The 72089-nt window shown below is 44.2% G+C and overlaps 2 protein-coding genes across 2 annotated transcripts; both read left to right on the forward strand.

The window, feature by feature from the left end:
* The first annotated feature begins 17763 nt into the window (after positions 1-17763).
* LOC127332792 (eukaryotic translation initiation factor 5A-3) lies at positions 17764-21444 on the forward strand. The gene is made up of 6 exons (XM_051359132.2): positions 17764-17890; positions 18004-18158; positions 19688-19810; positions 19892-19948; positions 20029-20103; positions 21070-21444. The coding sequence occupies exons 2-6, from the start codon at positions 18036-18038 to the stop codon at positions 21169-21171; spliced, it is 480 nt and encodes a 159-aa protein (XP_051215092.1). The 5' UTR covers positions 17764-17890; positions 18004-18035; the 3' UTR covers positions 21172-21444.
* A 23968-nt stretch (positions 21445-45412) lies between these two features.
* LOC127332793 (probable WRKY transcription factor 3) lies at positions 45413-48898 on the forward strand. Its single transcript, XM_051359133.2, has 4 exons — positions 45413-45776; positions 46926-47641; positions 47748-47864; positions 48276-48898. Exons 1-4 carry the CDS (start codon positions 45588-45590, stop codon positions 48532-48534), a joined length of 1281 nt encoding a protein of 426 aa, XP_051215093.1. The 5' UTR covers positions 45413-45587; the 3' UTR covers positions 48535-48898.
* Positions 48899-72089: the final 23191 nt, after the last annotated feature.

Here is a 72089-nt window from a genome sequence, read left to right on the forward strand (position 1 = left end):
ATACCTACCTACTACGTGGTATTTCCTGCCATTCGAAAGTAAATTGCTTGAGTGCTACCTTTAAACAATTCAAAATGCTTCTCAATTTGTGTCAATGTTTTATAGCTCATGAGGAAGTATGTGGTGTTTAGCTTTCAACCTTGTCATTTACTTTTGACGGACTCTCATATGGACTAGTGGCACATCCGCTTATCCAATAATTTTGCAAAAAGAGCTGGCAACGGGATTCCCAGTCCCAAATTAATTAACCTAAATAGACACTCCTCCATGGTTTGTGATTGTTGGACGGCACCCGAAGGATTCGGTTAGCCATGGCTTGTGTAAGCAAAGGTTGGGGGGAGTGTCATCATCATAATAAAACTAAAATAAAAAGGCACTCCTTCATGGTACGAGATTGTTGGCAGGCACCCGAGGATTCGGTTAGCCATGGTTTGTGTAAGAAAGGTTGGAAGGAGTGCCACATAAACAAGCAAATAATTCATGGGAGCCGCTCTTGGAAGTCCGGTTGGCGAGGTAGTTAGTGTACCCATTACCATTCGTTGACAACAACAAACACCTCTCAAAATTTTACCTTTTATGCTCTCTATATGTTTTCAAAACCAAAGCTCTAGCACAAATATAGCTATCGATGCTTCCCTCTGCGAAGGGCCATTCTTTTACTTTTATGTTGAGTCAGTTACCTAATTCCTCCCACCTTAGAAGCAAACACTTGTGTTAACTGTGCATTGATTCTTACATACTTGCATATTTGCATTCATCATATTACTTTATGTTGACAATTGTAAGGGTATTTTACCCTTATCCATTATTTTGGTATCTATGACACCGTGCTAGAGTATTTGGACTAATACATGCCTACAAGATGACTTTCAGGTATTAGCCAAAGAGGTATGATGGTGTAGCAATGGAACAAAAGGCAACGGGAGACCCCCCCAATTCGACGAAAAATCAGCTAGTTTTTTCTGAGCCTGGCCGGTCACAGATCCGGTCGGACCGGCCCTGGCACCGGGAGGCCCGGTCACCAACCGGACACAGAACCGGTGCCATCCGGGCAAGTTCCAGTAAAGAAGAGAAGCTCTCCGGCGTGCGTCCGGTCACCAGCCCGGTTTCGAACCGGCTGCTCCGGTCCACGGCCCGGTCCGACCGGGCGCCTGACCGAGCGGCCCGGCCAAGAACCGGACTGCGCCCGTGACATCCGGCACCATCCAAGAAGCTCGAAGCCTGCCCGGTCAAGACCCGGTCCCAGCTCCGGTTGGAAACCGGCCGGCCCGGTCCGTGGCCCGGTCTCGACCGGCCGTGGACCGCCTGTCCGGCGCCAAATCCGGTTGACCGGGTTTCTCGAAGAATCTGCTGATGTGGCAAGTGACCAACGGCCGTATTTCGAAGAACACTATAAATAGGTCTTCTCCTACCTCTGAACAGTTAGGCACTACACTACAAGCTGTTCTTGAGCTCTCTCTCTCTTACTCCATTGCTAGAAACACCAAAAGCCTCAGATCTCCTTCCTCCTCCACCCAAACTCAAATCCCTCCGGGGAATCATTAGAGGAGGACCCGATCTACCGTTCTACCAAGCCAAATCTCATTCCCCCTTGTATTCATTGAGAAGCTTGCTTTCTAGGGTTCCTTGGAAACCCTAGGTAGGCAAGAGGAGTCCGGAAGCATCCGGGCTGTGGATTTGCTCCGGGCAAGATTGTGAAGGTTTGGAGGCTACCTCAAAGTCTACCACAAGTGAGTGAGCTATTCCTTCGTGGGATAGGCTCCGGAGAATAGGGTGAGCCTTCGTGGCGCGGGGAATCCTTCGTGGGACCTCCACTCCTCCAAACGTGACGTACCTTGTTGCAAAGCAAGGGAACACGGGAATACATCCTCGTCTCCGCGTGCTATCGGTTATCTCTAACCAAACTCCTTACTTGTGATTTAACTGCCTGTGAGAGCCTTCGTGCTTGAGTTAGTTGTATCCTCATATAGGTTGCTTCACCTAGTTTGCATTAGGCTCATCTTTATATTCCGCAAAGCCTAATATTGCAAAGAAAGAATTAAAATTTGTAGAAACCTATTCACCCCCCCCTCTAGGTTTACCATCTCTATACTTTCAATTGGTATCGAGCCTCGGACTCTTATTAAGGGCTTCACCGCCTTAAGAGTGAGATGGATAAACTCTTCGAGGGTCTAGATGAAGACTCTAACCTTTCGGTTAAAGAGATGAAATCTAGATTCTTGGCATATGAGGCCGAGAAGAAGAAAAAGGAGGATGAGCTACAAAACCAAATGACAGAAATGACTGCCATGCTTAAGAACCTAACTGCGGGTGGAACTCCTAGTGGGGCTTCGGCCTCTAAGGAATCCTACCATGATGTTAACCATGACTATCCCAGAAACACTTCACCCATGCCTCATATAAACCATAGTGGGACCGTTCCCCATTACGATGGAACTCACTTTCCACATTGGAAATCTGCTATGGAATCTCATATTCGCAGAAATTCAGCAGTGTGGAGCTATGGGAGCTCATTGTTCATGGACATCAGGAGCCACAAGATCCTACTCGGTTGACCTCCACCGAGTTCTACAACCGTCAACTCAATGCATCCGCACGTGACAAGATTAGAAGTGGCATCAACCGCAAGCTTCTTGATCAAGTCGATGACATTGTCTCCGCTAAAGAGTTGTGGGATCGGATCGTAGTACTCCAAGAGGGAACCGATTTGATCCAATCAGCTCTCTATGAGACCGCAAAGCAAGAGGCCTACCAATTCATGATTCGAGATGGAGAATCCATATTCGATGCCTATGCTAGGCTTGGTGCTCTGAAAGTAAGGGTCAAGGGACTTGGTGTTGAGAAGTACAATGACGGATTTGAGATGAACGAAGCCTTCATAAAATCCAAGGTCATTGCTATGATTGCCGTCAAACAAGAAGACACCAACCTTGGACTCAACTTGCAAATCATGACCAAGAGTGCCGATCTCAACTCCGATGATCTAGTCTCCTATGTGGCCGCCAATGAAAGCATGGCCAAAGCCGGAAAGAGGCTCAAGGCAATGAACCGTGTTGATGAAGCCTCACACAACCATGAAGCTTCACACAACCTTGCTCTCAAAGCTAGAGCCGACCATGAAAGCAAAGAAGACTATGAGATTGAAGAAGATGAAGAGATGACTTCAACTAGTGACATTGCTACCGACTTTGCTTTCTTTGACAAGAAGTACAAGGCGAAGTTCCCAATGCTCCTCAATGACAAGAAGAAGAAGAGAACTTGCTACAATTGTGATGAAGATAACCACTTTGCAAATGAGTGCCCTTATGAGAAAAGGGTAGACAAGCCAAAGTTCATCAAAGGGGTCAAGCCAAGATTGAAGCCGAACCCAATCAACGATCGGTACAAGAAGAACAAGGGAAGAGCTTTTGTTGGGGCTGAGTACTTGTCCGATGAAGAAGAGGAAGATGAGGAGAAGGAGGCCGGAGTGGTCGGTTTAGCTTACTCTAAGCCCGGGTCACTCTTCACATATGACTACTCCAAAGATTACTCCACGGAGAATGATGTTGGCTCTTCCTTCATAGCAAGAACAACTCAAGATGATGACTCCGATGACTCTCCCTCCTCTTCAATTATTGGCTCTTGTCTTATGGCAAGGGAAACCAAGGTAATGGAACCTCCACCTTCCCTATCTAGTGTTCTTGATGATGAAAACGAAGATCAAGAAGAATTAATTATGCTTAAGGAACTCTATGATGTTAGATGCACCCTTCGTGGTGAAGCTCTTATCAAGTTTGATTTCTTGATGGACTCACTCAAAGAAAAGGATGAGTCCATTGAGGAATTATAATATCAATTGAATGAGAAGGAACGGAGATTCAATCTCCTAAGACAAGAGCTAAAAACCGAAAGGTGCATATCTCAAGGCCTTAAGCAACAAATTGAAACTTATGAACTTGATAAAGTTAAGGACCTAGAAACTATTGATAGGGCTCAATTATTGATCCAAGAGCTCAATGCTTCAAAGGAGGAACTTGAAGTTGCTCATGCTTCTCTCACTAGGGATCTTGACCACCTTGAAAGAGCTAACAAGCTTGTCAAGGATGAGCTCAAGAAACTTGGAGAGAATCATGATCTACTTCAAGAATCCTACAAAAAGGCTCTTGGATCAATGAAGGATCCCAATGATATTGAAAAGCTTGCTTGTTCCTCCATTTCCTTTACTAGTGAGCATGCTAAACTTGTTGAGGAACATGTTCGTCTACAAGAGGAACTTTCTTTGCATGTTGAGACCAATGCATATCTTGAGTCCTTGGTGACCAAATATGGTCTTGACTATCATCCTAATGAATCTTCTTGTGAGCAAGCATCTATTCTTGAGGAAAATGTTAGGCTAACAAAGGAACTTGCAAAGTTCACCACCGCCAAGAACAAGATGGGATTGGATGACCTCTTGAGTAAGCAAAGGTCAAACAATCAAAAGTATGGACTTGGATATACTCCCAAGTCCCACAAGAAGAACAACTACAAGAAGGAGAAACCCGCTCAAGATAAGAACAAGAAGGTCACTAACAATGGCAAAGCCTCAAAGGGCAAAGCCACTAGTGGTGCCCGCACGGGGCCAAACGATCACTATGCATTATTTGTTGATTATTATGGTGATGTCTATGCTAACTATGTTGGCCCTCCTAATGGCTATGCTTATAGAGAGTACTCAATTTGGGTACCAAAAGATATTGTTGTCATTGCAAAGGAACCCATTAATCGATGGGTTCCTAAATCCTCTACTTGATTTTGTAGGGGTATTCCTCCGGTGGTCCAAAATGGGTGTTTGATAGTGGATGCACCAATCATATGACCGGAGGAAAAGGTGTGCTTGATCAATTCATTGAAGATATCCACAAGAAGTCAAGCATTACCTTTGGTGACAACTCAAAGGGAAAGGTACTTGGGTATGGCAAGGTAGCAATCTCTAAGGACTTGTGCCTTGAGACGGTTATGCTTGTTGAACACCTTGGCTATAACTTACTTTCTATATATCATCTTGCCGATGCCGGGTACAATTCATATTTCACTAAATATTATGTGCAAGTCTTTAGGAGTGACAATCTCAAATTGGTCCTTGTTGGATTTGTGGAGAACAACCTTTATGTGGTTGACCTCTCAAAAGAGAGCCCCTCCTTCTCCACATGTCTAATGGCGGCCAAGCATGACGAAGGATGGTTGTGGCATCGCCGCCTTGGTCATGTTAACATGAGGAATCTTAAACAACTCCTAAAGGGTGAGCATATTGTGGGACTAACCGGTGTTTCTTTTGAGAAAGATCGTGTTTGTAGTGCATGTGTAGCCGGAAAGCAACTCAAGAAGAAGCATCCCATCAAGAGTATTGTTACCACATCTAGGCCTTTGGAGCTCCTTCATTTGGACCTCTTTGGGCCATCACACTATGATACTCTTGGTGGAAGCAAGTATGGACTTGTCATTGTTGATGATTACTCAAGATACTCTTGGGTCTTTCTCCTTAAGTCTAAGGACGAGACCCATAGAGAGTTCATCACCTTCGCCAAGAAAGCTCAACGTATGTATGAATCCGAGATCAAGGCAATTAGGACCAACAATGGCACCGAGTTCAAGAACTACACTATGCAAGAGTTTGTGGATGATGAGGGCATCAAGCATGAGTTTTCGGCGCCATACACCCCTCAACAAAACGGTGTTGTTGAAAGGAAGAACCGGACTATCATTGAGATGGCAAGAACCATGTTGAGTGAATTCAACTCACCCCACAACTTTTGGGGAGAAGCCATCTCTACGGCCGTCCACTACTCCAACCGGCTCTTCCTCCGTCCCCTCCACAACAAAACCCCATACGAGCTCCTTACCGGTAACAAGCCTAATGTCATGTATATTCGTGTCTTTGGATGCAAATGCCTTGTTAAGAACAACAAAGGAAAGCTCGGTAAATTTGAAACTAGAACCATAGAGGGTATATTTGTTGGATATGCGGAGAACTCACGCCTATAGATACTACAACCGGTCCTCCGGGACTATTGAAGTATCTTGTGACGTGGTGTTCTTGGAGGATAATGGCTCCCAAGTGGAGCAAGTTGTTCCATGTGTTGCAGGTAATGATGTTGATCCATCTAGTGCCATCAAGCATATGGGCATTGGACACATCCGGCCCATGGAGGTTCATAATGATGATCAAGATGATGGAGTAGATGTCTCAAGCACGCCACAAGTAGAGCCTAGCTCAACCCAAGCCGAACCATCAAGTGCAACTCAAGAACCACCCTCCACTCAAGATGAGTCTCAATCCGAAGAACAAGAAGAAGATCCTCATTCCATGGAGCAAGATCATGATGACGATCAAGAAACATCCTCAACTCATGATCAAGCTCAAGTGGTCCCTCATGATCAAGTACTAGCAAGAGATGAATTCATTGATCATGAAGGAACCGCTCGGAAGATCAAGGCCGCTACAAGGGCAAGTGACATGAAAGTGGATCAAGTCCTTGGTAGCATCTCAAGAGGAGTGGTAACTCGTAGACACCATGCATTACTTATCACTTATTGTCAACATCATGCTTTTGTGTCTAGTTTTGAACCACTTAAGGTACATGAAGCCTTGGTCGATCCGGATTGGGTAATTGCCATGCAAGAAGAATTGGAGTGTTTCACTCGTAATGAAGTATGGTCTCTAGTTGAGAGACCCAAGGATCATCGCATCAATGTCATTGGGACCAAATGGGTATTCAAGAACAAGCAAGATGAGAATGGCATTGTTATACGAAACAAAGCAAGGTTAGTGGCGCAAGGGTTTGCCCAAATAGAAGGTATGGATTTTGAGGATACCTTTGCGCTGAGTCTGCCTCTTGAAGCTATTCGTCTTTTTGCTTGCATTTGCATCTTTCCACAATTTCAAATTATATCAAATGGATGTGAAAAGTGCATTTTTGAATGGTCCCCTAAAGGAAACCGCATATGTGGCTCAACCCCTGAGTTTCAAGACCCATGCCGACCCAACCACGTGTATTTACTCCATAAGGCACTCTACGGTCTCAAGCAAGCTCCACGTGCTTGGTATGAGTTCCTTAGGGATTTCTTACTACATGATGGGTTTTGCATGGGTACGGTCGATTCCACCCTCTTCACCAAGCGGGTTAAAGGGGGTGGCCTCTTTATATGTCAAATATATGTTGATGATATTATTTTTGGTGGAACTAACCCCAATCATAACAAAGCTTTTGAGCTATTGATGACTAGGAAATTTGAGATGTCCATGATGGGAGAGTTGAAGTTCTTTCTAGGCTTCCAAGTGAGGCAACTTGCAAAAGGCACCTTCATCTCTCAAGAAAAGTATGTGAAGGACATGCTCAAGAAATTCAACATGACCAATGCAAGTCCAATGAAGACACCCATGCCCGTAAAGGGGCAACTTGGTTCATGTGACGGTGAGAAGGATGTGGACATAAAGGTATACCGCTCCATGATAGGATCCTTGCTCTACCTTTGTGCCTCTAGGCCGGATATCATGCTAAGTGTAGGGATGTGTGCTCGTTTTCAATCCGCTCCCAAGGAGAGCCATTTAGTGGCGGTCAAACGGATACTAAGATACCTTGTTCTCACTCCTACTCTCGGCTATGGTATCCAAAGGGGTCAACCTTTGAACTCATTGGCTATTCGGATTCCGATTGGGCCGGTGATAAGGTTGATCGGAAGTCTACCTCCGGGCTTGCCAATTTATTGGCCGGTCATTGGTGAGTTGGTCATCCAAGAAACAAAACTCCACCGCCCTATCCACCGCCGAAGCCGAATACATATCCGCGGCATCTTGTTGCACTCAATTGTTATGGATGAAGCAAACCTTGAAAGACTATGGTGTGTCTCTTGGTACGGTGCCTCTTCTTTGTGACAATGAAAGTGCAATAAAGATCGCCAACAACCCGGTTCAACATTGTCGCACCAAACATATTGACATTCGCCATCACTTCCTACGTGATCATGTTGCCAATAAGGATATTGATCTCACTCATGTGGGAACAACCTACCAATTGGCGGATATTTTCACTAAGCCTTTGGATGAAGCCCGCTTTGTTAACTTGAGAGGAGAACTTGGTATTCTTGATCCTAAAAACTTGGATTGATTAACTTCTTGCACTATATTCTTGCATTTATCTTGCTATCTAGCTTAGAGGCATAGCACATATGGGGATAGTCATTCTACCATATCTTGGTATGATGCATACCTATGTGTGCAACATAAATAGACCCAATGTCATTATATGGACCCAAGCATGTCTCTTCGAGGTCTCATGACATTTGCGCTTTCACATAGGGGAAGTAATCCCCCGCCCCTCATTGAGCCTTCATTACAACTTGATTTGACTATATAAGGCCAAATGATCTTATTACAAAAACTATTTCAAAATGCTCTTATGATTCTTGATATACTTCGAATCATGCCCATTGTAGCTATTTGTATCTTGTTTGCATTTTCACTCCAATGGGTATGCCTAGAGAACTTTGTGTTTTCCAATCCCATGTCTATGCTCATCTCATCATCATCTATCTATCTATATGTACATGTCATCATATGAGCACTCACACACATTTACACAAAGAATAGGGGCAAAACGAGGCAAAATGACACATTTTTGGGAAAATTGACTCTGGCCGGTCATCGTCCGGCCGGACCGGCTTTGTGCGCCGGATCGTCCGGTCACTGCCCGGCCGACCGGCGCCCGACCGCCGTGCGGGCTGTTATGTTTTGAAGAGGATACCCTTGGGGATCTTCTTCCCCATTATCCCCCACCTCTCAAACCTCCATGGCCGCCGCCTCCACCATCTCCACCACACCCTAGGCACTTCCCACCACTAGATTCTCCCCAAACTTCACACAACCATAGATCGGGATCTCTCAAGCACCTTCACCAAAGGATTTGGTCCCTCTCAAGCTCGTTTGGGAGATCGTGGGGATTTGGTCCTCAAGCCTTCTTCACGAGTTCTTCTTGCTCACTTGGGCCAAGAGGACAATGTCTTCGGGTAAATCTTTCTCCCTATCCCTCTCCCTCTTGCTTTCCCTATCCCATTGCTCATTTTTGAGGAAAGTTGAGAAAAGTTAGGGTTAGGGTTAGGGTTAGTAAGTCCTCATGCCACCTAGAGTGTCACACCCCTCCTATGCACATTGTTCACTCTCCTGGTATAATCTATGTTCAAGTTTGTGAGTTTTGCATGATTTTATGTCGAATTTCTGGGCAAACATCACAACTCAGCATGACCCGGTCTACAGCCCGGTCGACCGGCCTCTCGACCGGCTGGTCCGGCGCACCGCCCGGTCAACCGGATGGCCAACCGGCTCGTCCGGTCTGTCGTCCGGTCGGACCGGCTCCTGCGCCGGCTCGCCCAGCTTTTTCGCATGATCTCGTCGAGACACTTGAATCTAGGCTATGCTTTTGGCTTCCTCACATATGCTGATGACATGTACACTTACCTCCTTGCTATCCTCGCCCTATTTTGCTGATTCACAGGTGATGAATGGACTGATGCGGACCTTGGCCCTGTTGCCAAGAGAGGGAGGCGCTCCGGGGTTCCACCCCGGCGCTCTACTGGTCGTGCTCCTCAGACTACGGGTGGCAGCTCAACTAGAGGCCGAATCAAGAAATCTGCCAATAAGAGGAAAGATAAAGAGGCAGCACAGGATGGTGATGAGGTTCTGCCAGATTTCCATGTTGGTAATGTACATATTGGGGCATGGAGAAGACTCAGAGAGTCCAACCCCTATCGCTTTGAGGAACCCACTTACACAGGGGGAGATCAATTTTTCTGGACCAACACACAGCAAGTCATGTGGGATGACTTCTATAACTCCCGCGAGCACATGAAGAAAGGAACCATTGTTATGCCCAAGGCCATCAAGGATGTCATTGGAATGTATGAAGCCACCAAGTTTCGCTTTGTGGTTGCGACCTTGAGGCGGATGGGGTTGTATGATCTTATGTGCTTGACACCTACTGATGGGTGCTATTGTCCAACCTTGGTGAGACAGTTTCACTGCACGGTCTTTTTCCATGATGATGCAGCTCGAACTATGACTTGGATGACTGGCAAACAGAAATACACTTGCAACTATCTTGATTTCTGTGACGCTTTGGGGTTTGGTGGAGGGCGTGCTTCTGGCTTCAAGATATATTCTCAGCAGAAGTTCAACCGTGGGGACATTGCCGGTTGCTATCCGCCGGAACCCACACCTGGACCTCCCACCATCTCTGGGATGTACTACTCCTACCTCTTACTTGCCAAGCTATTCCGTGAGACTCTCATCAGCAAGTCCGGCGATACAAGTGAATGCCGTGCATATCATCTGAACTTGATGTACTACTGTATGCCTGAGCACCGGCAAGTTATTGATGGCTGTGATCTCATCTACTGTGAGTTACGGCGCTGTGTTCGCGAGAGGTTGACTCCTAATCTTGCCCAGTACGTTCAGCTGCTCATCAACAAGGTTGTGCCCGCACCTCTCAATACTCTAGGTGAGCGGGTCAGGCTGGAAGCTTTCAAAATACCTGCCCAAGGTGATAACCCGGATGTTCCTGAAATGATGCCTTCTGAGCGCCGGTCCAAGGCACGCCATGACCATGCTAGCTCCAGCTCCTCTCGTCGCCCACAGCGTGGTGTCGCACGGTTCTTCTCTCGCTTATGGCAGATGTGCAAAAATACAAATGATGTTGCACATCAAAGTCTCTCTTTGAACCAAGAGACAAGGAGGCGCCAAAATGAGTTCATGGCTGCTAGGAATGTGCCTATCCCTCCTCCTGGCCCTGAGTTGGAGCCTGTCCATGCACCAGACTGGGAGATGCCTCTTCTCACTGATGAGATGTTCCAGAACTTTGATCCTTCTCTGTACTTTGGTGGTCCTACTCCTAGATTTGCTCGTGCACCTCCTGCTGATGATGATGATGATGAAGAGGATGAAGGAAATGAGGATGATGATGAAGAGGATGACGATGAAGAGGATGACGATGGGGATGGTGATGGCAACTCTCCATCCGCGGGGCCCCATTTCTATTGACGGGACGCTAGCATCTCTCTTTTTTTTTCTTCGCCTTTTTGGTGTTCCGATGCCAAAGGGGGAGAAGAGAGTAGAGCCTAGAATTACGGGGTTCTTTCGTTGTCACAAGCCATGGGAGTTGCTTTATTTGGATTTTATATGGCTTGTGCGTATTTGCTTTGATTTCTCAAGAACCATTTGCTACTTTGAATAATTCATGTATGGATATGTATGGACGACTATTATGTGTGCTACTCTATGTTAGGATAATCATGCTTTATGGATAATCATGCTTTATGCTTATATATGTTGATATACTTGTCCATATCATGCTTGTTTCCTAAAGATATTGGGGGAGCTTCTCATATTCCACAAATGGTGCACTTTGCATTCAAACGCAAATTCTCCAAGTGCACACATTATGGGGGAGCTGTCGTAATATCTTATATGGAATCAAGGTTTAGAGCTTATCATAATATCTATGTGTTACTCTAGCTCGGTTTGTCATCGTATACCAAAAAGGGGGAGATTGTAAGGGTATTTTACCCTTATCCATTATTTTGGTATCTATGACACCGTGCTAGAGTATTTGGACTAATACATGCCTACAAGATGACTTTCAGGTATTAGCCAAAGAGGTATGATGGTGTAGCAATGGAACAAAAGGCAACGGGAGACCCCCAATTCGACGAAAAATCAGCTAGTTTTTTCTCGAGCCTGGCCGGTCACGATCCGGCCGGACTGCCTCGGCACCGGCGGCCCGGTCACCAACCGGACACGTAACCGGTGCCATCCGGCAAGTTCCAAGAAAGAAGAGAAGCTCTCCGGCGTGCGTCCGGTCACCAGCCCGGTTTCGAACCGGCTGCTCGGTCCACGGCCCGGTCTGACCGGCGCTGACCGAGCGGCCCGGTCAGCAACCGGACTCTCGCGCTGTGACATCCGGCACCATCCAAGAAGCTCAGAAGTCTGCTCGGTCAAGACCCGGTCCCAGCCTCCGTTGGAAACCGGCCGGCTCGGTCAGGTCTTGGCTCGATCGGCTGTGGACCGCCTGTCCGGCGCCAAATCCGGTTGACCGGGTTTCTCGAAGAATCTGCTGATGTGGCAAGTGACCAACGGCCGTATTTCGAAGAACACTATAAATAGGTCTTCTCCTACCTCTGAACAGTTAGGCACTACACTACAAGCTGTTCTTGAGCTCTCTCTCTCTTACTCCATTGCTAGAAACACCAAAAGCCTCAGATCTCCCTCCTCCTCCACCCAAACTCAAATCCCTCCGGGGAATCATTAGAGGAGGACCCGATCTACCGTTCTACCAAGCCAAATCTCATTCCCCCTTGTATTTATTCAGAAGCTTGCTTCCTAGGGTTCCTTGGAAACCCTAGGTAGGCAAGAGGAGTCCGGAAGCATCCGGGCTGTGGATTTGCTCCGGGCAAGATTGTGAAGGTTTGGAGGCTACCTCAAAGTCTACCACAAGTGAGTGAGCTATTCCTTCGTGGGATAGGCTCCGGAGAATAGGGTGAGCCTTCGTGGCGCGGGGAATCCTTCGTGGGACCTCCACTCCTCCAAACGTGACGTACCTTGTTGCAAAGCAAGGGAACACGGGAATACATCCTCGTCTCCGCGTGCTATCGGTTATCTCTAACCGAACTCCTTACTTGTGATTTAACTGCCTGTGAGAGCCTTCGTGCTTGAGTTAGTTGTATCCTCATATAGGTTGCTTCACCTAGTTTGCATTAGGCTCATCTTTATATTCCGCAAAGCCTAATATTGCAAAGAAAGAATTAAAATTTGTAGAAACCTATTCACCCCCCCCTCTAGGTTTACCATCTCTATACTTTCAACAATTATCCATGAGATATGCATGTTGAAAGTTGAAAGCAACCGCTGAAACTTATATCTTCCTTTGTGTTGCTTCGATGCCTTTACTTTTAATTTATTGCTTTATGAGTTAACTCTTGTGCAAGACTTTTGATGCTTATCTTGAAAGTACTATTCATGAAAAGTTTTGCTATATGTTATCTACTTGTTAGCAACTATAGATCATTGCCTTGAGTCACTTCATTCATTTCATATGCTTTGTAATAGTATGATCAAGGTTATGTAAGTAGCATGTCACTACAGAAATTATTCTTTTTATCGTTTACCTGCTCGGAACGAGCAGGAACTAAGCTTGGGGATGCTGATACGTCCCCGACGTATCCATAATTTCTGTCGTTCCATGCTTGTTTTATGACAATACTTACATGTTTTGCTTGCACTTTATGATGATTTCATGCATTTTCCGGAACTAACCTATTAACAAGATGCCACGGTGCGCTTCATGTTTTCTTGCTGTTTTTGGTTCCGTAAAGGCTGTTCGGGCAATATTCTCGGAATTGGACAAAATCAACGCCAAATCTCCTATTTTTCCGGAAGGCTTCGAACACCGAAGAAGAGCCTGAGAGGGGCCGGGGGCCACCACACCACATGGCGGCGCGGGCTGCACCTGGCCGCGCCGGCTTAGGGTGTGGCGCCCCCAGTGTGCCCCCGCGCCGCCTCTTCGCCTATAAAATCCCTTTCGACCTAAAAACACCGTACCAATTGACGAAACTCGAGAAAAGACTCCAGTGGGCGCCGCCACCGTCGCGAAACTCCAATTCGGGGACAACTCGTTCCGGCACCTCGCCGAACGGGGAAGTGCCCCCGGAAGCCATCTCCATCGACGCCACCGCCTCCATCATGCTCCGTGAGTAGTTCCCCCATGGACTACGGGTTCTAGCGTAGCTATGTCGGTATACTCTCCCCCATGTACTTCAATACAATGGTCTCATGAGCTGCCTTACATGATTGAGATCCATCTGATGTAATCGGTGTTGTGTTTGTTGGGATCCGATGGATGATACATTATGATTAGTCTATCTATAAAGTTTGTGAAGTTATTGTTGCTGCAATCTTGTTATTCTTAATGCTTGTCACTAGGGCCCGAGTGGCATGATCTTAGATTTGAGCTCTATATGTATTGCTTAGATTGTATCTACAAGTTGTATGCACATGTCACTGTCCGGAACCAAAGGTTCCGAAGTGACAAGAATCGGGACAACCGGAGGGGATGGTAGTGATGTGAGGATCACATGTTTTCACCAAGTGTTAATGCTTTGCTCCGGTACTCTATTAAAAGGAGTACCTTAATATCCAGTAGTTTCCCTTGAGGCCCGGCTGCCACCGGCTGGTAGGACAAAAGATGTTGTGCAAGTTTCTCATTGCGAGCACGTACGACTATATACGGAAAACATGCCTACATAATTAATAATCTTGATGTTCTTTCTTAATGCTTTGATTCCTATCAATTGTCCAACTGTAATTTGTTCACCCAACACTTGTCACTTATTGGAGAGTTACCACTAGTGTAGATCGCTGGGAACCCCGGTCCATCTCTCATCATCATATACTCGTTCTACATGTCATTGGAAGTAGTATCAACTATCTTCTGGTGCCATCGCTCTCATATTGCTATTACTGCTGCTGTGTTACTATTACTATTGCTCTCATATTACTGCTACTTTCACATCACCCCTGTTGCTAGTGCTTTTCCAGGTGCAGCTGAATTGACAACTCAGTTGTTAAGGCTTATAAGTATTCTTTACCTCCCCTTGTGTCGAATCAATAAATTTGGGTTTTACTTCCCTCGAAGACTATCGCGATCCCCTATACTTGTGGGTTAACACTAACTCAAGATAAAGTTCATAAAGATCTCTAATTTTTTTGTTGTTTTCCATTAAGCCTAACTAGTGAAGTCACACAACTTAGTGTTCTCAGGAGTATTCATTTTAACAGTAGTAAATAAAGCAAACTAAATAAAGTAAATGCAAGTAACTAATTTTCTTGTGTTTTTGATATAGAGAACGCAAACAAGAAACTAAATAAAGTAAATGCAAATAACTAATTTTTTTGTATTTTTAATATAGAGAACAAAGAAAGCAGTAAATAAAATAAAGTAAAGCAAGACAAAAACAAAGTAAAGAGATTGGATGTGGGAGACTCCCCTTGCAGCGTGTCTCGATCTCCCCGGCAACGGCGCCAGAAAAATCCTTGCTTGCGTGCAGTTAACACACGTCCATTGGGAACCCCAAGAGGAAGGTGTGATGCGTACAACAGCGAGTTTTCCCTCAGTATGAAACCAAGGTTATCGAACCAGTAGGAGTCAAGGAACACGTGAAGGTTGTTGGTGACGGAGTGTAGTGCGGCGCAACACCAGAGATTCCGGCGCCAACGTGAAACCTGCACAACACAATCAAACTACTTTGCCCCAACGTAACAGTGAGGTTGTCAATCTCACCGGCTTGCTGTAAACAAAGAATTAAACGTATGGTGTGAAAAATGATGTTTGTTTGCGAAGAACAGTAAAGAACAGAGTTTGCAGTGGATTGTATTTCATATGTAAAAGAATGGACCGGGGTCCACAGTTCACTAGTGGTGTCTCTCCCATAAGATAAATAGCATGTTGGGTGAACAAATTACAGTTGGGCAATTGACAAATAGAGAGGGCATAACAATGCACATACATATCACGATAACTACTATGAGATTTAATCAGGGCATTACGACAAAGTACATAGACCGCTATCCAGCATGCATCTATGCCTAAAAAGTCCATCTTCAGGTTAGCATCCGCACCCCTTCCAGTATTAAGTTGCAAACAACAGACAATTGCATTAAGTATGGTGCGTAATGTAATCAACACAAATATCCTTAGATAAAGAATTGATGTTTTATCCCTAGTGGCAACAGCACATCCACAACCTTAGAACTTTCTGTCACTGTCCCAGATTCAATGGAGGCATGGACCCACTATCGAGCATAAATACTCCCTCTTGGAGTTACAAGTATCAACTTGGCGAGAGCCTCTACTAGCAACAGAGAGCATGCAAGAACATAAACAACACATATATGATAGATTGATAATCAACTTGACATAGTATTCCATATTAATCGGATCCCAACAAACACAACATGTAGCATTACAAATAGATGATCTTGATCTTGATAGGCAGCTCATAAGATCTAACATGATAGCACAATGAGGAGAAGACAACCATCTAGCTACTGCTATGGACCCATAGTCCAGGGGTGAACTACTCACACATCAATCCGGAGGCGATCATGGTGATGAAGAGTCCTCTGGGAGATGATTCCCCTCTCCGGCAGGGTGCCGGAGGCGATCTCCTGAATCCCCCGAGATGGGATTGGCGGCGGCGGCGTCTCTGGAAGGTTTTCCGTATCGTGGCTCTCGGTACAGGAGTTTTTCGCGACGAAGGCTATAAGTAGGCGGAAGGGCAGAGTCGGAGGGCTGACGAGGGGCCCACACCATAGAGCGGCGCGGGCCCCTCCCTGGCCGCGCCGCCTTATGGTCTGGCCACCTCGTGGCCCCATTTCGTATCCCCTTCGGTCTTTTGGAAGCTTCGTGGAAAAATAAGACCCTGGGCGTTGATTTTGTCCAATTCCGAGAATATTTCCTTTGTAGGATTTCTGAAACCAAAAACAGCAGAAAACAGCAACTGGCTCTTCGGCATCTCGTCAATAGATTAGTGTCGGAAAATGCATAATAATGACATAAAGTGTGTATAAAACATGTGAGTATCATCATAAAAGTAGCATGTAACATAAGAAATTATAGATACGTTTGAGACGTATCACGCCCTCGTCATCCGCCACCAGCCTTCCTCTCCGCAGAGCGGGCGGAAGAGGAAGTCGTCGAAGAAAGAGGCCGCCGCAAACCAGCTCGCCGAGGAGGAGGCGAAGCGCGCGGAGGACGCCGCGATGGCGGAGGCGATCGCTGTGTCGCCGAACGACCCGGTGCCCGCCGACAACAGCCTCCCCCATCGACGCCGCACCGGAGTGGTCCAGCGCGACCGGGAGCGCGAGGAGGCGGAGCAGCAGCGGCCGATGGATCCGGCTGCCGCGCGTCAACTCGCCGCCCGCGCCGCCGCACCATCCACCGGTAGGAACGTCGCGCCCAGGAGGGAGGTGGTCAAGCTCGAGGAGAGCAGCGATGACGACATCTACCGTCCATCGCCGCCACGCGTCGGCGACGCTGGCCAGGGCACGAGCCGCTGGTACGAGGCGCCGCCGCCCCAGGACGACGCCGGCTCGAGCGACGACGACGGCGGCGACTACACGGCCTTCTACCACCATTTCGGCATGTAGGAGGCCGCTTTTTTGCTTAAGTTTTAGTTTGCCAATCGCCGAATTCAAATATATGTACGAATTCGGCATATTTATGTACGAACTCGCCTCTATATGTTAAATATCATTAAATTTCGCTTATGTTTGAACGAAGTCGCCAATTTTATCTGAATTCGCCGAAGTCCGTTACATCCATCCTGAGCTCGCGGCTAGGAAAATGGGCCTCCCCAGTCAAATTTCCCTCCAATCCGGACGGAATCAGATATTTGACTTGAGTTTTCTGATCACCGATCAGAGAAAAGAAAATGCATAAAGGAGAGAAGAAAAAGCAGAGAAAAAGAACAAGGAGAAAGATGCTTCAAACCGCCCCATGGCGTCATCGCGTGGTTCGAACGCGAAGAGATGCCGCGACTCCACGGCCGTACACCTGTCCCGATCCCCTGGCCTAATTCACACCTCAAATCAGTCTACCTGAAGATAAATTTATCTGAAGCCGACATGCGGGTCCTCCGTACCGCTGGCCCACCCGTCATCGTCACAGGCGTAATCAACAGAGGTAGGTCCGGCCGGAACACGCACGCGCTGTCAGCGTTATAAATGTACTGGAACCCTAGGATGCGCCGCGTGCTTATCGCTTATCATCATCAGCGCCCCTGCCTTCCCTCCTCGTCCCCGAGAACCGCGATCCATCTAGACCAGGTAACTTTTAATTATGGAATTCAGTTCCCAATCTAGCAGTTCAGCTGTTCGAAGTCTTGATTTGGAGCGACGACGCCTGATCTTGTTGTTTGGACTTGATTTGATTTGATCAGAGGGGGAGAAGCGAACCAGCAGCAGGGTCACCATGTCGGACTCCGAGCACCACTTCGAGTCCAAGGCCGACTCCGGGGCGTCCAAGACCTACCCGATGCAGGCCGGCGCCATCCGCAAGGGTGGCTACATCGTCATCAAGAACCGTCCCTGCAAGGTTAGTTACCTCGATTCCGATTCACCGATTGGATGGTGCTACTGTTTGCAGTGCCGCGCGATCGCAGTTCTGATTAGGTTGTGTTATAAGTTGTTCTAGCCGTACTATGATGGGGAGTGATGAACGACCTGGTGATACCGTTATCTGTCGATAGTTGGGAGATGTCTTGTGCTGCTTTTGTTTTTCGGATTAGTGAGTGAAATTAAGACGAATATGTGAGGATTGCCATCTGGAGTTATGTTCTGCTGGGTCTAATTATTGCTAGGCGCCCTCGTTTTCTGTGTTTTTTCTTTGACCAAGAATAACTCCAAATACATCAAGATTGTTGGTATAAGATCAGCATCATTAAAAAGTGTTTTTCAATACGGATCCAACGATACTAATTACATATAATATAATCAAAAATAAATTCCTTATTTTTTGGGGTCAAAGTTCGTCTTAAAATTCGTGTGATCCTTATACATCGAAACGGAGGTAGTATTTGACACGGACAGGCTTGACTAGATTGCCCTTTTGAGTTCTGTACGCCTGTGGATTAGCCATTGAAAGGTGTGGACTAGCTCAAGAGTAAAACTGAACCCATAGTACAAAGATGGATTATTTATTTATTGGGTAGGAGGGACTATTTTAAGCATGTTGAGGGGTCAGATGGTTCCTTCACGAATCGCAAGTAGTGGGAACCACTATCTACTAGCATGTACGATTATTGGGAGGGGCCAAAAACAGGGAACATGCTGTTTTTCTTAGTTATGATATCTGATCGCTTTTGCTGTAATAAAAAACACGAGCATTGGCTTATAAGGAATACTCTATGCTTTATGTGGTACAAGTACAACTAAGCTTGTTAAAAATGTCTACATCAATCCTTAATCTGAATTGCAAGGTAGGAGAAAGTTTGGTAGCAAAAACGGTTTTGACTTCCGCTTTATATAAAAACCGAGTCTGTTTGGTTCCTCGCCACATATTGCCACATCTCAAGTTAGGCAAGATTAACCAAGTTAGGTGAGTGTTTGGTTCCAACCACAGTCCACACCTTAGGCCAGATTCTTTTGTGACAAGTAAGCCTTCTGTGTCATTTACTAAAAGAAGCGTGGAAGGATTCCTTTAGGCAGGCCAAAGTGTGGCTAAGAATTAATTCACCCAAGATTAGGAAAGTTTGGCAAAAATTGTGTAGCAAACTATGGCAAAGTTAGCTTCCAACCAAGCAGGCCACACATATTTCAAGGAAAGCCTCGACGATAATTATTTTTTGTTTTCGTAGAAGCAATTTAAAATTTGTCAGGGCCAAACAGATAAGATTGCTGTGCACTCTATGAGATAGGTATCGGATGATAGTTCTCTCACCTTTTTAGTACATATTTCTTCACCAACTCTTGTCCTTATGTTTTCCTGAAAGCTGTGATGGCTACCATTGTGATCAGTAATACAATTATCAGGTTGAAGCCTGAAATATGCGGTGTTTCTTCTGCTCTAGATTATCGTTCTCTCACCTGATCACGTTGTGTTTAACTAATCAACTTACGTTGCAGGTGGTTGAGGTTTCTACCTCGAAGACTGGTAAGCATGGTCATGCTAAGTGCCACTTTGTTGCCATAGATATATTCAATGGTAAAAAGCTTGAGGATATTGTTCCTTCATCCCATAACTGTGATGTAAGTTATGATATATGATTGTGCAGTTAAGAACTGTGGTTGGTTCATTACAATCAACTCACCATTCAATTTGTTGTTCAGGTGCCACATGTGGACCGTACTGAATATCAGCTGATTGACATATCAGAGGATGGATTTGTATGCTCTACAATCAGTCAAAATGTATCTCTTTTGTGCATAAATGTTGGGTTCAATACTTATTATGTTATTTGTTTTAGGTGAGCCTTCTTACTGATAGTGGTGACACTAAGGATGATCTTAAACTCCCAACAGATGAGACTATCCTGAACCAGGTTTGTCTGACAATTCTTTATTTTTTATATTTGTGTGATTATATCCATGATAAGAATGCATCCCTAATCATCTGTTGGGTTCTTTAGGCTGTGTTCCTAGCTTGGTAGGATTTTTTCAACCCCTTACTATTCTATTAATTCTTTTTATACCCCAGCAGCTGTTATTGATATTTCTGATCTTAGTTATCAATGTTATGTAGAATTTTTGTGCACAATAGTATGCCATGTTCTATATCTAAGTCTATCAGTGCCACCTTTTCCTTGTAGTGTTACATTTTATTGGTTGCTGTTTGTGTAGTGCATGCTTCTGAAATTGTTAGCCTAAAAACTAGAAGAATTCTACGCACTCCCTCCCTCGTGTAGTAATCATATGTTTTTTCTTTCTTTGGGTTATGGGAGGCAGAGAATTCTAGATAATCCAACGTAGTTACAGTATGCGTAGTAGCCACACAAAAACCCAGTTGATGTGACTGGTTGTGTATACTGATGTGACCTTGATGCTCAATGTCTTGTCTTGCAGCTAAGTATAACCTGTTTACTACTCTGTTTTTTGATGTACTTGTTGCATTTTCTCTATTTCGTACTTCATTTTTGAAGTGACATTAGTAAAAATCCTGTTTGGAAGTGTTCCTGTTGTCTTGCAGCCGAGTCTAACCTGCATATTCCTCTGTTTTTGATGTACTGCATTCTCTATTTAGTATTGTTATTTTTTAAAGTGACGTAAGTAAAATCCTGTTTGGACGTGTTCCTGCTGTTTCCTTTTCACCACTGTTGTGCTGGCATGCTTACTTCATTTCTGCATCTCGATTCCCTTTTCATCTGTCTGCCTGGAAGCAATGTTGATTTTTTTTTTCTTTTCCGACTCTATTATGAGCATGATTACTTCTGCTTCTACAAACCCATCCATTACTTTTTATGTAGTATACTGTACAAATTGCTTACTCGATAAAATGCTTTGCGATTCAGCTCAAGACTGGATTTGCAGAGGGGAAGGATCTTGCGTTGACGGTCATGTCCTCCATGGGGGAGGAGCAAATCAACGCGATTAAGGATGTTGGCCCCAGGTAAACTTCCTGAAATGAGGACCAAGAGAAACAGAAATAAAGACAAGGACTATGTATCAAGAAGGAATGCTATCGAGACAATTCACCTAAGCCTGAGTCAAGTGCAGTGATTGCTGGGTGTAGCATATCTGGTTGCCAATACCTATCTGTGACGTTTGAGACTCTGTATTTCGTAGTATCGTTTTATGCGCTTGGTATCAATAATTCATTGATGTGGAACTTCGAAAGAAACTGTAATGGCTGAAAGCATGGCTGGACATTATTATTACGGATTTCATGCTTGGTGTTCGGTGTTCCTTTCCTGTTTAAAATTTTATATTGTAGCATTTCTATTAGGTAAAAAATCTAACCATTTATCAAGGGAAATTGCAGAATTGTAAAAAGATCATGGGCTTCACACCACATCTTGGGTTACTCGCGAAACGTCCCATCAGAACATACAGTTGCAACGTTGCCTGTTACAACTTGCCCGTCGTGATGGAGGGGGGTGTGGGAGAAAGCCTGAGGTGATATGTCAGGCCAAGGGGCATAACAAAGAAAAAAAAGATACGTCAAAAGAAAACTTCCTCGACATGAGGGGTAAATAGCAAGGCTGGTCAGTTCTTGGTTATGACCACAAGAGAGCACAAAGTGGTCTCTATAACCTCTAAATGTCTGTAGCATACTTAACCACGCGGAGCTGACCAATTTCTTTTGAGCTAATTTCTTTTGAGCTCAATAGGACTGACCATTTGGCCAATCAAACTTTTGGCATATCGAAGCGGCTTTGTGTTGGATCTATAGTAACCTGAATTGACAAAAGCACTCTCATGATGCTCCACTGACTCAACCACTCAAACCAAGTAACTAGATCGAAGTATTCAAAGTGAAAACAATTTTACCCAATTTGGAGCCAATTTATATACGAGTTTGAGCCTCCAACTGTTATCTTGAAGATAATGAAGATCAACATGTGCAGTAAAGTGGCTCCACCATGTGACCGACCTGCTTTGGGTCCACGACGAGCACAATTGTCATCTCGAGGGTGACAGGACCCATCTGGATGGTAGCATCTCGGATCGGCAATGGAATGTGTTCTTGTCGGTCCAGCGAGAACCCGGGTTCCCACTACCCCTAGAGAGGCACTGGCCACGATGCAGGATTTCTTAGAAGACCCCCGGAAAAGAGATTGCGTGGGGACAATGAGCTGGCCCAAGACCTCCCCCTGGAGGACAATCGGAGGCATCATGATAACGCCACATATCGGAAGTCTCTGATGCGTGGGTAACGCGTGTCTGGCATGCAGCTGGGCTCTCCACCCTATAAATAGGAGGCCTCGACATCGAAGGAGGGGGTTGGATTCCAGTGTGCTACAAAGAGATTCTTCTCATCGCAGCTCTTCTGGTCCTCGAAAGATTTTGCTGGGCTCTCCCTAGAAAGCCAGTTCGGATTGTAATCCCTCAAGAACTACATCAATAAGATCATCCACATGACGTATGGTCGCTAGAGTTTGCTAGCAACCTGAACTTGGGCAAATCCGCTGTGTGTTTGCCGTTGTGTGTGAGATTGTTCGCATTGCCTTACTGCCCCACAACGAACCTAAAAGGGGGTGGTCTCTCCCTGTTCCGTGAACGCACCCGCGCGGTGCTAGAAAAGTGTCGCCCCTATCCGTCCTTCTCTCCATGGTTTCGTTGCAATCTCTTGAGCGCTTTGGCGTGGCTCCGACTTTTGGTTCCTTTCCAAGGGTGAAATGCTATAAGTCATATTTGCGAAGTCATTCTAAGTTTGTGGAGGCATCGTTCGGAGCCTCACATGTTTGTGGCCCGACGTCTGTGTTGGGTTTTGTCTCCATCTTTGGTGAAAACCTAGCTTATAGGGACTTCTGAGTCATTGAGACTCAGTAGTTTATTTTTGCATGACAACGTCGATCGACATTCCTTCTTTCTATTTGTTTTGAAACATGCATTGACGAAGGACGAAAATAATCTTAGATAGGGCGAACTCTAAAATAAGAGGTAAAGACCCAAATAGTCCTTAGATATTGTGATGCATGTAATTCTAACGCAATCCCAATAAATAGAAATATATTTGATTATAAGTCAAACCTACATACCTACCAATTATGTAAGATCAATGGCAAAACTTTAGTTTTTTTTTAAATCAATTGTAATTCGATTGATCAAAAAAATTCAATATGTCTTGCTCGATGCACAACTCGGAATTGATGATCTTTGTTGCTGAGAAATCCCTTTCAGAGTTCCTTTGATTCATAGGATAGGAAAAACATAGCAATAGAAAATCATATGTATCTCATGACTATTTGAATCCTAGGGGAAGATGAGTTTTCTTTGACTGTACCAAAGAAATTCCTCCCTGCGTGTTGGACTCAGCTCAAAATGATTGTAACGACAGTTGTAAGCATGACTCTCAAGTTTAAGTAATTGTTGACTGCCAAAACCCACCGGCGGGCAGCGGCTGTCAACACTGTAGAGCCGGGAACAACCTAGAGCTGCGGCTGGCTGAGGTCCCTCCGAGCGACGGCCCGCAAAGCACTTCTGGTCACACGTCCGATGCTGGGTGCAAGGGCGTGCCACCTGACCTATACCTGGTCAGGAAGGTGATGGAGATGCCTCGCTTAGTTTCCTGCATGGCATACACGTAAACATTAAATACGAGCCTCGATCGGCTCTCAGGTTATCCTGTGAATCGGCTCAAAGAGCCGATCCACCCATGATTCGTACGGGGTGCACGAATATATGGTGGTCCTGCTTGATCAAGATAAAGCTAATTAGATCTACGACGATTTAGGGTTTTCACCGCATAATCGGATCATCCTACTCCAGGTTGGGCCTCGCGGCCACGCACGGTGATCGTAAGCCGATCCTAAACAAGGCCTAAAAACCAACACAAGGTTGATCCCCGGAACATCCTGTTTAGGGCCAACGAACGACACCCTACGTGCCGCTGGATCCTCCACCCCTTTGTAAGGCCTAACTATTGCAGATATTAAACTAATCCTTGCAGAACAAGGAGCAATCGTAACGGATCAGATCTACTAAATAATGATCAAGCGGGGTGCCGCCCCCACACCTAAGATAGGTGTGAGGGCGGCTAGATATGCAAGGGTTGCACTACGCTAGCATGTTACGCGAAGAACTATGCTAACCCTAACAAATCTATGATAACTACGTTGCTCGCCATCAACAAGGCTTCAGTACGAGCAACGCATGAACAACGTGGAGCTTGTGCTGCCTAGATCGCAAGATGCGATCTAGGCAGCATGTCGCTTACCGGATAGAAACCCTCGAGACGAAGGAGTTGGCGATGCGCCGAGATTGGTTTGTTTGGGTTGAACGTGTGTTGTTGTTTATTCCATAAACCCTAGATACATATTTATAGTCCAAGGGACTTTCTAATTCAGGCGTGCACCTAACCGTGCACGGGTAAAACTCTATCTTCTAATCTAAGATGTAATCTATTATAATTAAAGATACACGGGCAATCTAGCCCAAACTCTTCGTACAAGGCCGCTTCAGAGATCTTCCACGCTTCCAAGCCCATCTCCCTTACGGCCCACCTCCTGATTTGGCCAAAATCCGGTGATAACACATGCCCCCCTGGTTTTGGCAATGATAATTTCAAAACCACTCTGTTTTTCCTTCGAAGGGTCATGTCGTGGCAGAGCAGAACCGTCGCAGCATCTTTCATCATGACACCTTGCCTTCTCAACTTCTCTGCACGATTCGACAGTTTTGGCACCACCTCCTCGGAAATCATCACAACATTAAATTTCCCCGTCCCCTTTATTTTTAACCGCGTCGAGCGGTCTGCTTCTTCATCCTCCTGCTCCGCAGTAGCTATCGGCAAACAAAAAACCCTTCTCAGCCGCCATGGATTCCTCTTCCTCTTCCAGCCTGTCCTTCCAGTCCTCCTCCTCCAGTGAGCTCGAGCAGGAGGTCAATCTGATGGCCATCTACGAGGCCCGCGCCCCAGAGTATTGGGACGCGCGAGACTGGGACTTGTCCATTGAATCGGAAGACGACGAGCCCCTCACCGATGGGGAGGAGGACCTCCAGTTCCTCGTCGACGGGGAGCTGGTACCGGCGAGCGACGACGACCTCTTCCCATGGGAGGCAGTCCTCTCCTCCGACGAGGAGGAAGAAGAGGCGGAGGAGTCGGAGGACGACTCCTCCTCTGCGGGATACCCGCCGGCCAAGCGCTTCCGTGGCTGGGCCTGGTCGGATGACGACGACGACGATGACGACGAGGAGGATGAAGCCCCTGCCGGCGGCCTCATCAGCAGCGACGAGGAGCCCGCTGGTAGCAGCGCCGACGGCAGCTACGATGATGACGACGAGGGCAGCGACGGCCCTTAGATCAGGGAGTAGCATAGGGCTAGTAGTAGTAGTGCATTAGGCATCGGATGATCTTTTGAGAGCCATCGGCTCTTCCTTGTAAAAATCCCTCTTCGAATCAATGAAAATCGTTCTTTCAATGTGATTCTCCATTTGTTCAATTTTAAATCTTCCGACTGCCAAAACGAGTCAACGCACCAAAAACCGATAGCAACGTATCGGCTTTTCACCCTCACACGCCCATAAGGCCGAACTCAAATCCCAAATCAAACAGATATCCAGGCAAACACTCCTCGAATTCAGACTGTAACTTGATATCTGACCACGTCATTTTGCAACTCTACAGTCGATGTCTATACATCGGCTGTTTCAAAAACTTTTTACTGGCCGATTTCGTGCATCGGCCTCCACATTTTACTGTCCATCATCCCACATGCTTGGGAAGTACTTCTTGAGGTGCTGTCCATTGACAGCCACTGGAAACTTCACACCATCCTTCAATTCTTCACTGATGATCCTGAGATCTGGTGGGCAACGTAGAGTCTTCAGGAAAGCCTTTGAATTCCTCCAACCAGACCCAATGGTCTTCTTCAAACACTCATCATTTTGTGAAGAAAGTTGCAACGAAGGTTTAGCCGATGGTACCCCAATCGGCTCCTGAACAGAGCATCTACCAGGCCTGCTGCCCCCCGAGCCTTACTCAAGGCGAGAACGTCGGTGGGGACGCACCAAAACCGATCACCTTCCTTCCCTTGAACGCCGATATATCTCTTCTGACAGCCTCGCTGAACTAGCACCAAGGGTTGCAAATCCTCCATAAGAAGGTTCAGGCGCCAGAATTAGCTCCAGGCAGCTGAGGAAGGTTTTCATTGTTTTACTTTCTCAATGAAGCAGAAGGCCCCACAGCTGGACTGGACTTGGTGAAGATTCGTGCTTTGAATACGTAGCCAGTAGGTCCTACGTGGCTGTGCATCGGCTTGGTCTCTTAGTTCTGAAGTCGATGTCCGCATCGGCTGTATGTCATAAAAAAAAAAAAATTTCACTGGCCGACTTTTTTCCTATCGGCCCCCAGTATTTTACTGCACACATGTTTACTGCACATGTTCATCTGATTAGGTGCCCCCCGAGCCGAGTCTGTCAGGGAATGGCAGATATCGGCTTTTATTTTGATTAGCCAGGGTACTGCGCTTGCACGTCGGCTCCGCGAGGATTCGTGCTGACTTTCATCCGCCGACGTGGCCGCTGCCCAGTGGATCGATGCTGAACACAAGCAGAACATGTGGTGAAGATAATTTTGGCCGATTGCTGGAATCGGCCTCCATATCCATTGGAGCGCTGACTGAAGGTTCTGTAATGTTCCTTCATAATTTTGGGGCCGATCACAAGGATCAGCCTCGCCCCGTTTGCTCATTGGTTTAATCTTGCTACTCGGTCAGGCTGGTGGATAAAACCAGCCCAACCTCTGACTTGATGCGCCTGCTGTCGTCCACCTTGAGCGCATCGTAGAATCGTGGAGCACTAAGCTCCGTCGGAAGGACGAGCACCATGTTCGTGCCAGCCGATGTTTCACCATCGGCTTTCTTTTGCTTGGGACGCCACTCCATTTTCCGTGGACGACCCTCTTCATCCAGGGTTCGCTGAACTTTCGCGGCCAGATCAGGTCGTGCCTTCCTTAGCGTATGCAGGTATAACCTTTCGGCTTCCTCCAGGCCGCGCAATCGCTGAACCCTGCGCTTTTATGAACGGCTGAGTCCGTCAGGGCACCACCTTGGACGGTGGTACCTATCTTCTTCTTCTTCTTGTCCCTCGTCTTCGGAATCCTCGAGATCTGCCCACCGAGGGGACTCAGCACGTTTGCTCTATGGCGGGAGAGGCCCTAGGCGCTTGAACACAGACACGTTGGCTGCCTCCTTCTTCTTCTGGTTGCATTCTGGGCAACTGCCGATTGTGGGCAATCGGCTCATTCCTGAATCCCAGCAGTGTCTGAAGAAGGGGCAGTCCCAGTGCCTGGCGTTGTCATCTTGCTCCCTTGATCTTTCCGTGGCACGGCGCTCGTGCTCCTCCTCATCGCGATCGTGCCGACGATGGCTTCTGGCTTCTCTAGCCAGACGATCTCCTTCATCACCATAGCTGGACCGTCGGCGTTGGTCATACTGACTCACATATTTGTTGAGGAGGTGATCAGAGAGGGGTCGCTGATATCTTATGTTCTTCACCTCTCCCTCTGTGACGTAGCGCTTGCCATCATGACGGAGCCGATCGCGTGGAGCGGCCTCCTCTAGGTCCTTGCTACGAGAGCAGCTGCCCTCGTCTCCATCTTTGCCAGAGTGGTTCCCAGGTCCTACCATGTTGATGCTGAACGAGGATCCTGGCTGGCAACCTTCAGGGTAAGTGCACTCCACCATGTTAACGGCGGGGAAGGGCTGGGTGTCGACCTTCATGGCGTACTGGTTGAAAATCAGTCTTCCCTTCTCTATCGCCGCTTGGATGTGCTGACGCCACACCCTGCAGTCGTTGGTGGCATGGGAGAGCGAGTTATACCATTTGCAGTATGGCTTTCCGTTCAGCTCTTGCACCGTGGGGAATTTGAGACCTTCAGGAATCGTCAACTGTTTCTCCTTGAGCAGGAGGTCGAAGATTTGCTCAGTCTTGGTCACGTCAAAATCAAATCCCCTGGGTGGGCCTGGTGGCTTTACCCATTTGCAGGGCACGGGGGTTCCTCCCCGAGTCCATTCAGCCACTGCTACCTCTTGTTCTCCCGCAGGAACTTCGTCTTCCTCTGCATCGACCAGGACCACTGCACGCTTGAACTTGTCTTGGTACAGGTCCGGGTGGCGCTGTTCATATGCCGATAGTTTCTGAACCATATGCGCCAGTGAGGGATAATCTGCTTGGGAGGCCATGTCCTTGAGCTGTGATGCAAGGCCTGCTACTGCCAACTCGACTGCTTCCTTTTCAGTTATACGAACCGAATAACATCGGTTCCTAAGATTCCTGAAGCGCTGGATGTATTCTGTCACAGTTTCTCCACGCTTCTGACGTAGTTGTGCTAGATCGGCAATGCCGGACTCGGAAGCCTCTGAATGGTACTGCGTATGGAACTGTTCTTCCAACTGCTTCCAAGTCCGGATGGAGTCTGGTGGCAACGAGGTGTACCATCCGAAAGCCGACCCCGTGAGGGACTGTAAAAAGAGCCTCACGCGTAGTTGATCCGACACTGAAGCCGGTCCTAGTTGCACCAAATATCGGCCGACGTGCTCGATGGAGCTGGAGCCATCTGATCCACTGAATTTGGAGAAATCAGGGAGCCGATATTTGGGTGGTAGCGGGATCATCTCGTATTCGTCGGGGTACGGCTTGGAATAGCCGATTGCCCTCCTTTTCGGCACCATGCCGAACTGGTCTCTCAGTATGGTACTGATCTGATCCGCTGTGCTGGCTGCAGGAGTTGAACTCTGAAGATTCGCCGGGGTGGCGTACTTAGCCAGCCATGCTTGCTTTTCCAGCTCTGAGCCAACTGCAGGAGCTGGGCTCTGGAGGTTCGTCGGGGTGGCGTACTTAGTTAGCCACGTCTGCTTCTCAAGCTCTGTTGTTGACGTTCCTCCTATTTTCCCAGAAGTCCCTGATGTTGTGGCCTGGTTTGTGAGTGCCCAGTTACCACAATCTGGCACATACATGCACGTGTATCCGTGAGGGATCTCCTTAGGCGCCTCAGGCAAGAACTGGTAGTCACCAGGGTCACCACCGATCTTGTAGACGACGAATGCCGGTGAAGCCGGCACTTCTGGTGCTGCCAACGCATATGGCAGCGGTGAACGGGACTGGAGTGGCAACTCTCCTTGATGCGTCCCGAGGGCTGGTCCTGACGGCGAGTACTGGTGCCTCATGATCTCCTGGATCACGCGAAGAGCGACACGCTCCAACGTGTTGACCAGGTTCTCAGAGTGGCGGTGTAGCGAGTGAGCCACCAAGTAGTTGATCTCCTGCCGCAGGGACCTGGTGCGTTCCTCCGACGGGGCAGAGAGGTCTATCCCATCGAGTGCACCTTGCGGTGAGAACCCCTTCCATCTGATGCCATGGGAACGGGTTCTCTGAAAAGAGCCGATGAGGTCGGCTTCGAGGGTGACTTTGATCTCATCATACCTCTTCTTGAGCTCGTCGGGCAGCTCCTCGTAGGTGACTGGCGTGCCGTCCGCCATCTCAGATGTAGATGGCGATGTGGTTGATGTAGAAGCGTGTCCCACCGGGCGTGCCAGAATGTGTTGACTGCCAAAACCCACCGGCGGGCAGCGGCTGTCAACACTGTAGAGCCGGGAACAACCTAGAGCTGCGGCTGGCTGAGGTCCCTCCGAGCGACGGCCCGCAAAGCACTTCTGGTCACACGTCCGATGCTGGGTGCAAGGGCGTGCCACCTGACCTATACCTGGTCAGGAAGGTGATGGAGATGCCTCGCTTAGTTTCCTGCATGGCATACACGTAAACATTAAATACGAGCCTCGATCGGCTCTCAGGTTATCCTGTGAATCGGCTCAAAGAGCCGATCCACCCATGATTCGTACGGGGTGCACGAATATATGGTGGTCCTGCTTGATCAAGATAAAGCTAATTAGATCTACGACGATTTAGGGTTTTCACCGCATAATCGGATCATCCTACTCCAGGTTGGGCCTCGCGGCTACGCACGGTGATCGTAAGCCGATCCTAAACAAGGCCTAAAAACCAACACAAGGTTGATCCCCGGAACATCCTGTTTAGGGCCAACGAACGACACCCTACGTGCCGCTGGATCCTCCACCCCTTTGTAAGGCCTAACTATTGCAGATATTAAACTAATCCTTGCAGAACAAGGAGCAATCGTAACGGATCAGATCTACTAAATAATGATCAAGCGGGGTGCCGCCCCCACACCTAAGATAGGTGTGAGGGCGGCTAGATATGCAAGGGTTGCACTACGCTAGCATGTTACGCGAAGAACTATGCTAACCCTAACAAATCTATGATAACTACGTTGCTCGCCATCAACAAGGCTTCAGTACGAGCAACGCATGAACAACGTGGAGCTTGTGCTGCCTAGATCGCAAGATGCGATCTAGGCAGCATGTCGCTTACCGGATAGAAACCCTCGAGACGAAGGAGTTGGCGATGCGCCGAGATTGGTTTGTTTGGGTTGAACGTGTGTTGTTGTTTATTCCATAAACCCTAGATACATATTTATAGTCCAAGGGACTTTCTAATTCAGGCGTGCACCTAACCGTGCACGGGTAAAACTCTATCTTCTAATCTAAGATGTAATCTACTATAATTAAAGATACACGGGCAATCTAGCCCAAACTCTTCGTACAAGGCCGCTTCAGAGATCTTCCACGCTTCCAAGCCCATCTCCCTTACGGCCCACCTCCTGATTTGGCCAAAATCCGGTGATAACAGTAATACACACCAAATTCAAAAAAAACCCGTAAGGTATGACCTAATGTTTCTTCCTATAGGATTTGCTGTACAAGATTCCTATAGGATATGTTCCTATGAATATAACCAGTACTGCAGGAATAATTTCCATAGGATCTAAGTCCTACATAAATCCTATGAAAATCCAATAAATCAAAGGAGCTCTCGGTTGTTTTCGTCACCACATATAAAATCAACGCCAACTCAATGAGGTAATAATGTCATCGAATGAAATATGATGTGTCTTCAAATATCAAGAAATATCTAAAGCCTTCAATTATCCGCGTATGATAATGAATAGCTCAAGGAATATATAGTAAGATCCATGGTACATCTATGTAAGACAAAAAAATCTTTTTAACGTGGAAAACGAGTCTATGTTTTTTGGTACCTAGTCTATTTTTTCGAAGTAGGTTTCACGTAGTATTCACTAAAATAGGCACAACTTTGACATATGAAGTTCGTTTTCAACCGTATGAACACTCATAATGTTCAGAAAAACACATGCATATGAATGTATTCACCAAAAATCAAGGTAGGACGGCTACCCTACCTTTCCATAATGGGAACTTCACCCATAGAAACATGTGTTGTCCCCCTTAAATTGAAGATCAATGCAGTGCTTTATTTGAAGCCTGACTACTATGGGTCTCACTCTTGGTGGGTTCGTTTCATTTTGGGGTTTTCGCTGGCTGTTTCTCTTTTGGAAATTTTTAGTTTTGATTTTTATTTTTCTTTTACCATTGTCGTCATTTTGTATTTGGAGCGTCTTTTTTTAAAGGAATACGGTAGGAGGAAACCTCTAAAGTGATATTATTATTAATAATAATACCCAAATCCGCGTCTTTGGGGACTTAAACCTGGGTGGCTGAATTTTTGAGCACTTTTGGTGCTTTATTTGTCGTACATAGTTGATACACAAGCTGATTTTACTCATATATCATCCTGATGGGTTAATTAAATCATGCATTATACAAAATAATTAATAGGATGCACGCATGGATTGCTGCTTTTTTGGCATTTAAAAAAAAACTAATGTCACCGTGCTGACGCAATAAACTTGTAGGTGCCCATCAGTCGTTGAGCGAGCGGCACATGCGGGGTATTGGCCAATCCGTTATAGTCACGCCTCGATGACACGAGTGAGAGCATCTCCAGTCGCGTTCCCTAAAGCGTCCTCTAAATTACGCTGGATCGAGTGTTTGTGAGACATTGTTCCTTGGTGCCGCATTTGGGGGGTGTTGCTGCTCAGTCGCGCCCCCAAACGAGGTCCTAATTTTTTTGCTAGAGTATTCAAAAACACAACCATTTTATTAAACATAGCATACAAATAAACATGTTTGCTAAAATTGTTTTTCAATTAAAATAGAAAAATAATAAGAAACTAAACAAACATAATAAGTCGGGCTAGATCAAGTCGCCGCCGCATTTGCTGATAATCCTTTGACCCTCTGATACGTCTCCAACGTATCGATAATTTCTTATGTTCCATGCTTGTTTTATGACAATACCTACATGTTTTGTTCACACTTTATATCGTTTTGATGCGTTTTCCGGAACTAACCTATTGACGAGATGCCGAAGTGCCAGTTGCTGTTTTCTGCTGTTTTTGGTTTCAGAAATCCTAGTAAGGAAATATTCTTGGAATTGGACGAAATCAACGCCCGGCATCTTATAATTCCACGAAGCTTCCAGAACACCCGAGGGGGACAAGAGGGGGGCCCTGTGGGCCCCACACAGTAAGGCGGCGCGGCCACAGAGGAGGGGCGCGCTGGCCTGTTGTCTGGTGGCCCTAGACCCCTTCCGACTCCGATTCTCCGCCTATTTAAGCCCTGGTGACCTAAATCTTCGATACGAATAAGCCACGGTACGAGAAACCTTCCAGAGCCGCTGCCATCGCAAAGCCAAGATCTGGGGGACAGGAGTCTCTGTTCCGGCACGCTGCCGGGACGGGGAAGTGCCCCCGGAAGGCATCTCCATCAACACCACCGCCATCTTCATCAACGCAGCTGTCTCCCATGAGGAGGGAGTAGTTCTCCATCGAGGCTAAGGGCTGTACCGGTAGCTATGTGGTTAATCTCTCTCCTATGTACTTCAATACAATGATCTCATGAGCCGCCTTACATGATTGAGATTCATATGATGAGTTTTGTATCACTATTCATATATGTGCTACTCTAGTGATGTTATTAAAGTACTCTATTCCTCCTCCATGATGTAATGGTGACAGTGTGTGCATCATGTAGTACTTGGCGTAGTTTATGATTGTGATCTCTTGTAGATTATGAAGTTAACTATTACTATGATGGTATTGATGTGATCTATTCCTCCTTTCATAGTATGAAGGTGACAGTGTGCATGCTATGTTAGTACTTGGTATAATTGTGTTGATCTATCATGCACTCTAAGATTAATTAAATATGAATATCGAATGTTGTGGAGCTTGTTAACTCCGGCATTGAGGTGCTCTTGTAGCCCTACAAAAATAGTGGTGTTCATCATCCAACAAAAGAGTGTAGAGTGGTTTTATTATGTGATCAATGTTGAGAGTGTCCACTAGTGAAAGTATGATCCCTAGGCCTTGTTTCCAAATACTGCAATCATCGCTTGTTTACTATTCTGCTGCATCTTTACTTACTACACGCCAGCAAGCACTTTTCTGGCGCCATTGCTACTGCTCATATACATTCATACCACCTGTATTTCACTATCTCTTCGCCGAACTAGTGCGCCTATACATCTGACAAGTGTATTAGGTGTGTTGGGGACACAAGAGACTTCTTGTATCGTGATTGCAGGGTTGCTTGAGAGGGATATCTTTGACCTCTTCCTCCCTGAGTTCGATAAACCTTGGGTGATACACTTAAGGGAAAACTTGCTGCTGTTCTACAAACCTCTACTCTTGGAGGCCCAACACTGTCTACAGGAATAGAAGCGTGCGTAGACATCAAGCACTTTTCTGGCGCCGTTGCCGGGGAGGTAAGGTAAAAGGTATTCACATCCTCCGACTACTAAGCTATTTCCTAGCACTGTTGCCGGTGTGTGAGTGCTCGAAGCTATTTCCTTTAGATCCTGCAATTGCATCTTTTTGTTTCTTGTTTTTATTTTCACTAGTTAGGCATAATGGAAAACAACAACAAATTTAGTGAGCTTTTTAATCTATTTCCTGAGTTAAGACATGAATTGTGTGATGCGAAAATTAAAAAACCTATGGAACCTTATTTGCATGCTAGTAGCAATGTTATTAGTATGAACGCAATTACTGCTAATGCTATGGAGAAGTCTAAGCTTGGGGAAGCTAGTTTATATAAAAATAATCTTTTTTGCTCCTCAGCTTTGGAAGAAATATTTTGCCCTGATAATGCTTTGTCTCCAATATGCGATAACTCTAATGATGCTTTGTGATATTTTAAATCCACCTACTGCAAGTACTGCTTTCAAGATACCCATGAAAATTATTGAACGTGTTATGGATAACCGTTATGAAGGGGATGGAACTGTCCATCCTGGAGATCATTTACTGTTTTTGCATGAATTATGCGGGTTATTCAAGTGTGCAGGTATCTCAATGGATGAAGTGAGGAAGAAACTATTCTCTATTTCGTTGTCTGGTAAAGCGGCGCATTGGTATAAATTGCTGAAGAATAGTCATTCTCTTGGTTGGGAGGAAATTGTATCTCTCTTTTATTCTAAATTTTATCCTCCTCATGAAGTGCATATTGATAGGAATTACATTTATAACTTTTATCCTCGTGATGGAGAGAGTATTTCCCAAGCATGGGAAAGATTGAAGTCTTTAATGCTCAAATGCCCCATTCATGAGCTTCCTGGTAATATCATCATTGATAATTTCTATGCAAGACTTTCTTTTCAGGATAAAACCTTGCTAGATACTACTTGTTCTGGATCATTCACGCGCAACAAAGAAGATTTTAAAAGAGACCTTCTTGATCGGATTGAGAAGAACGCTGAAGATTGGGAGAACGACACAGGTAGAGAGTCAGGTATAAATTATGATTATGAATGCATTGAAACCTTTATGGATACTGATAAATTTCGAAATATGAGTGCTACTTATGGTCTTGACTCTCAAGTTGCTGTAAATCTTTATAAAGCTTTTGCCTCTCATTTTGAATTACCTAGGAAGAATTTTGATAAGTATCATGAACCTTTTAAAGACACTTGCATGGAAAATGGAATTGTTGTTAATGATTGCAATGAACATGCTCAAACTTCTGAGAATGCTATTTCCTATAAGCATGTTAATTTTTGTGGAATGCATAGACCCTGTGGAATTAATCAAATCGAAGATGAATATTGTATCCATCATATGAATGAAAAAACTAGAAAGTGGTCTAGGGCTCTAGATGATCTTGGTAAAAAGTTTGTGCCATCTATCCTTTTATTTGTGAACTTTGCCATAGAGCGGGTCATTTTAATTTTCAATGCTCCTCCAAAGATAATTCGAACCCCATGAGTGCTGCAAATTTGTATTGTGATGATGAGATTACTCCCAATCAGCATGATGAACTCACTTTATTTTTGTGGTGTGAAGAGTTATCAAGAAAAATCTCTTTGCTACATATGAGTGATCTTGATATTGATGATGTCCTGCATGGGTGTTTTTCTTATTGCATTAATAATTGCCATACAAATACTTACATACAAAATATTTTAGAAGATGACACCTTGCCAAAATATGATAGGACCGCTGTGTGTTTTGAACTTATTAATGAAAAGGAGGAATCCTCCCAAGTTTCTTCTATTGTTTCTAGAAATGAATTAGGTTATGTGGAGAAGCCTCCCTTCAAGCCTCTTCCTCCTAAAGAAGGGAACGAGGAGAAGGAAGAGAAGAATAAAAAGAAGAAGGGAGCGAAGAAGAAGGGAACGAAGAAGAGGAAGGGAAATAAAGAGAAAAAGGTAACAGCATATCCCCGCGTGAATGAGATAACGATAGGTAACCGTAAGTATGTTGCTCCTAATGACTATTATGATAATGAATCTGAATACGATGATCTTCCTATGCTCTTTACATACATTAGTGATCATGATTTGAAAGAGCACACTACTTTTGATATTGCAAATCTCTGGGAAACTAATTCTGAAAATGATGATGATAATAATTGCCATAGTATCAGTACTATCCATGCTTCCTCCCATAATGATATAGAAAGCTCTAAGCTTGGGGATGAGGTGTTTGAAAATCCTTTTGCTACCGATCATTACATGTTTGATACATCTCTTTCTTGCAACAATGATGGTATGGTCACAGATGAACTTACTGTGAAAGATAACTACTCTATTTCTTATGATGACACTATGCCTCCGACCTTTGATGATTATTATAAAGAATGCTATGATATAGGTTATAACTATCCTTATGAAACTTGTCATAGTTATGATTGGATTGCCAAAAACAATTCCCTTAATATGCAACTTGTTTACCATGGTCAAATTCTTGATAATAATCTTGCTCCAATTACTATTAATGAGAAGAACTCTTCTTATGCCAAAATTAATGATACTTCTATGCATATGAACCATGATAAGAATATTTTAAGTGATGGGTATATTGTGGATTTCATCAATGAGGCTACTGAAAGTTATTATGAGAGAGGGAAACATGGTTATATGCATCTTAATAATATTAAGTTTCCCCTCTTTATGTTGAGAATCTTGAAGTTACTCGTGTTTTATCTTCCTATGCTTGTCACTTTGTTCTTCATGAATTCATTTGTGTACAAGATTCCTTTGCATAGGAAGTGGGTTAGAATTAAATGTGTTTTGAATTTGCTTCTTGATGCTCTCTTTTGCTTCAACTCTTATTTCTTGGGAGTGCATCATTGAAATTACTGAGCCCATCTTAATGGCTATAAAGAAAGCACTTCTTGGGAGATAACCCATGTGTTTATTTTACTGCAGCACTTTTATTTTATATTTAAGTCTTGGAAGTTGTTATAACTGTAGCGACCTCTCCTTATCTTTGTTTTATTGCATTGTTGTGCCAAGTAAAATCTTTGATAGTAGAGTTGATACTAGATTTGGATTGCTGCGCAGTAACAGATTTCTTACTGTCACGAATTTGAGTCGCCCCGTCTGTAGGTAACTCAGAAAAATATGCCAATTTATGTGCGTGATCCTCAGATATGTACGCAACTTTCATTCAATTTGAGCATTTTCATCTGAGCAAGTTTAGTGCCCCAGAAAAATTTGTCTTTACGGACTGTTCTGTTTTGACAGATTCTGCCTTTTATTTCGCATTGCCTCTTTTGCTATGTTGGATGGATTTCTTTGTTCCATTAACTTTCAGAAGCTTTGTGCAATGTCCAGAAGTGTTAAGAATGATTGTGTCACCTCTGAATATGTGAATTTTTGATTATGCACTAACCCTCTAATGAGTTTGTTTCGAGTTTGGTGTGGAGGAAGTTTTCAAGGGTCAAGAGAGGAGGATGATACAATATGATCAAGGAGAGTGAAAGCTCTAAGCTTGGGGATGCCCCCGTGGTTCATCCCTGCATATTTCAAGAAGACTCAAGCATCTAAGCTTGGGGATGCCCAAGGCATTGTAGGATAACGTTGCATAGAAAACAAAAATTTTCCTACCGCGAACACGCAATCCAAGCCAAGATGCAATCTAGAAGACGGTAGCAACGAGGGGGTATCGAGTCTCACCCTTGAAGAGATTCCAAATCCTACAAGAGGAGGCTCTTGTTGCTGCGGTAGACGTTCACTTGCCGCTTGCAAAAGCGCGTAGAAGATCTTGATCACGATCGCTTCCGGCGCCACGAACGGGCAGCACCTCCGTACTCGGTCACACGTTCGATTGTTGATGAAGACGACGTCCACCTCCCCGTTCCAGCGGGCAGCGGAAGTAGTAGTTCCTCTTGAATCCGACAGCACGACGGCGTGGTGTCGGTGGTGGTGGAGAAATTCGGCGGAGCTTCGCTTAAGCGTGCGGGATGTAGTGGAGGAGAGAGACCGCTAGGGTTTGGGGAGAGAGGGGGGTTGGGCGCCGGCCCTCTAAGGGATGCGGCCAAGGCTGAGGCTTGAAGTGATCAGCCCCCTCTCCTATGCCCCTCATTATATAGGTGGAAGCACCAAGAGTTCTAGTCCAAGTCTTCGAATAAGACCCCAACACTAAAACCTCCCATATGTGGGAAACCTACTCAAGGAGGGAGTCCTACCCAAGGTGGGACTCCCACCTTTCCTTGAGGTGGGTTGGCCGGCCACCCTAGGGGAGTCCACCTTGGACTCCTCCCCTTTAGGGTTGGCTGGCCATGCAAGGTGGAGTCCCTCCGGGACTCTACTTTCCATGGTGATTTCTTCCGGACTTTTCTAGAACCTTCTAGAACCTGCCATAATGCACCAGATCATTTTCAAACTTGGAATATGACTTCCTATATATGAATCTTATTCTCCGGACCATTCCGGAACTCCTCGTGATGTCCGGGATCTCATCCGGGACTCCGAACAAATATTCGAACTCCATTCCATATTCAGGTTCTACCATTTCAACATCAAACCTTAAGTGTGTCACCCTACGGTTCGCGAACTATGCGGACATGGTTGAGTACTCACTCCGACCAATAACCAATAGCGGGATCTGGAGATCCATAATGGCTCCCACATATTCAACGATGACTTCAGTGATCGAATGAACCATTCACATACGATACCAATTCCCTTTGTCACGCGATATTTTACTTGTCCGAGGTTTGATCATCGGTATCACTCTATACCTTGTTCAACCTCGTCTCCTGACAAGTACTCTTTACTCGTACCGTGGTATGTGGTCTCTTATGAACTTATTCATATGCTTGCAAGACATTAGACGACATTCCACCGAGAGGGCCCAGAGTATATCTATCCGTCATCGGGATGGACAAATCCCACTGTTGATCCATATGCCTCAACTCATACTTTCCGGATACTTAATCCCACCTTTATAACCACCCATTTACGCAGTGGCGTTTGGTGTAATCAAAGTACCTTTCCGGCATAAGTGATTTACATGATCTCATGGTCATAAGGACTAGGTAACTATGTATCGAAAGCTTATAGCAAATAACTTAATGACGTGATCTTATGCTACGCTTAATTGGGTGTGTCCATCACATCATTCATACAATGACATAACCTTGTTATTAATAACATCCAATGTTCATGATTATGAAACTAATCATCCATTAATCAACAAGCTAGTTAAGAGGCATACTAGGGACTCTTTGTTGTCTACATATCACACATGTACTAATGTTTCGGTTAATACAATTATAGCATGACATATAAACATTTATCATAAACATAAAGATATATAATAACCACTTTTATTATTGCCTCTTGGGCATATCTCCTTCAGGCATCCCCTTCTTCATCAACAACTTATCAGGTCACTTCTCTTGAAACTATATTTTTATTCGGTCACATCTTATGTACTTTACTTGGAGCGTCTGTTTGTTTTTATTTTTGTTTTGTTTGAATAAATGCATGCTTGTGTGGGAGAGAGACACGCTCCGCTGGTTCATATGAACACATGTGTTCTTAGCTTTTAATGTTCATGGCGAAGGTTGAAACTGCTTCGTTCATTGTTATATGGTTGGAAACATAAAATGCTACATGTGGTAATTGGTATAATGTCTTGAATAATTTGATACTTGGCAATTGTTGTGCTCATATAGATCATGTTTAAGCTCTTGCATCATGTACTTTGCACCTATTAATGAAGAACTACATAGAGCTTGTTAAAATTTGGTTTGCATGATTGGTCTCTCTAGAGTCTAGATATTTTCTGATAAGGGTTTGAACAACAAGGAAGACAGTGTAGAGTCTTATAATGCTTGCAATATGTTCTTATGTAAGTTTTGTTGTACCGGTTCATACTTGTGTTTGCTTCAAATAACCTTGCTAGCCTAAGCCTTGTATTGAGAGGGAATACTTCTCGTGCATCCAAAATCCTTGAGCCAAAAACTGTGCCATTTGTGTCCACCATACCTACCTACTACATGGTATTTTCTGCCATTCCAAGTAAATACTTCGTGTGCTACCTTTAAACAATTCAAAATGCTTCTTAATTTGTGTCAATGTTTCATAGCTCATGAGGAAGTATGTGGTGTTTTATCTTTCAATCTTGTTGGGCAACTTTCACCAATGGACTAGTGGCTTCATCCGCTTATCCAATAATTTTGCAAAAAGAGCTGGCAATGGGGTTCCCAGCCCCCAATTAATTAACTTCATTAATAATTCTCTTCACATGTTTTGCTCTGATTCATCAGTAAGCAACTTAATTTTGCAAATAGACACTCCTCCATGGTATGAGATTGTTGGAAGGCACCCGAGGATTCGGTTAGCCATGGCTTGTGTAAGCAAATGTTGGGAGGAGTGTCATCCATAAATAAAACTAAAGTACATGTGTAAACAAAAGAGAAGAGGGATGATCTACCTTGCTGCTAGAGATAACGTCCTTCATGGGAGCCGCTCTTTGAAAGTCTGCTTGGCAAGGGAGTTAGAGTGCCCACTACCATTCGTTGACAACAATAAACACCTCTCAAAATTTTACTTTTATGCTCTCTATATGATTTTAAAACTTGAAAAGCTCTAGCACATGATTTATCCCTGCTTCCCTCTGCGAAGGGCTATTCTTCTACTTTTATGTTGAGTCAGTTTACCTACTTCCTTCCATCTTAGAAGCAAACACTTGTGTTAACTGTGCATTGATTCTTACATGCTTGCATATTTGCATTCATCATATTACTTTATGTTGACAATATCCATGAGATATACATGTTACAAGTTGAAAGCAACCGCTGAAACTTAATCTTCCTTTGTGTTGCTTCAATGCCTTTATTTAGAATCTATTGCTTTATGAGTTAGCTCTTACGCAAGACTTATTGATGCTTGTCTTGAAAGTACTATTCATGAAAAGTCTTTGCTATATGATTCAATTGTTTAATCATTATCTTTACCATTTCTTTGAATCGCTGCATTCATCTCATATACTTTGCAATAGTATGATTAAGATTATGTTGGTAGCATGTCACTTCAGAAATTATCTTTGTTATCGTTTACCTACTCGGGACGAGTAGGAACTAAGCTTGGGGATGCTGATACGTCTCCAACGTATCGATAATTTCTTATGTTCCATGTTTGTTTTATGAAAATACCTACATGTTTTGTTCACACTTTATATCGTTTTGATGCGTTTTCCAGAACTAACCTATTGACGAGATGCCGAAGTGCTAGTTGCTGTTTTCTGCTGTTTTTTGGTTTCAGAAATCCTAGTAAGGAAATATTCTCGGAATTGGACGAAATCAACGCCCAGCATCTTATAATTCCACGAAGCTTCCAGAACACCCGAGGGGGACCAGAGGGGGGCCCTGTGGGCCCCACACAGTAAGGCGGCGCGGCCATAGAGGGGGGGCGTGCCGGCCTGTTGTCTGGTGGCCCCAGACCCCTTCAGACTCCGATTCTCCGCCTATTTAAGCCCTGGTGACCTAAATCTTCGATACGAATAAGCCACGGTACGAGAAACCTTCCAGAGCCGCCGCCATCGCGAAGCCAAGATCTGGGGACAGGAGTCTCTGTTACGGCACGCTGCCGGGACAGGGAAGTGCCCCCGGAAAGCATCTCCATCAACACCACCACCATCTTCATCAACGCCGCTGTCTCCCATGAGAAGGGAGTAGTTCTCCATCGAGGCTAAGGGCTGTACCGGTAGCTATGTGGTTAATCTCTCTCCTATGTACTTCAATACAATGATCTCATGAGCTGCCTTACATGATTGAGATTCATATGATGAGTTTTGTATCACTATTCATCTATGTGCTACTCTAGTGATGTTATTAAAGTACTCTATTCCTCCTCCATGATGTAATGGTGACAGTGTGTGCATCATGTAGTACTTGGCGTAGTTTATGATTGTGATCTCTTGTAGATTATGATGTTAACTATTACTATGATGGTATTGATGTGATCTATTCCTCCTTTCATAGTATGAAGGTGACAGTGTGCATGCTATGTTAGTACTTGGTATAATTGTGTTGATCTATCATGCACTCTAAGGTTAATTAAATATGAATATCGAATGTTGTGGAGCTTGTTAACTCCGGCATTGAGGTGCTCTTGTAGCCCTACACAAATAGTGGTGTTCATCATCCAACAAGAGAGTGTAGAGTGGTTTTATTATGTGATCAATGTTGAGAGTGTCCACTAGTGAAAGTATGATCCCTAGGCCTTGTTTCCAAATACTGCAATCATCGCTTGTTTACTGTTCTGCTGCATCTTTACTTACTACACGCCAGCAAGCACTTTTCTGGCGCCGTTGCTACTGCTCATATACATTCATACCACCTGTATTTCACTATCTCTTCGCCGAACTAGTGCGCCTATACATCTGACAAGTGTATTAGGTGTGTTGGGGACACAAGAGACTTCTTGTATCGTGATTGCAGGGTTGCTTGAGAGGGATATCTTTGACCTCTTCCTCCCTGAGTTCGATAAACCTTGGGTGATCCACTTAAGGGAAAACTTGCTGCTGTTCTACAAACCTCTGCTCTTGGAGGCCCAACACTGTCTACAGGAATAGAAGCGTGCGTAGACATCACCCTCCACAGATGCCCATCGAGATCAGGTTGAAGTTACTCGTGAACATTGTTGTCACGAATCTCTGCATGCATGGCAAGGAAATCAACAAAATCTGAAGGCACCTCATGATCAACCTCCGCAAGAGGGCTCTGACACTCATAGGGACCAACATGTGTCCTGACCCAATTCTTGCGGTCATCACCTCCCATATTTGGTCGTGAGGCCAGCTTAGAGCAGGGTACCGGACAATAGAAAATTAAGCTTGAAGCACACCAAATGCCCGCTCAACACCCTTCCTGCAAGCCTCCTATCTCAAAGCAGATGGCCCCGGGATTGTTTTTACAAAATTCGCCCATTTTGGATATATACTATCGACTACATAATATCCTTTGGTATATTGGTGGCCGTTGATCTCATAGTTGCATGGTGGAGCATGACCTTCCACTAGTTTGCTAAACATCGGAGACCGTTGCAATGCGTTGATGTCATTGTGTGATCCCGTTATGCAAAAGAAAACAAGCCAAATCCATAGGTCATAATCTGTCATAGCTTCAAGCACCACACTGCAATATCCATGACGCCCTTTGTATATACCTTGCCAAGCAAACGGGCAGTTCTTCCATGAGCAGTGCATACAATCGATGCTTCCAAGCATGTCAGGGAATCCTCTCGCTGCATTTTGGGCCATGAACCTTGCGGTCTCTTTTCAGTTGGCCCTCTCAAGTAGTACTTGCCAAACTTTCCCACCACAGCTCGACAAAACTTATACACGCACTCAATGGCAGTAGACTCACTCAAGCGTATGTAGTCATCCTATGTATCGGCAGGTGCTCCGTATGCAAGCATCCTCATGGCGGCGGTGCACTTCTTAATCTACGAGAACCCGACCGTGCCAACCTCGTCGTGCTTTAGCTTGATGTAGGGGTCAAACTCTCGAACGCCGTGGAGGATATTCATGAACAAACCCTTCTCATCCTATACCGACGCCAAAATTGTCGGCCCATGTTGCCTCTTTTGCGAAGTAGTCGTTGTGCAGCATGGTTTGCACCTCCATCCTCTGCCGTGGCTTCGACTTCTTTCTTCCCGCCTTTGAACCTTCGCGGCACGGCCTCTTCCTCTTCTCCGCGTCGGTGTCAAACACGTTTTGGTGGGACGCGATTATCGACAAATGCTTTCGAAGGTCGTTGTCGAAGGCTTGCTCGCCCTCCATCATTTGGATAACCATCTCGTCATCGCTATCCATGTCCGAAGCAACAAAAAAAACTGGTTAAAATTCATCCGCGGCAGAGGAGGCAATGAACAGCGACATGTCGCGCCTACCAGACGAACTGCCGAACACCTTATGTGCGCGGAGGAGGGGCGGATTTGCCGGCGCATTCTGGGACGCGTTGGCGAAGCGGCTAAAAAGACGGCGAGGGAGCCAACCGTCACGACAGTGCCCAACTTAGGAGATGCTCTGAGAACCTTAGAGTGACAAATATCTATGCACATCTCGTATTCCGTAGCTTGTCAAATATGTGAAAAAATAACCCACCTACAGACGAACGAAAGGCCGTCCTTATCCTCATCCACAAGGAAAGGCGTTCTTGAGAGTCGACCCCGGTGAGCCGGGTCGCTCCGATGCCCTCCTTGCCGGTGAGGCCGGCTGGAGATGGCTAGGAGGTGACGCCGGAGAGCTCGTACTTAGTAGTAGTACTAGGTTTGGTTTTGCTTGTCGGCTGTATGCCGTGCTTTGGCGCTATGCCGAGTTTCTCAGGCCGAACTCGGTGTTGGCCGGCGCTGGGCTTTCTCGTGGTGGAGCTCCTATGGTCGGAGCCACATGCGACGATGGAAGCTGCTGCTGAAGCCTCCGAGAATAAGGCCTTGGTCTCTTGCAGGCTTCTTGCTGGTGGTCAACGCCTGAAGGCTCTCTCTTCTGGTCGTGGTGATAGAGAAGAGGGAGGATTTGGTGCTGCTGGTTGCCATGCGCCGGGTCTGCAGCAGGGGAGCTGCGGTGAGCTCTGCTTCTTGAAGGTGCTGATGCCTCTTTCTCCGGCCGGCCGAGGTGGCGAGGGGAGAAGAGGTTGTGGCGTTCTGGAGGCTGTTGCTTGGCGTTGGTGGGGTTTGATCTGTGGTGGTTGTGAGCTCTGGTTCCTTGTTGCTTTTGTTGTCTTTCCTTCTCCGGCCGGCCGTGGTGGCGAGGGGGATTATGGAAGGTGGCTTCTTGTGACGGGGTCTGGAGCTCTGGGGACTGATCGTTTAGCTCGACTGCGGAGTTCATCCACGGAGGCCATGTTCGCCGATGTGATCCTTGGCCAATGGAGGCCACTCCGCGCTGTGATGTGCAGCTGGCACTACAGCTTCTTCTTCCTCCAGGTCAGAGTGCCATGTTGGAGGATCTTTGGTTTCGGCATGGCGCAGCACACTGCCTTCGGCCCAAGTGGTGTTGTCCCCGGTGTCATCGGCGGTGGCCATGCTTCGAAACCGTACCTGAGCTATGGCGGAGGCGAAGGACCCGATTGCTTTTTCTTTATTTTGTTTAGGGTCTTGTTTGCATATGCTGAGGACCAGGTTGTTATGTCTATATTTCTTCAAGTCCTCTTTGTATTTGGTATCGCCAAGTAATATAGCTTCCAGGGCCTTCGGGCCTCTCCCCGTTCAAAAAAAAAAAAAAAAAAAAAAATATCGGCTGCTGGTTTTGTTATTGCTAGTGTGGCTGGCTTCCATTTTGAGGGAGACGCGAGAAATATCTCCGTTGCAGTTTCGGAAAATATCCAGGTTTCGGCGTTTGGCTTCCGTTTCCGGGTGGTGGGAGCGACTGACGAGTTGGGGAGCTTCCTCCACTGGATCAGCAGGCGGGCAGCCAATCATCCGGCGTCCTTGCGATTTTTGTTGGCACTCCCCTCCTCCCACTCGCACGCACGCACGCACTCCGAGCGAGAGAGCGAGCTGGAGTAATAAACTCCTCTCTCTCTCTCTCTCTCTCTCGCGACGGGACAGACCACACGTACGGCACCGCTCGCACCTCGCAATCTCGCACCGGAAAGAAAACCTCCACCTTCCTCCATTCCACTTGCCCCTCATGGCGACCGGCCCGTGGCCAGGCATCGGCATCGGCGACGCCGGCGGCCTCTGGGCCCCGCCCCCCGCCCAGCTCGACGCCCTCTTCTCGGACGACCACCCGCCGCCGGCCGCAGCGGCGCTGGGCTTCTTCGGGGGCTCCCTCGCGCAGCTCCCGTCCCCTCCGCCGCTCCTCGGGTACCCGCCGCAGGTGCCCATCCATCTCAGCCCCTCCCCCACACCTGCTCTCGCTCGCGCCGCTGTACTTATTCTTCGGCCAATCAATCAATCAATCAGTCGTCCCTGTAGCTCCGCGTACCGGGAATCGCATGAACAGCGCGGATTCCCATTCCCGTCTGTTTTCTGCATATCCAGTTACCCCCCGCGCTTGCTATTTCAGGCCGCGGATTTGGTTAATCTGCGGCGTACAGCTCCAAACCAAGATTGTCCTTGGACACCCCAACCGCGCGCGGGGGGACCAGCTTGGCCCGCCCGCGACGAATCGCCTGCATTCCACGTTCCTCAAAATTAAGCGCGCGCGGGGTCCGTGCACGGTACTCCCACCACATTGATAACCGACTGAGATCCTCCCTCCCGGCACCCAGCTCCATGTGCGCATTCTGTTTCCGCTGACAGCTACCCATGCTCTGCTTCAGCATTTCTCCTTGTCCTTGCACTTGCACAAAATCAGATATAGTATATGCCAACAGGCCAAAGTAGACGAGCACCATCGCCGTCGACAAGCAGCGCCGGCCAGGTCGATAATTCCAAGAACCCGACGTAGAGGTGCTGTTCTTGCGACGGTGGAGTAGGTTTGGGATCGATTTAGTTTAGTTACAACATTTAAGCACGGCGCATCAGTTTCTCGGCACTACCGCTTGGCCTCTCAGGATGGCACCTTCTTCCTCTTCTTCTTCTTCTTCTTCTTCCTCCATTTAGAAAGTTTTACTCCCTCCGTTCCTTGATATAGGGAGTGTTAAGGAGCCTGATTGGTTCATCACTTAGTGATGGTAGAAATCACCCCAATGCTTGTCCTTGATTCCTTTACATCAAAGTTCGTTTGGGGTCGATTTAGGAGAGAGCATCCCAGCATGAGGGCATCAGTATCTCAGCCGGCCAGCGTTACCCCCTGACCTCTCAGAATGTGCTCTTTTTTAAAGCGCAAAGGAGCCCCCCGAATGTTTCAATTAGTAATGGTAGAAATCATGGCTCACGGTTCTGATGCTTGCCTTTATTCCTTTACGTCAAAGTTTATATTTTTGATACGACATCGTAGATGCGTGGTTTCTGTTACTAGCTAATCGTTGTGCTATGTTTTAATGAAGCCGGTATGTAATATCTTCTTCTCCTTCTTATGCAGGACAACTTTGATGTGTTCCATGAACAAGACCTTGCACGGCTAGCAGCACAAGTTGCTCAAAAGGCAGAGTTGCAGCAGCAACTTTCTGAGCACGGCATACTCGGTCGAGCGGATGGATCTTCTTTCCCGTTGGCAACTCCAAAGCTGGCATCTCAGCATGTCAGTTCTTCCGTAATCGTGCCGACTCTGCCGTCACATGCAGATAGTATCAACACTGGATCGGCTGGAGTTTTACAAGCTCTCCAAGGTTCATCCATCACTCTGGATAGGCCTGCTGATGACGGATACAATTGGCGCAAGTATGGACAGAAGGCAGTCAAGGGTGGTAAGTACCCGAGGAGCTACTACAAATGCACCCTCAACTGTCCGGTCAGGAAAAATGTGGAGCACTCTTTAGATGGCCGGATTATTAAAATTGTTTACAGAGGTCAGCACTGTCATGAACGTCCCTCGAAGAGGTTCAAAGTTTGTGGCAGTTTACTGAACGAGTTAGATTGTTTCAATGACACTGAGGATGCTTCAAGTAGATCACAATTTGACTGTCAAGGCTATTATGGAAAACCTATAACATCCATTGGCACCATGGGAGATCCTTCATTGCCAACAAAAGAAGAGGGAGATGAGCAATTCTCTGGTTCTGGTGATAACCGGGAAGAAGGTGATGATGAAATAGGAGCTGTTGATGGAATTGTTGGTGATGCCAATGCAAATGAAAGGTATTTGCTACTGCCACATATAACTTCCTTGCTTGGAACTTTCTAAGTTCATTCATACTTCTTAATTAGCACCTTTAAGCTTACTGTTGCTATTTTCATGAGGCAGGAATGCACCAGGTCAAAAGATCATCGTGAGTACGACGAGTGATGTCGATCTGTTGGACGACGGCTACAGGTGGCGCAAGTATGGACAAAAGGTTGTGCGGGGAAATCCTCACCCAAGGTAAGCTCTTAACTATTTACCGCTTTATATTAGAATTACCTACGGAATTATGTGGCGACAAATGCATGCCTTGGTTTATAGTTTTTATATTTCTTAATTGATATGAATAATGGTATCCGGCTGATGTTCTGAGACGAATATGTAGTGGCCCTGATTTGTTTGAGTTTACATTTGACTATTACATACATAGTTAGCTAGAAAAAGAACATAGTTTCTTCTTTTCCATTCCTTAAGTTTAGTGATCAGGTGATGAACAATCTTATCAATTGCATGTTTGATGATGTATCTTCTGCTATTTTTAAAACTCATCTGGTACACACCATTTCTCCAGATTGAAATATCATACCCCATAGTGTTTTTGAGACCTGAATTTCATGAACCTGAGTTGGGTTCTCTGTTTGTGCCATGTAGGAGCTATTACAAGTGTACATTCCAAGGCTGTGATGTAAAGAAACACATTGAGAGATCTTCCCAGGAACCGCATGCTGTGATAACTACATATGAAGGGAAGCATATCCATGATGTGCCTGCGTCGAGGAACAGAGTCCAAGCTGCAAGTCAACCATACTGCACAGAGGAGACTTATACAGACCAAACACCTGCTAACTTCTGCAGTAGCTCTGAAAAAAGAAACTATGGAACGATCACTCTAAACCATCTTGCTTTCTAGCTTAATGTGTTTTTACATGCTTCAACGCCTAAACCAGTGGTTAACAAATCAATGAACCACAATTCAATTGGTTCTTCTGCTATTGGTTCTCAGTCATTACAAGATCCTGTTATCATCTCTGTGTGCTTCCAAGACCTTTGCATGCTCCGTTATGCACCATTGTTGCGCATGTTCTGTCTGCTGCAACTATTGTAAATTCGCGACTCCAGTTGTTACTCTTAAATTGTTTGCTGCAAGTGCTATTTCAAAAGGATACACACAAGTTGTAACTGCAAAACATGGTGATTGTACATTGTCAGACAATCTTACATGACTGCATTTTAAAACCTTCCAGTCTAATCAGCATGATTTCATTTTAGATGCACTTATCGTATATGTTCATCTTACATGATGCCTGCTTCAGTTCCAGGAGCAGAAGGCAATGGTTGTGTGTTAACTGTAAACCCAACTGTAAGTACAAGTTGACCCACAAAAGAAAAGCATATCAGAAGTTACTTAACATTTCAGTGACATCTTTTTAATTGTATATTTTCTGCTTTATCCTGGCACATGAAGGAAAAAAAAAGGAAAGCAGGGCATCTTGCTTCTTGCTCTGCCAACATCTTCCACATCCATGAGAAATCTTGCCATCCTGAACCGTACTATGGTTGTCTCAGCCGTTCCTCCAATCCCAGCAGACCAGCAGTAGTTACATTATTCAGAGATTTTTGGAGGATCTGTATTGTTCTCCATGGAATTTTCCTATATCTATTATTCCAGCATTTCCAGCAGGTTCGTTGTGATACATCTGAGCGCGACCCAATGAATATTGATCACCTGTTGTCTACTTGTCTGTTGATACCACTCTCGTGTTCAGTTCACCTGAGTTTCTGGCCTTCAAAGCCAAGTACAGAGCAGCCAAATATAACACATACTACCTACATCCAAAAATAAGTGTCACAAGTTTAGACAGTTATTTTTGGACGGAACTCTCATCTTCGCTTCACCCAAGTTCAGTGAACCACCACGTTCTTGATACTGAATGTTTTGGACGGACCAGTTAATTTTTGCATCATTTCTCCCATTTCCCTTTTCTTCCGCCCTCTCTTCCGGTACAGCTGAAACAACATAAATCATGCAGTGCAACTGTGCACGCAGCGGCTAGCTGCTCACGCTTTTGGAGACACGCACCGTCGAGTCGAGTCCAGTCGTTTCTGAATGTTCTGAACCACGTCAGACAAGCAGAAAAGAGCCAAGGAAACTACGAGTGCCCACACGAACAGTAAAGAAAGAGAGAGCAAGCGCATGCACACTATGCATTCTCGCCGTCTTCAGTTTCTAGTACTTTTTTTTCACCATGTGCCAGGATAAAGCAGAAAATTAAAACGGGGGTTTGCAAACCAACTGAATCAGCATGAAGGAAAAAAAGTTGGAGTACATACAAAGCGGGTACGCTTTTTAAAATTCAACTTTCACCAGGGGTTAGTCTAATCATACATGATTTCAGTTATACAAAATAGATATATACCATCCATCCAACTTCCAAGGCTAGAAATGAAACACTTCTTCGTTATCACTTGTTAGTCACTTATCATTGATTACACAAGGTTTCGAATATTTCCGCACTCAAGAATTATGGAATGTTAAGAAATGTCTTTTCAGAGTTTAACTTCAACAAGATTTACACATTTAATGTTTTGGAGATCCCTCAGAACTTTTGAAAACTCTAAAATTAGCATGCCACAACGACCCAATCCTCTCGAATGCTGATCAAACAAGAACATAGGCGTGCATTACTGAAAAAGAGAACACCTCCGTACCAAAAACCTTTATTATCGTACATCCAAATAAATAGAGAACAATTACATATTTGGAGCGTCGGTAGTCCAAAAAGAGAAACAGGGTCCCAGGATCAAGATTATATTGTGATAAAACAAAAGACATTATTCATCACGATAATGACAAATCAAAGAAACAAAAAATAACTATGAAATGCCATAGTAATGATTTAAATAAACAAAGCATATGCAGGAACAACGCATCGACGGCGCCCATGCAGTGAAGGGCTGCCACTCACGGCCGGGGGCCAGCAGCTTCGCTGTACTTTTTGGCAATTTCTAATAGCTCGTTGGATTCTTTCTCGATCGCAAGGAGCTTTTCGGGCGGGGCATTTGCGCCCTCCAACAATTTCTGGTTAGAAGCTTCAATGTACCGAAGCGCCACAGCCGTGTTCTTGCAAAAAACATTGCACTTTGGGGTGCATACCTCCTTACCTCCCTTGCACTCCTGAAGGCAGTGTTCCCAACAGTCTTCAGCGGTCGTCGTGGAGTGAGATCAGGTGACATGCACCTTTTGCATGTCACCGTGTGACATGCGGCCTAAACCTAAATTTAAACTTTGCGAAAAAATCTAAAAAAAATCATGCATGTTCACAGCACATATTAAGACAACCCCTAAAATTTTCAGATCAAAATTCGAAACATACGTCGAGAAACAAAAAAGAGAAATCTGTCATGAATAGTTCTCGAATTCAAATCTGAGTTTCTCTGAGACTATTCATATCTGAGTTTCTCTTTTTTGTTTCCCGATGTATGTTTCGAATTTTGATCTGAAATTTATAGAGATTATCTTAATATGTGTTGTGAACATGCATGATTTATTTCAAATTTTTTCGCAAAGTTTAAATTTGGATTTAGGCTGTAATATCCCAGGTAATGGGGTTACAAAAATAGAGGAAACAGTTGTGTGCATTGCATTCATGCATAGAAAATCCGGGGAATTTTCGCGCTTTCGTTTAAAACTATCAAAGTGATCGAGGTTTCTCTTGCATCGGTAGAATTGAGTTAGACATCGATGTGAGTGCGACAAATTTCGACATGACCTTTGTGAATTCATGTGTTTTGGGGGGAAACAATTTGAATTCAAGTTCAAATATGAAAGACAGACATTCAAATAAGAATTTGAAATCTAAACTATTGTATAAAATACAAAGTAAAATTAATTAGTAATGAGGATCGGATATTATAAATAATAATTCACATAAGTATTATGACAAAATTTATGAAAATTTAAACAAGTATTTCAATACAAAAAGTAAGAGCAAACACAATTGAGAATTCATAACAAATAAGCAATTTAAAACTTATTACAATACAATTATTTACAAGTTACAAAAGAAAAAGAAGAGTACAAAGAAATAACAAGAAAACCTAAACTATCCCACATCTTCTTATTCTTGTGTACCTGCAAAACCAATAACAAAGACAGAAAGGAATTGTTTGTGTTAATGTTAAAATGTTTGCCTCACTTTTGGTGAGGCAATGTTAATATTGGAAACTAGCTAAATGGGAATTAGGAACTTGTCCTAATTCCCAAATGGTGATTAGAGGGAGTAAATCAGAATTCGGCATCAACGAGGCATTATCATCGAAAACCAGTGATCAAGAAGGTAACCAGGGACGCAAGGCATCATTAGATGATCCATCTCTGAGGGACAAGGCAACACATGATGCTCCACTAAATATAGGCAAATATATTTTCCCTCTAATCTAGCTAGAATCTGTGAGGCACCACAAAGTTGTTTTAATGGGTCATTACTGACATGGAAAAGTCAGTATGATCCTAAGCCATTAGTTAATAACCACCTGTACATAAGCAGGATTGAATTTAAATCCACACTTAGTTAAGTAAAATGGCCATTAACTAAAGCCATATAGAAACCGCAGCCAACAGGAGTATTTTCATTTAACAGTACCAAAGATAGACCGAATAGGATAAGTACAAGGTTGAGCAATGACTTGCACATGAGGCAAGGAAAGCCAATTTGACTACCTACACATGGAGAGAGGGGCCACCTGAAAGCAGCTCACACAACCATGCACATGTGTGTTGTCACTCCCACAACCAACATCCCCGCACTATATAAACAACACAGCCACAGCCAGCCAAACTATTTGATCTTAACCGCAATGGAATGGCATCAGCAGCTATAGAACAGCAAGAATTCCTTTTATTCTCCATCAGCTCAAAGAAGAACAATAAATAGAACTTAGGAACCAGAATAGGAGGAAGCAGATCAAGAAGCTAGGAGGAGGAGGAGGCCATCCACAAGAAGCAGGTTGATCAATAGACCAGAAGATCAAGATGTTCTACAGCTGCAGGTTATTAGGCAACAAATCTGCATATCATGTGTTCTTAGTTGGCATAGTCACACCAGGGGGATTAGGGGAGTATCCAAAATAAACCATCTCGCTATCCTTCGACTAGGTTTTTACCTAAGAGGATGGAGAGATGGATTTCTCTCAGATTGGCATAGAAGTGCTATGCCAATATCATCACTGAGAAATAAAAAGCCACATAAAAGCATCTGTTCTTATCCAGTATTTTTGCCTCAGCCTTTGCATCACTGGCTAGGCCAAAAAGCAAGTATAAATCTGTTCTTATCAGTCATGGCTAGGAAAAGGGGACAGCAAGATCCACCAGTAAAATCCAACAATACCAAAATCATCTCTTAGTTGCTAACCAGCAACTAGATCTTATTCAAGCAGCCATCATTTAACAAGCTTCAGAGAATTGCTTGGGGTCCAGGAAATGCTCCGGGGCCAACCAAGTAATCTCCAAGAAGAGCCATAATCAAATTAACCATTTATATGCCACCAGCCAACAAGCATCATGTTATTGCCAAGCAACACAAGTACCAACCATGACTTGCTTTTATAGCATATTTGAGCTCAACATGGATTTAACAGTAGTAGAACTGAACTTCTTCAGTTAACAATACAACATACATGCAGTAGATAAAAGCTATTTCATCCTCACAAAAAGCCATACTATCTCTGGATGATTAGATCATCCAAAGTGAGATACCACCACTACCAACAGTACTTGTATCTTGATGTCTTCATTGAAATACAGCACCACTCTATCATAATAAGATCTCAAGCCGAGGCATGTGCATAGATAAATAGAGTATAACTGAAATACTTGGGTATAGAGTAGTGCATATTCATTTTTATCAGCAACAGTGTAACTGAAACCATATGTGCATTTGGATAATTAAATCATCCCATATGAGATACAACAGTCAGCAGCAGATTCATTGCAGCACCGTAAATCAGCACCAAGTAAAGCACATGATTTCCAATTCATGGTCATGGACAGTATAGAGAGGAGAGAGGAGTTAGCTCACATTGCAGTAGGGGTAGTAGATGATGTAGTCGATGCCAGGGTTGCGTCACAGCACCATCCCGCCGGCGTCGAGGTAGAGGGCGGCAGCATGTCCAAGCATCGCACCACCACGAGCACATCAGCAGTACCCCATCAAACCACAGCTCACCGCCGTAACATCAACACAGCGCCAGCACCACGACCGCAATCATGACACAGGGCCGCGAATCGGAAGACACCGGGGTTGCACTTCACTGGCCGTCCCGCCGGTACCGAGAGGGAAGTCGTAGTTGTCGACGAAGACGACTAGGAGCGTGGGAGTGTCGTCGAGGAGGTGCAGACCGAGGCATGGGAGCAGCCAGAGGAGCGACGCGACGGCAGACGCCGGTGCTCGCCGAGGCCGGCGGCGGCCAGAACCAACACAAATAAGAAGCTAGGGTTCCGGGGTCGGGGCCGACCGCTAGCGACCACAAAGTTTAGATCGACAGAGGGGAGTGGTAGAGCTCGTCGGGGGAAGCAAGAACCCCAACTCGCCGGAGCTTGAGAGGGCCGGAAGCGGGCAGACTACAGTGGCGACGCGACGGAGTCTTTGGGGTGAGTTCTGGCGACAGGAATATCTAGGAGAGGAGAGTGTTGGTGGAGGAGAGCGAGGAGAGGACAGCGGAGCCCCGTGGGCGAGTGGCGGCGCCGGAGTCGACAAGCAGCTGGCCGGCGATGACGGCCGGAACGGCATCGGCGTCATCGCCAGGAGGGGAATAAGCGAGGTTGACCTCGCGTGCAAGTGCGGTAAGAGAAGGAGAGTGGGGGTCGGAGTGGGTTCGACCCAACTGACTCAGGCTATAGGGCCGGGCCTGTTTGACTAGACCATTGGGCCAATCCAACAGGCCATTTGGTCTATTTTTTTTCTTTTTCCTAGAAATTTTATCATTAAAAGAATTAATTAATTAACAAACAAAAATGAGTATCAGCAAATGACCTTTATAATAAAAAATAATAGAAAGACAAATACTCTAAAATCAAAAGAACCATAATGTGAATTTTTCTCTAAATTTTAGAAGACCAATTTTAATCTTAAGCCATTAAGACCTAAAAACTAAAAATATAATTTTCTGGTTTCTATGTTTCACCTCAAGAAAATATTAAATATTACTTTGTATTAAAATACCACAATTGTTCCATATGGTTATGTTTAATCATATAAGAATCCTAATTAATCATTACTTCAACTATTAATTAAAACCCTAAACCCTAATAGTAATTATCAATATTTTATTAAGTCTGTTAAAATAATATAATGTTAGATCCACTATTATTTCTATTTCAAGGTTATTAATAATTCCAACTCTCTTATCAATCAATACTTTAATAATTGTATCACAACTTGGGAACCTAGTTCTAATATGTGTAAAGACCTTAACCCTATTATTTTATGTGAAAACCCTAAATTGTTTTCAACTCTAAAATCCTAATGCCACTAGGAACTCTAGCTCCATTAAATCATATGGACCCTAAATTGCTTCTAACATAAACCCTAGGTTAGAACATGTGATCATGGTACATTCTTTCAAAGCAAAGAACCCTAGTAGCAAATAAATACCTGTCTTGGTCACATAAAATGTAGCAGACCTATCACTAATATAGGGGTATTCCATGTGTTCATCATCATCAGACCTAAATAATCCAGTAGGGTCAACCAAGTGTAAACCCTAGATCCTATTACCAAAGCCATCATCCTTGTTTATCCCTATTTAGCATCACACCATTGTGATGAACCCTAATAGCAACCATACCTACTATTTCACATTACATAACCCTGTTCCACTAAACCCTACTAGTGTAAGATACTTATCAACCATCCTATTCAGGAGCCAATTATTCCTTACTTAATAGAACCAATAGTACAACCTAAACCACCTCAACCCTAATTGATATACTTCTTATTATTTAAGAAGTATGTTCTTCAAAAGTTATTCTTTTGAAGTAAATAAAGAATCATCCTCAAACCTGCTTATAATTACCTATAAACCCTAGCCAGCTATCACTAGCAAGATAAACCAACCTTGACAACAATCTTGTATAAATAATTGCTTAGAATGCCAGGCTTAACTCAACCTTACAAGCCCTCTGTGTTGATGAATCCAACTAGGTTGTGATCCATCTACTACTTACTCCAGAAACCAATTAGAACCATAGAAAACCATAGAACCCCACAAACCTGATTATTATGCTTTGACCCTAGGATTAAAACCCTTTAAAAGAGACCTATAGGATTGGTAGTGTCTATAGGAAGTTGTCCTAGGTAAACCAAATGCTTTTTATGACTTGAGATGGATATTCATTTGAGGATAATCCTGACACACTTGAGTCAACATTTCTTACCTAGCTTACCAAGATAAAGTAAAGTCAGTCAGCTAATCCCAAATATGTAGTATACCATTAAGTACTTAAAACAATAGATGAGTAGATCACAGATGGTATACAATACATGGTAGTCCAAAGAGAGGATACAACCATAAGGAAGCTATCCTATTGGAAGATGTGTACCAACATATGTTCTGATTAAGTAAGAGTTATCCAGAATTATACTAGGAGTTATATCAAATGATGAAGATAATTAAGATATCCTAATAGAAGAGGTAGACCCGGATAAGTAATGAGTAAGTAAAATTATCTAGACATGTGAAATAATTGATAATAAGTGATAACTATGAGTCATATGAGGTAGTATCGACCATGATGATGAAGGAGATATGCCCTAGAGGCAATAATAAAGTGGTTATTATTTATATCTTTATGTTTATGATAAATGTTTATATATCATGCTAGAATTGTATTAACCGAAACATTAGTACATGTGTGATATGTAGACAAACAAAGAAGTCCCTAGTATGCCTCTTAAACTAGCTTGTTGATTAATAGATGATTAGTTTCATAATCATGAACATTGGATGTTATTAATAACAAGGTTATGTCATTGTGTGAATGATATAATGGACACACCCAATTAAGCGTAGCATAAGATCTCGTCATTAAGTTATTTGCTATAAGCTTTCGATACATAGTTACCTAGTCCTTATGACCATGAGATCATGTAAATCACTTATACCGGAAAGGTACTTTGATTACACCAAACACCACTGCGTAAATGGGTGGCTATAAAGGTGGGATTAAGTATCCGGAAAGTATGAGTTGAGGCATATGGATCAACAGTGGGATTTGTCCATCCCGATGACGGATAGATATACTCTGGGCCCTCTCGGTGGAATGTCGTCTAATGTCTTGCAAGCATATGAATGAGTTCATAAGAGACCACATACCACGGTACGAGTAAAGAGTACTTGTCAGGAGACGAGGTTGAACAAGGTATAGAGTGATACCGAAGATCAAACCTCGGACAAGTAAAATATCGCGAGACAAAGGGAATTGGTAATATATGTGTATGGTTCATTCGATCACTAAAGTCATCGTTGAATATGTGGGAGCCATTATGGATCTCCAGATCCCGCTATTGGTTATTGGTCGGAGTGAGTACTCAACCATGTCCGCATAGTTCTCGAACCGTAGGGTGACACACTTAAAGTTGGATGTTGAAATGGTAGTACTTGAATTATGGAATGGAGTTCGAATATTTGTTCGGAGTCCCGGATGAGATCCCGGACATCACGAGGAGTTCCGGAATGGTCCGGAGAATAAGATTCATATATAGGATGTCATTTTATGTGAAATAAAATGTCGCGGAAGGTTCTATGGAAGGTTCTAGAAGGTTCTAGAAAAGTCCGGAAGAAACCACCAAGGAAGGTGGAGTCCACAAGGGACTCCACCTCCATGGCCGGCCAGCCCTAGTGGGGGTGGAGTCCCAAGTGGACTCCACCATAGGGGGCCGGCCACCCCCCACATGGGAGGTGGGAATCCCACCTTTGGGTGGGAGTCCTAGTTGGGCTAGGTTTTCCCCCCTCCTATGGAAGGTTTTGGTTTCGGGTCTTATTCGAAGACTTGGACACCAACACTTGGGATCCACCTATATAATGAGGGGCCAAGGGAGGGGGCCGGCCACCCTAAGACCATAGCTTGGCCGCCCCCCTTGAGTGGCCGGCCACCCCCTCCCAAACCCTAGCTTTGCTCCTCCACTCCATATTGCCCGCATAGCTTAGCGAAGCTCCGCCGGACTTCTACACCGCCACCGACACCACGCCGTCGTGCTGTCGGATTCAAGAGGAGCTACTACTTCCGCTGCCCGCTAGAACGGGGAGGTGGACGTCGTCTTCATCAACAACCGAACGTGTGACCGAGTACGGAGGTGCTGCCCGTTCGTGGCGCCGGAACCGATCGTGATCAAGATCTTCTACGCGCTTTTGCAAGCGGCAAGTGATCGTCTACCGCAGCAACAAGAGCCTCCTCTTGTAGGCTTTGGAATCTCTTCAAGGGTGAGACTCGATACCCCCTCGTTGCTACCGTCTTCTAGATTGCATCTTGGCTTGGATTGCGTGTTCGCGGTAGGAAAATTTTTGTTTTCTATGCAACGTTATCCTACAAAGTGGTATCGAGCCGTGTCTATGCATAGATGGTTGCACGAGTAGAACACAATGGTTTGTGGGCGTTGATGCTCTTGTTATCTTTAGTTTGAGTACTTTGCATCTTTATGGCATAGTGGGATGAAGCGGCTCGGACTAACTTTACATGACCGCGTTCATGAGACTTGTTCCTCGTTCGACATGCAACTTGTATTGCATAAGAGGCTTTGCGGGTGTCTGTCTCTCCTACTATAGTAAAGATTCAATTTACTCTTCTATTGAAAACATTAGTATCAACGTTGTGGTTCATGTTCGTAGGTAGATTAGATCTCTCTCGAAAACCCTAAACCACGTAAAATATGCAAACCAAATTAGAGAGCGTCTAACTTGTTTTTGCAGGGTTTGGTGATGTGATATGGCCATAATGTGATGATGAATATGTATGAGATGATCATTATTGTATTGTGGCAACCGGCAGGAGCCTTATGGTTGTCTTTAAATTTCATGTTGAGTAGTATTTCAAAGTAGTTGTAATAGTTGCTACATGGAGGACAATCATGAAGACGGTGCCATTGACCTTGGTGCTTCGCCGACGATGATGGAGATCATGCCCGAAGATGATGGAGATCATGTCCGTGCTTTGGAGATGAAGATCAAAGGCGCAAAGACAAAAGGGCCATATCATATCACATATGAACTGCATGTGATGTTAATCCTTTTATGCATCTTATTTTGCTTAGATCGCGACGGTAGCATTATAAGATGATCCCTCACTAAAATCTCAAGATAATAAAGTGTTCATCCTTAGTAGCACCGTTATCAAGTCTTATCGTTTCGAAGCATCTCGTGATGATCGGATGTGATAGATTCGATGAGTACATACAACGGGTGCAAGACAGTTTTGCACATGCGGATACTAAGGTGGCCTTGACGAGCCTAGCATGTACAGACATGGTCTCGGAACACGTGATACCGAAAGGTAGAGCATGAATCATATGGTTGATATGATGAACACTATGAGTGTTCGCCATTGAAATCACACTTTTTCTCGTGATGATCGGGTTTAGGTGCGGTGGATTTGGTTCGTGTGATCACTAAGACAATGCGAGGGATATTGTTTTGAGTGGGAGTTCACTTAGGTTTTTAATTATGTTGAATTAAAATTTGAACTCAATTTGTCATAAACTTAGTCTAAACTATTGCAAATATATGTTGTAGAGATGGCGTCCCCAATCAATTTTAATCAGTTCCTAGAGAAAGAGAAACTTAAGAGCAACGGTAGCAACTTCACCGATCGGTTCCGTCATGTGAGGATCTTCCTCTCGGCGGAAATCTGCAATTTGTGCTTGATGCACCGCTAGGTGACCCTCCAGAAGAAGATGAATCGGATGACGTAAATGCTGTTTACGCGCATCGGAAAAGTCGGTACTCTCAAGTTCGCTGTGCCATCCCGTGCGGCCGGAATCCGATCTTCAAAAACGTTTTGAGCACCATGATCCTCATGAGTTGATGAATGAGCTGAAAGCTATATTCGAGACTCATGCGGCCGTGGAATGCTATGAAGCATCGAAACATTTCTTCAGCTGTATGATGGAAGAAGGCAGCTCCGTTAGTGAGCACATGCTCGCCATGACCGGGCATGCGAAGAAACTCAGTGACTTGGGAATAGTGATTCCTAACAGACTGGGGATTAATCGTGTCCTTCAATCACTGCCACCAAGTTACAAGAACTTTGTGATGAACTACAATATGCAGAACATGAACAAGGAGTTACCTGAACTCTTTGGCATGCTAAAAGCTGCTGAGATTGAGATCAAGAAAGAGCACCAAGTGTTGATGGTCAACAAGACCACCAGTTTCAAGAAACAGGGCAAGTCTAAGGGAAAATTCAAGAAGGGTGGCAAGAAAGCTGCCACGCCTCCTATGAAACCTAAGAACGGCCCTAAGCCTGATGCTGAGTGCTATTACTGCAAGGAGAAGGGACACTGGAAGCGTAATTGCCCCAAGTATCTGGCTGATCTGAAGAGCGGCCTTGTCAAGAAGAAGAAAGAAGGTATATTTGATATACATGTTATAGATGTTCATTTCACTGGTTCTCGTTCTAGTACCTGGGTATTTGATACTGGTTCGGTGGGTCATATTTGTAACTCAAACAGGAACTAAAGAATAAACGACAACCGCTGAAAGATGAAGTGACGATGCGCGTTGGAAACGGATCCAAGGTCAATGTGATCGCGATCGGCACACTTCCTCTACATCTACCTTCGGGATTAGTTTTAAGCCTAAATAATTGCTATTATGTACCTGCGTGAGCATGAACATTATATCTGGATCTTGTTTAATGCAAGACGGTTATTCATTCAAGTCTGAGAATAATGGTTGTTCTATTTTTATGAATAATATCTTTTATGGTCGAGCACCACAAAAGAATGGCTTATTTCTATTAGATCTCGATAGTAGTGATACGCATATACATAACATTGATGCTAAGCGAATTAAACTTAATGATAATTCTACTTATATGTGGCACTGTCGTCTTGGTCATATTGGAGTGAAACGCATGAAGAAACTCCATACTGATGGATTACTTGAATCACTTGACTTTGAGTCACTTGATAGATGCGAAGCATGTCTAATGGGAAAAATGACAAAGACTCCATTTTCTGGTATGATGGAGCGAGCCATCGACTTATTGGAAATCATACATACAGATGTATGTGGACCAATGAGCGTAGCATCGCGCGGTGGTTATCGTTATGTTCTAACCTTCACAGATGATCTGAGTAGATATGGGTATATCTATTTCATGAAACATAAATCCGAAACTTTCGAGAAGTTTAAGGAATTTCAAAGTGAAGTAGAAAATCAACGTAACAAGAAGATCAAATTTCTACGATCTGATCGTGGAGGTGAATATCTGAGTTATGAGTTTGGCATGCATTTAAAGAAATGCGGAATACTTTCACAATTGACACCGCCGGGAACACCTCAACGAAACGGTGTGTCCGAACGTCGTAATCGAACTCTCTTAGATATGGTTCGTAGTATGATGTCTCTTATCGATTTGCCGTTATCATTTTGGAGTTATGCATTAGAGACAGCCGCATTCACTTTAAATAGAGCACCATCAAAATCCGTAGAAACGACACCGTATGAATTATGGTTTAATAAGAAACCTAAGCTGTCGTTCTGAAAGTTTGGGGTTGCGAAGCCTATGTAAAGAAGTTACAACCGGACAAGCTAGAACCCAAAGCGGAGAAATGCGTCTTCATAGGTTACCCTAAGGAAACTATAGGGTACACTTTCTATCACAGATCCGAAGGCAAAATCTTTGTTGCTAAGAACGGAACCTTTCTTGAGAAAGAATTTCTCACTAAAGAAGTGACTGGAAGAAAAGTAGAACTTCGATGAGATTGATGAATCTATACTCGTTGATCAGAGTAGCGCAGCATCGGAAGTTGTACCTATACCGCCTACACCGCAACAGAGGAAGCTAATGATAATGATCATGAAACTTCGAACGAGGAAACTACTGAACCTCGCAGATCGACGAGGAACGTGCCACTCCTGATTGGTATGATCCTTGTCTAAATGTCATGATTGTAGATAACAATGATGAGGACCCTGCGACGTATGAAGAAGCGATGATGAGCCCATATTCCAACAAATGGCAAGAAGCCATGAAATCCGAAATGGGATCCATGTATGATAACAAAGTATGGACTTTGGTAGACTTACCTGATAGCCGAAAGGCTGTCGAGAATAAATGGATCTTCAAGAGAAAAACAGATGCTGATGGTAATATTACTGTCTATAAAGCTCGACTTGTCGCAAAGGGTTTCCGACAAATTCAAGGAGTTGACTACGATGAGACTTTCTCACCTGTAGCGAAGCTAAAATCTGTGAGGATTTTGTTAGCAATAGCTGCATTTTTCGATTATGAGATTTGGCGAGATGGATGTCAAAACGGCGTTCCTTAATGGAGACATTGAGGAAGAGTTGTATATGATACAACCCAAAGGTTTTGTCGATCCTAAAAATGTCGACAAAGTATGCAAACTTCAGCGTTCAATCTATGGACTGAAGCAAGCATCAAGAAGTTGGAACCGACGCTTTGATAAGGTGATCAAAGACTTCGGGTTTATACAAGGTCATGGAGAGGCCTGTATTTACAAGAAAGTGAGTGGGAGCTCTGTAGCATTCCCGATATTATATGTAGATGACATATTATTGATCGGGAATGATATAGAACTATTAAGCAGTGTTAAGGGTTATTTGAATAATAGTTTTTCAATGAAAGACCTTGGTGAAGCATCGTATATATTAGGCATCAAGATTTATAGAGATAGATCAAGACGCCTAATAGGGCTATCACAGAGTACATATCTGGACAAGATTCTAAAGAAGTTTAGAATGGACGAAAGTAAGAAAGGGTTCTTACCTATGTTACCAGGCAAGGTATTGAGTAAAACTCAAGGACCGGCTACGGCAGAAGAAAGAGAAAGGATGTGTAACATCCCCTATGCCTCGGCAGTAGGATCTATCATGTATGCCATGCTATGTACTAGACCGGATATAGCACATGCCGTTAGTTTGACTAGCAGATATCAAAGTGATCCAGAATGGAACACTGGACAGCGGTCAAGAATATCTGAAGTACTTGAAAAGAACTAAGGATATGTTTCTTTGTTATGGAGGTGACCAAGAGCTCGTTGTAAACGGTTACACCGATGCAAGTTGGAACACCGATCCCGATGACTCTAAGTCACAATCTGGGTACGTGTTTATATTGAATGGTGCTGCGATGGTGGGCAAGCTCGAAGCAGTGCACGGTGGCGAAGTCTTCAACAGAATCAGAGTACATAGCGGCTTCAGAGGCTTCATCAGAAGCGGTATGGATGAAGAGGTTCATTGTAGAGCTCGGTGTGGTTCCTAGTGCATTGGACCCATTAATCATTTACTGTGATAACATGGGTGCCATCGCCAATGCACAAGAGCCAAGGTCACACAAGAGGCTGAAGCATATCAAGCTGCGTTACCACTCGATTCGCGAGTACATCGAAGATGGAGAAGTAAAGATTTGCAAAGTACACACGGATCTGAATGTAGCAGATCCGTTGACTAAAGCTCTCCCTAGGGCAAAGCATGACCAACACCAGAATGCCATGGGTGTTAGGTATATTACAATGTAATCTAGATTATTGACTCTAGTGCAAGTGGGAGACTGAAGGAGATATGCCCTAGAGGCAATAATAAAGTGGTTATTATTTATATCTTTATGTTTATGATAAATGTTTATATATCATGCTAGAATTGTATTAACCGAAACATTAGTACATGTGTGATATGTAGACAAACAAAGAAGTCCCTAGTATGCCTCTTAAACTAGCTTGTTGATTAATAGATGATTAGTTTCATAATCATGAACATTGGATGTTATTAATAACAAGGTTATGTCATTGTGTGAATGATATAATGGACACACCCAATTAAGCGTAGCATAAGATCTCGTCATTAAGTTATTTGCTATAAGCTTTCGATACATAGTTACCTAGTCCTTATGACCATGAGATCATGTAAATCACTTATACCGGAAAGGTACTTTGATTACACCAAACACCACTGCGTAAATGGGTGGCTATAAAGGTGGGATTAAGTATCCGGAAAGTATGAGTTGAGGCATATGGATCAACAGTGGGATTTGTCCATCCCGATGACGGATAGATATACTCTGGGCCCTCTCGGTGGAATGGCGTCTATTGTCTTGCAAGCATATGAGTGAGGTCATAAGAGACCACATACCACGGTGCGAGTAAAGAGTACTTGTCAGAGACGAGGTTGAACAAGGTATAGAGTGATACCGAAGATCAAACCTCGGACAAGTAAAATATCGCGAGACAAAGGGAATTGGTAATATATGTGTATGGTTCATTCGATCACTAAAGTCATCGTTGAATATGTGGGAGCCATTATGGATCTCCAGATCCCGCTATTGGTTATTGGTCGGAGTGAGTACTCAACCATGTCCGCATAGTTCTCGAACCGTAGGGTGACACACTTAAAGTTGGATGTTGAAATGGTAGTACTTGAATTATGGAATGGAGTTCGAATATTTGTTCGGAGTCCCGGATGAGATCCCGGACATCACGAGGAGTTCCGGAATGGTCCGGAGAATAAGATTCATATATAGGATGTCATTTTATGTGAAATAAAATGTCGCGGAAGGTTCTATGGAAGGTTCTAGAAGGTTCTAGAAAAGTCCGGAAGAAACCACCAAGGAAGGTGGAGTCCACAAGGGACTCCACCTCCATGGCCGGCCAGCCCTAGTGGGGGTGGAGTCCCAAGTGGACTCCACCATAGGGGGCCGGCCACCCCCCACATGGGAGGTGGGAATCCCACCTTTGGGTGGGAGTCCTAGTTGGGCTAGGTTTCCCCCTCCTATGGAAGGTTTTGGTTTCGGGTCTTATTCGAAGACTTGGACACCAACACTTGGGATCCACCTATATAATGAGGGGCCAAGGGAGGGGGCCGGCCACCCTAAGACCATAGCTTGGCCGCCCCCCTTGAGTGGCCGGCCACCCCCTCCCAAACCCTAGCTTTGCTCCTCCACTCCATATTGCCCGCATAGCTTAGCGAAGCTCCGCCGGACTTCTACACCGCCACCGACACCACGCCGTCGTGCTGTCGGATTCAAGAGGAGCTACTACTTCCGCTGCCCGCTGGAACGGGGAGGTGGACGTCGTCTTCATCAACAACCGAACGTGTGACCGAGTACGGAGGTGCTGCCCGTTCGTGGCGCCGGAACCGATCGTGATCAAGATCTTCTACGCGCTTTTGCAAGCGGCAAGTGATCGTCTACCGCAGCAACAAGAGCCTCCTCTTGTAGGCTTTGGAATCTCTTCAAGGGTGAGACTCGATACCCCCTCGTTGCTACCGTCTTCTAGATTGCATCTTGGCTTGGATTGCGTGTTCGCGGTAGGAAAATTTTTGTTTTCTATGCAACGTTATCCTACAGATGAGTCAATCATGGTAGGTAAGGAAGAGATAAAAGAAATGAAATATGTCTACTTACATAGTAGTGAGAGAAATCACATATGATTCACTTGAGATTCGTCATGTGAGGGATTAGAACATCAAAAATATTTAGGAGGAGTATGATAAGAAGCCAAGTGGTAAACAATAGTGCAAGATTTGTGTTCAAAAACAATGGGAAGTGTGCCAAGCACCTCATGACCATAGTTTTATGATAGAAACACTTGGAAATATAGGAAATATATCTTAATAGATATGTATTCAGAGTAGCAAAGTTAGAACTTAGATATATCATGTGAAGTAGTCCTCAACAAAATGGAAGCTAATTTGATTCTTCCAAAGAACTTTAGGTCAACCACAACTATTCTAGACCACTTTGTTTCAAGTTTATCTCATTGCAAATGTGCAATTAAGGTAAATGTTGAGACAAATAGTAGAATCCCATATAATCGTGCTAAGTATCACGATATAAACCTACCTTATGTGGTGTTATATACTACACATCAGAGCCTGATGTTTAGAGATGTCCTACTCAACTATTATATTCAGGCTTATGATGGTGTGTACTATAAACACAAAGCTGAATCTTCTTGGATTTTATTGGATTTTCATTGTTTGACTAGATCCATACAGGAAGTTTGACTTTGGTATGCAAATGCATGTTGCAATATCAAGTCCTTACTTGATGCTATAGATCTAGAGGGTAATAGTATTTGTGTGAGGAAGTGACGTATTCTGAAGATTCTGAAGACAAGATGAAGGTTCATCAGAAGAAGGAAGCAAAATTGTGGGAAGCAACCACAATATTCTGAAGTAAGTGTCAATCAAAAACTCATGCTTTACCTCATCAGAGGAGTACTTTAGTACATAAGAAGCATGAGGGTGAGAAATCTGGTGATTATGGTGAAGCTGAAGCAGATCCATAGTCCACATAGAAGAGGGAATGCATGGGAAATCACTTAGGATACTATATTCATAGTGTCAGTTAGTGGTTTTCTTGCAACAATCAACCCTCTATGAAAGGAAGAGGACCTATGAAACCATAGAAGACATAAGAAGACCACAGTTGGTATCAGAAGACCACAATTGGTATAGGATCAATACTGCGAGATAAAGTAGATGATGTCTCGTCCAGTTGATCAGAACCTATAATAGAATCCATTTTTTTTAGATAACAAATAGCTACAATTGGTATCAAGTAGTCCACCATTTGCGTTATTTGTACCAAGAAATTGTGAACAAATAAAAACTTTGTTAGCCAAATAACTATGATCTATAATCATTCAGTCGAAGGATTCACCTTGGATGTCCACAATTGAGTGGATACACCCCAAACATTATTCATGAGACCTAAGAAGAAATACAAACCATAAGCTACACCTAGACCAATATTCTAACCATAAGTCCAATAGTTGGGAAGAAAAGGAGTTGAAGACCATAAGAAAACTCTAAGGGGTAGAGTAAAGATTGAGTTGGAAGTACAAAAAACTCAATATTTTGAGCAAGATAGATGACGAAGGTCTGAACTGAGAGGAAGTTTATCTTATTTTCATAAGATTTTTGAACACTACTTTCAGAATGATGTCAGACCAGAAGCCGAGGTTCATACCTCGAGGAAGTAAGAAGTGGACTATAACTTGAGAAAGTGAGTAAAATTTACTCAGAAGTACGGAAGCTCAAGTAAGCTAAGTATAATGAAGTTGGACGAAGGAAATGCCATAGACCAATAAAGCCCAAGATGGCCAAAGACTGAAGTAGATTGACCATACCAAAACTAAAGTCTATTTGAAAGATTCCTTTCATGGAACCTAAATAACCCAAAATAGTTATAGGTATCAATTATAAACCACGATTGGATGGACTAAATGAGTCTACTCCATTCTTAGAGGAATAAACCATCATGATCATTTCCATGTTAAGTACCTTACTTAGCACCATTATTGCAGTTTTGGTAGTAAGGGAAAACAAAGACCTATTTATCAATTAGGAGTGTACTATCAAATCAGTCTTCAGTTAAGACTAGCAGCACCAGAAGAAGTCCTATCATTGATTCTTCAATGAGAAAGGAAACAAGCTTATAGAGTTGAAAGAAATCAAAGAATAAAAGAAAGAACCATGGTTCAGAGACAAACCCTAATGGATTCCAGGAAGAATCTGGACAAGGGATATATTCAATTATATCCAGTGAGATCACCAAGGAGTTTGAGAAAAAAATTTGTAGTCTGCACAAGTCAGATCCACACTCCGAAACATGAGAGAGATCAAACTTCGAGGACGAAGTTTAGTTTAAGGGGTAGAGACTGTAATATCCCAGGTAATGGGGTTACAAAAATAGAGGAAACAGTTGTGTGCATTGCATTCATGCATAGAAAATCCGGGGAATTTTCGCGCTTTCGTTTAAAACTATCAAAGTGATCGAGGTTTCTCTTGCATCGGTAGAATTGAGTTAGACATCGATGTGAGTGCGACAAATTTCGACATGACCTTTGTGAATTCATGTGTTTTGGGGGGAAACAATTTGAATTCAAGTTCAAATATGAAAGACAGACATTCAAATAAGAATTTGAAATCTAAACTATTGTATAAAATACAAAGTAAAATTAATTAGTAATGAGGATCGGATATTATAAATAATAATTCACATAAGTATTATGACAAAATTTATGAAAATTTAAACAAGTATTTCAATACAAAAAGTAAGAGCAAACACAATTGAGAATTCATAACAAATAAGCAATTTAAAACTTATTACAATACAATTATTTACAAGTTACAAAAGAAAAAGAAGAGTACAAAGAAATAACAAGAAAACCTAAACTATCCCACATCTTCTTATTCTTGTGTACCTGCAAAACCAATAACAAAGACAGAAAGGAATTGTTTGTGTTAATGTTAAAATGTTTGCCTCACTTTTGGTGAGGCAATGTTAATATTGGAAACTAGCTAAATGGGAATTAGGAACTTGTCCTAATTCCCAAATGGTGATTAGAGGGAGTAAATCAGAATTCGGCATCAACGAGGCATTATCATCGAAAACCAGTGATCAAGAAGGTAACCAGGGACGCAAGGCATCATTAGATGATCCATCTCTGAGGGACAAGGCAACACATGATGCTCCACTAAATATAGGCAAATATATTTTCCCTCTAATCTAGCTAGAATCTGTGAGGCACCACAAAGTTGTTTTAATGGGTCATTACTGACATGGAAAAGTCAGTATGATCCTAAGCCATTAGTTAATAACCACCTGTACATAAGCAGGATTGAATTTAAATCCACACTTAGTTAAGTAAAATGGCCATTAACTAAAGCCATATAGAAACCGCAGCCAACAGGAGTATTTTCATTTAACAGTACCAAAGATAGACCGAATAGGATAAGTACAAGGTTGAGCAATGACTTGCACATGAGGCAAGGAAAGCCAATTTGACTACCTACACATGGAGAGAGGGGCCACCTGAAAGCAGCTCACACAACCATGCACATGTGTGTTGTCACTCCCACAACCAACATCCCCGCACTATATAAACAACACAGCCACAGCCAGCCAAACTATTTGATCTTAACCGCAATGGAATGGCATCAGCAGATATAGAACAGCAAGAATTCCTTTTATTCTCCATCAGCTCAAAGAAGAACAATAAATAGAACTTAGGAACCAGAATAGGAGGAAGCAGATCAAGAAGCTAGGAGGAGGAGGAGGCCATCCACAAGAAGCAGGTTGATCAATAGACCAGAAGATCAAGATGTTCTACAGCTGCAGGTTATTAGGCAACAAATCTGCATATCATGTGTTCTTAGTTGGCATAGTCACACCAGGGGGATTAGGGGAGTATCCAAAATAAACCATCTCGCTATCCTTCGACTAGGTTTTTACCTAAGAGGATGGAGAGATGGATTTCTCTCAGATTGGCATAGAAGTGCTATGCCAATATCATCACTGAGAAATAAAAAGCCACATAAAAGCATCTGTTCTTATCCAGTATTTTTGCCTCAGCCTTTGCATCACTGGCTAGGCCAAAAAGCAAGTATAAATCTGTTCTTATCAGTCATGGCTAGGAAAAGGGGACAGCAAGATCCACCAGTAAAATCCAACAATACCAAAATCATCTCTTAGTTGCTAACCAGCAACTAGATCTTATTCAAGCAGCCATCATTTAACAAGCTTCAGAGAATTGCTTGGGGTCCAGGAAATGCTCCGAGGCCAACCAAGTAATCTCCAAGAAGAGCCATAATCAAATTAACCATTTATATGCCACCAGCCAACAAGCATCATGTTATTGCCAAGCAACACAAGTACCAACCATGACTTGCTTTTATAGCATATTTGAGCTCAACATGGATTTAACAGTAGTAGAACTGAACTTCTTCAGTTAACAATACAACATACATGCAGTAGATAAAAGCTATTTCATCCTCACAAAAAGCCATACTATCTCTGGATGATTAGATCATCCAAAGTGAGATACCACCACTACCAACAGTACTTGTATCTTGATGTCTTCATTGAAATACAGCACCACTCTATCATAATAAGATCTCAAGCCGAGGCATGTGCATAGATAAATAGAGTATAACTGAAATACTTGGGTATAGAGTAGTGCATATTCATTTTTCATCAGCAACAGTGTAACTGAAACCATATGTGCATTTGGATAATTAAATCATCCCATATGAGATACAACAGTCAGCAGCAGATTCATTGCAGCACCGTAAATCAGCACCAAGTAAAGCACATGATTTCCAATTCATGGTCATGGACAGTATAGAGAGGAGAGAGGAGTTAGCTCACATTGCAGTAGGGGTAGTAGATGATGTAGTCGATGCCAGGGTTGCGTCACAGCACCATCCCGCCGGCGTCGAGGTAGAGGGCGGCAGCATGTCCAAGCATCGCACCACCACGAGCACATCAGCAGTACCCCATCAAACCACAGCTCACCGCCGTAACATCAACACAGCGCCAGCACCACGACCGCAATCATGACACAGGGCCGTGAATCGGAAGACACCGGGGTTGCACTTCACTGGCCGTCCCGCCGGTGCCGAGAGGGAAGTCGTAGTTGTCGACGAAGACGACTAGGAGCGTGGGAGTGTCGTCGAGGAGGTGCAGACCGAGGCATGGGAGCAGCCAGAGGAGCGACGCGACGGCAGACGCCGGTGCTCGCCGAGGCCGGCGGCGGCGTAACCAACACAAATAAGAAGCTAGGGTTCCGGGGTCGGGGCCGACCGCTAGCGACCACAAAGTTTAGATCGACAGAGGGGAGTGGTAGAGCTCGTCGGGGGAAGCAAGAACCCCAACTCGCCGGAGCTTGAGAGGGCCGGAAGCGGGCAGACTACAGTGGCGACGCGACGGAGTCTTTGGGGTGAGTTCTGGCGACAGGAATATCTAGGAGAGGAGAGTGTTGGTGGAGGAGAGCGAGGAGAGGACAGCGGAGCCCCATGGGCGAGTGGCGGCGCCGGAGTCGACAAGCGGTGGCGGCGATGACGGCCGGAACGGCATCGGCGTCATCGCCAGGAGGGGAATAAGCGAGGTTGACCTCGCGTGCAAGTGCGGTAAGAGAAGGAGAGTGGGGGTCGGAGTGGGTTCGACCCAACTGACTCAGGCTATAGGGCCGGGCCTGTTTGACTAGACCATTGGGCCAATCCAACAGGCCATTTGGTCTATTTTTTTTCTTTTTCCTAGAAATTTTATCATTAAAAGAATTAATTAATTAACAAACAAAAATGAGTATCAGCAAATGACCTTTATAATAAAAATAATAGAAAGACAAATACTCTAAAATCAAAAGAACCATAATGTGAATTTTTCTCTAAATTTTAGAAGACCAATTTTAATCTTAAGCCATTAAGACCTAAAAACTAAAAATATAATTTTCTGGTTTCTATGTTTCACCTCAAGAAAATATTAAATATTACTTTGTATTAAAATACCACAATTGTTCCATATGGTTATGTTTAATCATATAAGAATCCTAATTAATCATTACTTCAACTATTAATTAAAACCCTAAACCCTAATAGTAATTATCAATATTTTATTAAGTCTGTTAAAATAATATAATGTTAGATCCACTATTATTTCTATTTCAAGGTTATTAATAATTCCAACTCTCTTATCAATCAATACTTTAATAATTGTATCACAACTTGGGAACCTAGTTCTAATATGTGTAAAGACCTTAACCCTATTATTTTATGTGAAAACCCTAAATTGTTTTCAACTCTAAAATCCTAATGCCACTAGGAACTCTAGCTCCATTAAATCATGTGGACCCTAAATTGCTTCTAACCTAAACCCTAGGTTAGAACATGTGATCATGGTACATTCTTTCAAAGCAAAGAACCCTAGTAGCAAATAAATACCTGTCTTGGTCACATAAAATGTAGCAGACCTATCACTAATATAGGGGTATTCCATGTGTTCATCATCATCAGACCTAAATAATCCAGTAGGGTCAACCAAGTGTAAACCCTAGATCCTATTACCAAAGCCATCATCCTTGTTTATCCCTATTTAGCATCACACCATTGTGATGAACCCTAATAGCAACCATACCTACTATTTCACATTACATAACCCTGTTCCACTAAACCCTACTAGTGTAAGATACTTATCAACCATCCTATTCAGGAGCCAATTATTCCTTACTTAATAGAACCAATAGTACAACCTAAACCACCTCAACCCTAATTGATATACTTCTTATTATTTAAGAAGTATGTTCTTCAAAAGTTATTCTTTTGAAGTAAATAAAGAATCATCCTCAAACCTGCTTATAATTACCTATAAACCCTAGCCAGCTATCACTAGCAAGATAAACCAACCTTGACAACAATCTTGTATAAATAATTGCTTAGAATGCCAGG

Source organism: Lolium perenne, chromosome 2 (genome assembly GCF_019359855.2).
Source record: "Lolium perenne isolate Kyuss_39 chromosome 2, Kyuss_2.0, whole genome shotgun sequence".
In the NCBI taxonomy this organism is placed as follows: Eukaryota; Viridiplantae; Streptophyta; class Magnoliopsida; order Poales; family Poaceae; genus Lolium; species Lolium perenne.

What these genes read in the sequence shown, in the direction of transcription:
- LOC127332792 (XM_051359132.2), top strand. Translation starts at nt 18,036, where the DNA reads ATGTCGGACTCCGAGCACCACTTCGAGTCCAAGGCCGACTCCGGGGCG. An exon ending in CTTCATCCCATAACTGTGAT is followed by an intron (nt 19,811 to 19,891) that starts GTAAGTTATGAT and finishes TTTGTTGTTCAG; the next exon opens with GTGCCACATGTGGACCGTAC. An exon ending in ACATATCAGAGGATGGATTT is followed by an intron (nt 19,949 to 20,028) that starts GTATGCTCTACA and finishes TATTTGTTTTAG; the next exon opens with GTGAGCCTTCTTACTGATAG.
- LOC127332793 (XM_051359133.2), top strand. Translation starts at nt 45,588, where the DNA reads ATGGCGACCGGCCCGTGGCCAGGCATCGGCATCGGCGACGCCGGCGGC. An exon ending in GATGCCAATGCAAATGAAAG is followed by an intron (nt 47,642 to 47,747) that starts GTATTTGCTACT and finishes TTCATGAGGCAG; the next exon opens with GAATGCACCAGGTCAAAAGA. An exon ending in CGGGGAAATCCTCACCCAAG is followed by an intron (nt 47,865 to 48,275) that starts GTAAGCTCTTAA and finishes TGTGCCATGTAG; the next exon opens with GAGCTATTACAAGTGTACAT.